The sequence below is a fragment of the Carassius gibelio genome, chromosome A17, assembly GCF_023724105.1.
Source record: "Carassius gibelio isolate Cgi1373 ecotype wild population from Czech Republic chromosome A17, carGib1.2-hapl.c, whole genome shotgun sequence".
NCBI lineage: Eukaryota > Metazoa > Chordata > Actinopteri > Cypriniformes > Cyprinidae > Carassius > Carassius gibelio.
The window spans coordinates 20,643,531-20,715,619 of record NC_068387.1 but is presented as its reverse complement, the minus strand read 5'-3'; the positions used below and the strand labels follow the sequence as shown (position 1 = coordinate 20,715,619).

Genomic DNA, 72,089 nt, shown 5'->3' with positions numbered 1-72,089 from the left:
GTTAAGGCCCCCAAAACACCCCGGAAGGTTTAATAAAAAATAAAAATAATAATAATAATAATAACAAGAATAATCCTTAGAAGAACAATAGGGCTCTTCGCCCCTTCGGGCTTGAGCCCTAAATATAGCTGCAAGCAGCGATGGCGGGCTCAAGCCACCAATGCCATCGCCACCCCGGTGGCATCAGGTAAACTGTGCCCAGCGGGCACATGCATTCACAATATCCCTCTGGCAGTGAGGTTTTAAAGAATATGGCAGTTAAAGGGTTAATTCGAATCATCTAGACTTTAAAATCACATTCACAGAACAATATATATATATATATATATATATATATATATATATATATATATATATATATATATATATATATATATATATATATAAAACTTTAGTAACACTTTACAATAAGATTCCATTTATAAACATTGTGTTAACATGAACTATATTTATATATCATTCATTCATGTCAGTTAATATTCCAAACTTAAACATTAAAACATTGTTTTATTGTGATTTTTTTCCAAGCACATTTTACCAATTCCAAACCATATCAATCTTAATAACTACCATTACTTTTTATTTAATCATTTATGAGTGCTATACAATACTCCAGGAAAGCTGGAAGAGAAAAACAGGTCAAGAAGAACTGACAAAAGAATTGCAAAAGAATTAGGAATTAATGTGAAGATTAATTTTTAGTCAATTCTGCAAGACAGACTTTCAGGAAAGAAGGTGGAATAAAAATGAGCTCCTAAATCTTAATCCCGGATTCTGGAAGATATATTCCTCAAACCATCGGACAAGAGGAGGTGGTGCTGGTCCTTCACGAGTCACTCTAATCTGTTCATTAAGCCTATATATAAAGTCTTAATATATAGTATTTCACAATACTTCATGGTATTCTAATTAAATAATTTTTTGGGAATCTTAGATCTCTCAGAACCTGACACATTGTAATTCTGAGACTCCAGGAAAGTGGCAGTTCTGTAAAATGTTGGTGCTGGAGACTAAATGTTTCCTGATAGTTTCACACCTAATTCACTTAACACACACACACACACACACACACATTAACCACAGTGACTGAGGGACAGAGTGACATCAGATGTATGATAGTTTTTTAATTTTCTATCATCCATATAATGTTGTATAGTCATGCAACTATGCATATTTCCTCAGAATGACTGGTCTTCTATGTGTAAATTTTTTTGAAGTGTTTAGAAGCTGCACTTTAAAAAAATAAAAGACATTTACTGGTTCCTTTTTTACTGTTATTTCAAAAAATCACCACGACAAAACCATTCAAGCTATCCAAAATTCATTCGCACCTGTTCTGTAAGATAAATTCTTTAAACAGTGGTAAAAGAGGATGTGGTGCTGAACCTTCAAGAGTCACTCAAAACGTATCTGTCCATAAAGCTTATAAAGAATTATTCTTAATATACAGTTCACAATACTTCAGCTTGTTATTCTAATTAAGTGAGGGTCATTTTATCAGTAAAATACATAAAATACATATTATTTTTCTTTGAAAGATTTCTATAAATGATTTAAATCATACTTGTTTTACAATAATTATTTAAAAGTATTCCTATAGCTCCATCTGGTGGCCATTATTGGTAGTAAGAATTGCAAGCTTGATTTATAAGTTATGATAGTTTTAATTTTATGCTGGCTCTTGAAAATGATAAAGCTATGAAGCTTACTGTGCTTCCTTCAAATGATGACTTCTACGTATATAAAAAATTATGAAGAGTTGGAATGAAAAATTTTAAAGATATAGTAAAATAACGATTGTATTTTTTTTTTTGTTACTTTAATAAATCGCTATGGCCACACCATTTAAGGTATCCTAAACCCATTCGCAATTTAACATCTTCAGTATATTAGCTTCATGTTAAAAAAGTTTGGTGTGAACTACTTGTGTCTTCTTGGAGGAGTATGAATTCATTTACAGGCTGATTTTATCATAAATCCACAATACAATTTCTGAGTTCTGTATCAATCTGTGTTGTTGTTTGTTTATTTTTATTTTTTTATTTTTCATAGGAAGATAACTGACCCTTTACTCTCCTTTTTAATAAATGTGCTTATAAACCAAGAACAAACTTTTTATAGCTGTATTTATAAACTGCTTACTACTGACTATTAATATTGGGACAAGGCTTTATAAAGCATGAACTGAATATTTACTTTTTGAGTTTGAAATTATTATTTGCAGCACAAATAAGGTTTTTTAGGATTTTTAAAAATCCCTAAAACTGTCAGAAAAGGATAAGGCCTTTAAGATTTCTATGTGAGTGGCTAAATGTATTTGTTTTTATAACTATAATGCATAAACTATGAAATTATACAAAATGTATAAAAATGTACAACAGTTATTGTTTTCCAATGTTTTTTATTTATTTATTTAATTTTTTTAATTTTATTTTATTTACATTTAAAAAAATTGGCCTACTGCAATCATTCTAAACAGCTTGAATAAAACCTGTTAATATTTATTATAGACCACTGTAACTGTGTATAATCTAACAAACAAGTTTATTATGAAAATAAAAGTGTGTACACCAGATAAATTGGACGATAAAGAAATTGCTAACAATAGTATAATAGAGCATGTTTTAGGTTTTTAGGCGTTTAGATGCAGAAATGGACAAATCAAATGTAAAATAAAATGTAATTGATTTAATTAAATATAGATTAATTGTTGTTAGAGCAAAATAATAAATAAATAAATAAATACGTTCACACATTAAAAAAAAGCAGCCAAGATGAATGAATTTAATTTTTTATATAGATTAAAATTGAAGACAGAAGCAGCTGGTATATGCGGTCACTTAATATTAAAATCCAGTAGATCCACTTCAGATTTATTTCTCAACAGTTTATGTTCACGTGGCTGTTTTCGTTTATATTTGCCAAGCTATTATGTGTTTTGAAATAATCTTGTCCGTGATGTGTTCGTTCGTACGACGAAAGCCAGAATCCTGCAGCTCAAGAGATATATGTTATTCTGCCAGTCACGCTTTCAAATAGTCTTTCACACTTAAACGGGTCACAAACACCTGCATTTAGCTCTTGTTGTGTTACAATGGGTTTATTGTGTGCATTTGTGGTAATATTTTATTTAAAAAAGCTCTTAAACAAGAATAAATTCGTTTGTTTTGAGCTCAACACTGTAAGCACTGATCGGAGGCGTGATTTCATATAGGCAGCCACAAATATTTCATTTTCACACAAACAGTTCAAAAACATCTGAATTTAGCTCTTGGTGTGTTCTAATTGGTTGATTGTGTGATATCGCTGTAATAATTTATTTTTAAAAGCTTTAAAACAGGAATAAATTCGTTTTTTCTGAGCTCTTTACTCCAGACGCTCGTGATCACAGCGGTGATTCATCTCTCCTATTTCTCACGTATCTCTGGCCAGAAATAATTTATCCATGAGTCCTGAACCGGTAATAATCAGATATGTTGGTTTAGCTTGTCAGTGTGAATTAAATCTAAGTATTTATTTGTATTTTTAACCGATTTAAAAGTGAAAGTAAAAGTCCGGGAATTGAACCTGTAGGGGCGCAATTTCTCTCAGACAATGGAAGTCTGAAGCACATACTCAAACAGAGGGACAGAGTGAGATGAGATGTCTGACAGTTTTTTAATTTTCTGTTATCCATACAGTGTTGTAAAGTCGTGAAACTATCCATATTTACTCAGAATGACTTTTTTTCTGTATGAAAAAAGGTTTTGAAGTGTTTGGAATCTAAAAATGCAGGACAATTAATAATTCCATTTTTACTGTCATTTAAAAAAATCACCACGACAAAACCGTTCAAGCTATCCAAAATCCATTGGCAATTTAAGTTGTTTAAAATGTTTTGGCATCATGTAGACAAAGTTTGGTGTGTATAGTGTTACTCTCCTCTGAGCAGTATGCATTAATTCACAGCTAAATGTAAAAAAAAAATCCACATTCAAATCAAAATAGCTGACTTCCTGTTGATCGTAGCTGATGACTGTGAATTAGAAAGTTGTCCGTCTTGATAAGAACAATTTTTGTACCGAGTTTGGTGTCTGTAGCTAAAACTAACCCCCCCACTTTTGACAAAAGGTGGTGCTATAGAGTGCCTCTTCCACGCCCTTTTAAAAGCTTTTTCCATTGTCTAGCTATCAAGAATACTGATATGTGTTTTGAGTTTCATGTAAATCTGAGGTTGTTATCTGCCTCAAAATCACCATAACAGAATATTCAAGTTTGACACGTTGCCATGGCAACAATATATAAGATATCAATATCCCCACAACAGATTTACATCGGCCATGTTTTGACATTATTCTGATGAAGTTTGAAGCAAATCGAGTAAAAATAAGATGCTGAATTCAAAGCATTTTGAAAATGACTCACTTCCTGCTGCCAGTTGGTGGCGCTATAACGTTGACTCTTAATAGTCACATATATACGATCGGTATCATACATCGAAAAAACCGATGAAGTTTGATCAAACTCAGGCAATGTATGTGGATGTTATTAGGCATTTCCTGTTTCTCACTTTTTGCCCTAATTTCAACGCCTCGCCACGGGCAAACCGTTCGAGATATCAAAAATCCCCTCGCAATTTTTCATCCCCAATGTCTTGAGATCATGTTCACCGAGTTTGGTGGCAAACAAGTAAAAAACCTATGACAAGTATATCAAATTCCAGAGCATGCTTTTTTTAAACAGCCATGAATAGCTGACTTCCTGTTGGGCGGAGCCTTTGACATAGAGCGCGAAAGTTGTTAAGCTCAATGAGATCTACAAGTGTACTGAGTTTCATATAAATATATGCAAGTGTGTGTGAGCTATGGTTCAAGATTTCTGACTGTGTTCCAGGGGGCGCTGTAGAGCCCCTGTGCCACGCCCGGGTCCCAGTCTCTGTGGCGTCCTAATGGCCGCAGATTCCAATGTGTGTGCCAATTTTCAAGAGTTTTTGAGCATGTTAAGGCCCCCAAAAACCCCCGGAAGGTTTAATAAAAAATAAAAAAAATAATAATAATAATAAGAAAAAGAATAATCCTTAGGGGAACAATAGGGCTCTTCGCCCCTTCGGGCTTGAGCCCTAATAATAATAATAATAATAATAATAATAATAAAAAATAATCCTAAGGAAAACAATAGGCCTCTCGCCCTTTGGGCTTGAGCCCTAATAATAATAATAATAATAATAATAAACGGAGCAATTCCAATAGGGTCCTCACACCATCGGTGCTCGGGCCCTAATAATAAATATAGCTGCAAGCAGCGATGTCGGGCTCAAGCCATCAGTGCAACGCCACCCCGGTGGCATCAGGAAAACTGTGCCCAGCGGGCATAAGCATTTACAGTAACCCTCTGACAATCAAGTTTTAAGGAATGCGGCAGTTAAAGGGTTAATCCGACCAATCTAGACTTTGAAATCACATACACAGAACAATTTATATAACTTTAGTAACACATTATTTTTATATTTAAAAAAAATGTATAAGGTGTGCATTATAGCTGACACCTATATGAACACATTACAATTGTTTTGTGACTGCAAGTCTTTCTTCTCAAATGCTATTGAGCTTCAAATTTGCATTTGAGCCCATGTGAAAAGGTAGCAAATTTACATATGACTTACAGTTTGTTGTAATAAATATCAAACATTCAAATTAATTGTGCATTATAGCTGTCACCTAGATGAACAATTACAGTTGTTTTTGTAAGTAATTCTCTTCAAATGCTACTGACGTTAGAAAAGTGTATAACAATATCACATGTAACTTTAGAGACCGTCCCTAAATTTGAGACTCTTGAATGTCCACTGTCAAGACAGCTTTATGCCTTTTTTTTTTTTTTTTTTTTTAGTTTTCTTTTCTCTGTGTCGGATTGCTGATGTCCTATACCCAGGCATAGATGTCCATCCATCAATTACGAACATTCAGCCGCAAACATGAGGTGTGAGCGGTCGCGAGCGCGGATGGGAGAATGGCGCATGTTTTTTTTTTTTTTTTTTTTTTTTTTAAAGCAACTGGGATGGTGCCCCCTCTGGGAGTTGGTGCCCTACGAAGACTGCATACTCTGCATATAGGGAGTGGTGGTACTATCTGGAAGATATATTCCTCAAACCATCGTACAAGAGGAGGTGATGCTAATCCTTCAAGAATCGCTCAAAAGCTATTTAAGTGTACAGTTTCATTTTATTGCATCTTGAAATAAATATTTCTGAATTCTGAATCAAACTGGGTTGGGTTTATTTATTTATTTTATGAGACAACTGAGACTTTAATCTCCTTTGTAATATATGTGCTTTTAATTAAACCAAAACAATTTATTTATAGATGTATTACTGCTTAATAATGACTATTATTAAGGGAAAAGGATTTATAATCATGAACTATTTACTAATGCTTAGCTAATGAGTGCAGTTATTATAAAGTGTTACCAATGCATTTACTAATGTTAACAAATTAGACATTATTTTACAGTGTTACCAAATCCTTAAATAATTTATTAGTGTTTTGTAATGATTTTAATTACCTATAAGCATTTGTGAAATAGTTTTGCTTGCATTGCAGCTTTATCTGTCAGTTGAAGAGTTTTACTGTTACATCCATGAGATTAATAAATGTCATGTCACAGAATGTCATAGGTCAGTATCAAATGAGTTTGAAATTATTATTTGCAGCACAAATAAGGATTATTAGGATGTTTTTAAATCCCTAAAACTGTCAGAAAAGGATAAGGCCTAAGAGATTTCTTAACCTGTAATGAAAGGAAAAAAACGCCACCATTAGCAACAACAAAAACAATAACAATTTAAAATACAGATTTTTTTTCCTGATTATTAAAGGGATGATTAGGTCTCTCTCTCTCTCTCTCTCTCTCTCTCTGCCAGACAGCCCCTCCCTACAGTCCACATACACTGTCAATCACCAAAAATTCACAGTCACCAACCCCCTCACACTCCCCCTCCCTCTCCCCCTCCCTTTCCTCACACAGACAGAGTGGCCAGAGTGAGATCATGTCAGTTGAGAAGTCTGACAGTTTTCACATTTTCTTTTATCCATACAGTGTTGTAAAGTCGTGAAACTATGCATATTTCCTCAGAATGATTTGATCTCTGTATGAACAAATGCTTTGAAGTGTTTGGAAGCTGCAATTTAAACATACAAGACAATTAATGTTTCCCTTTTTACTGTCATTTCAAAAAATCACCACGACAAAACAGTTCAAGCTAACCAAAATCTGTTCGCAATTTAAGTTCCTCAATGTTTTTTCTTCATGTAGAAAAAGTTTGGTGTGTATAGTGTACTTCCCCTGTGAGGAGCATTCATTAATTCACAAAATAATCTTCCCAAAAATCCATATTCAAATCAAAATAGTGGACTTCCTGTTGGTTGTAGCTTATGACTGTGAATTAGAAAGTTGTCCGTCTTGATAAGAACAATTTATGTACCAAGTTTGGTGTCTGTAGCTAAAACTAAATAAAATGCATTATTATTATTACTATTATTAGCTGTACACTTGATAAAAAATGTTCAATATAAACTTATGCAATTGTGTGTGTGTGTGTGTATATATATATATATATATATATATATATATATATATATATATATATATATATATATATATATATATAAAAATTCAAGTGTACAGTTTTCTTTTATTGCATCTTGAAATAAATATTTATGAGTTCTGTGTTTGTTTATTTTATTTATTTTATTTTTTATTTTACATTTTTTTAGGAAGATTACAGCCTTTAATCTCCTCAAAATAAATGTGCATATAAACCATGAACAATTAAATTATAGCTGTATTTATAAAATGCTTACTAAAATATTAATTTTGGGAGAAGGCTATATAAAGCATGAACTGACTATTTACTAATGCTTAGCTAAGAATTGCAGCTATTATGAAGTGTTACCAATGCATTTACTAATGTTAACAATTGAGACATTATTTTAAAGTGTTACCAAATCCTTAAATAATTTAAAAGTGTTTTGTTATGATTTCATTAACCTATAAGCATTTGTGAAATAGTTCTGCTTGCATTACAGCTTAGTCTTCATCTGTGAGCTGAACAGTTTTACTGTTACATCCTTGAGATTATGTAAATTCAAATAAATGTCATGTCACAGGGTGTCACAGGTCAGTATCAAATGAGTTTGAAATTATTATTTGCAGCACAAATAAGGTTTTTTAGGATTTTTTTAATCCCTGAAACTGTCAGAAAAGGATAAGGCCTAAGATATTTCTTAAGCTGTAATGAAAACAGCACAATTAGCAACAACAACAAAAAAATAACAATTTAAAAAACAGTTTTTTTTTTTCTGGTGATTAAAGAGATGTTTAAGTCTCTCTCTCTCTCTCTCTCTCTCTCTCTCTCTCTCTCTCTCTCTCTGTCTGTCTGCCACTCAGCTCACACCCCTCCCCCACTCACACTCACACACACACACACAGTCAGCACTCATACATTCCTCAAACAGAGTGACAGAGTGAGATCAGATGTCTGACAGTTTTTTAATTTTCTTTTAATCATACAGCACTGTAAAGTCATGAAACTATGCATATTTCCTCAGAATCACTGGTTTTCTAAATGAAAAATGTTTTTTAAAGGTTTGGAAGCTGCAATTTAAAAATAGAAGACGATTAATGTTTCACTTTTTACTGTCATTTCAAAAAATCACCACGACAAAACCATTCAAGCTAACCAAAATCTGTTCGCAATTTAAGTTCCTCGATGTTTTTTCTTCATGTAGACAAAGTTTTGTGTGTATAGTGTACTTCCCCTGTGAGGAGTATTCATTAATTTTACAACTGTAAAATCTCAAAAATACACATTCAAATCAAAATAGCCGATTTCCTGTTGATCGTAGCTTATGACTGTGAATTAGAAAGTTGTCCGTCTTGATAAGAACAATTTATGTACCAAGTTTGGTGTCTGTAGCTAAAATAAACCCCCCCACTTTTGACAAAAGGTGGCGCTATAGAGTGCCTCTTCCACGCCCTTTTCAAAGCTTTTGCCATGGTTTAGCTATCTTTAATACTGATATCTGTTTCGAGTTTCATGTAAATCTGAGCTTGTTGTCTGCCTAAAAATCATCAGAACAGAACATTCAAGTTTGACACGTTGCCATGGCAACACTATATTAGATATCAATATCCCCACAACAGATTTTCTTCGGCCGTGTTTTGTCATTATTCTGATTAAGTTTGAAGCAAATCGAGTAAAAATAAGATGCTGAATTCAAAGAGTTTTGAAAATGATTCACTTCCTGCTGCCAGTTGGTGGCGCTATAACTTTGACTCCTAATAGTCACATATGTACGATCGGTATCATACAACGAACAAACAAATTAAGTTTGATCAAATTCAAGAAATGTATGTGGATGTTATTAGACATTTCCTGTTTCTCATTTCTCGCCATAATTTCAACGCCTCGCCACGGGCAAACCGTTCGAGATATCAAAAATCTCTTCGCAATTTAGCATCCCCAATGTCTTGAGATCGTGTTCACCGAGTTTTGTGGTGAACGGGTGGAGTTCCTCAGAGGAGTATATCAAATTCCAGAGCATGTGTTTTTCATAAAACCCTAAATAGCCAACTTCCTGTTGGGCGGAGCTTATGACATGCAGTGTGAAAGTTGTTTGGTTTGATGAGTTATATATATGTACCAAGTTTCATATGTATACGTGCAAGTATGCATGATATATGGCCCTCAGTACTACAGGGGGCGCTGTAGAGCCCCTGTGCCACGCCCGTGTATCAGACTCTGCCCGACCCTAATGGCCGCAGGTTCCAAGGTGTGTGCCAATTTTCAAGAGTTTTTGAGTATGTTAAGGACCCCAAAAGCCCCCGAAACCTTGGAAAAAAATTAGAAGAATAAAGAAAAAAAAAAAAAAAAAAAATAATCCTAAGGAAAACAATAGGGCTCTCGCCCTCCAGGCTTGAGCCCTAATAATAAACGGAGCAATTCCAAGAGGGTCCTCACACCATCGGTGCTCGGGCCCTAATTAAAGCTGCAAGCAGCGATGAACGGGCCCTCGCACCCGGGCTCACCGCCATCGTGTTGCTTTAGTAAAAAGGTGAACGTTGAGAAATATGCATTTAATGTCCTTAATATAAGTGGAATATATCAAAGTATATCCCATATATGTGCCAATCTTACCGTTGCCAGCAGGTGGCGCTATCATTATAATGGAATATTGGCCTTCAGATGTGTTCAGGCCAGGACTCTTATCAAACATTTGAAGTTTGGGGAAGATTGAACATTTTATGCTTGAGTTACAACAACTTCTCTTGCTGTGGCAAGACATCAAATTTTGTCATGGCGCCATGGAAACGCCCTTTAACAAAAACTCAAGATCTCCAAAAGTTAACATTGCACAGGCCTTTAGATTAGACTGACCACAAAATATATGTTAATCTCAAAAAAATTATAGGAGTAGTTTTTCGCAGCGTAAAACATGTCACTTCCTGTTGCCAATAGGTGGCGCTATGACTATAACTGAATGTGGGCATGTAGATCTGTTAAGGGCAGACGTTTTATCTAACATGTGAAGTTTGGGGCAGATTGGACATTGTATGTCTGAGTTAAAGCAACTTCCTTTTTCATGGCGAAACATCGAAATTTGTCAGGCCACCATGGACACGCCCTTTAACGAAATCTAAAGATCTTCGCAATTTAACATCGCAAAGGGCTTAAGATTACACTGACCAGGTTTGGTGTTGATCTGAATAAATCTCTAGGAGGAGTTCGTTAAAGTACAACCCCTGAAAATGGCAAAAACAACGCCAATTTTGCAGAGAAAATTCTAAATAACCGACTTCCTGTTGGGATTCGGATTTCGTACCAAGAGACTTTTTTGTAGGTATTGGTGTGTTACATGTGTATACCGATTTTTGTACATGTACGTGAAACATAGCTCGAGGCGCACTCTGTTGAAAGTGTATAGGTGGCGCTATCGAGCCATTTTGCCACACCTGATGGAATTTTGGCTTTCAGATGTGTTCAGGCCAGGACTCTTATCACACATGTGAAGTTTGGGGAAGATCAGACATTTTATGCCTGAGTTATAACATCTTTTATTCCCATGGCGAGACATCGAACTTCGTGACCGCGCCATGGACACGCCTTTTAACGAAAACTCAAGATCTTCACAATTTAACATCGCACAGGCCTTTAGAATAGACTGACCACAAAAAAAAATTGATGTCATAAAATTTCTAGGAGTAGTTCATCGCAGTGTAAAATATGTCACTTCCTGTTGCCAATAGGTGGCGCTATGACTATAACTGAATATGGGCACGTCAATCTGTTCATGTTAGGAGACTCATCAAACATGTGAAGTTTGGGGCAGATTGGTCATTGTATGTCTGAGTTATAGCAACTTCCTGTTTCATGGCGAATCATCGAAATTCGCCAGGCCGCCACGGACACACCCATTAACGAAAACTCAAAAGCTTCGCAATTTAACATCGCAAAGGCCTTCAGATTAGGCATACCAAATTTGGTGTTGATCTGAATGAATCTCTAGGAGGAGTTCGTTAAAATACAACGCATGGAAATGACAAAAATGACACAAAATTTGCTCATAATATTAGTAATAACCGACTTCCTGTTGGGTTTCGGATTTTGCTCCAAGAGACTTTTTTGTAGGTATTGGAGAGTTACATGTGTATACCGATTTTCATACATGTACATGAAACGTAGCTCGAGGCGCACACCGTTGAACGTGTATAGGTGGCGCTGTTGAGCCATTTTGCCACACCCACTTCTGAAACCCATATCAGACGTAAATTTTCGCCAGTTCTGAGGTGTGTGCAAAGTTTCATGACTTTTCGAGCATGTTTAGGCCCTCAAAAATGCGATTCATTTTGGAGAAGAAGAATAATAATAATAATAATAATAATAATAATAATAATAATAATAATTAAAGCTGCAAGCAGCGATGAACGGGCCCTCGCACCCGGGCTCACCGCCATCGTGTTGCTTTAGTAAAAAGGTGAACGTTGAGAAATATGCATTTAATGTCCTTAATATAAGTGGAATATATCAAAGTATATCCCACATATGTGCCAATCTTACCGTTGCCAGCAGGTGGCGCTATCATTATAATGGAATATTGGCCTTCAGATGTGTTCAGGCCAGGACTCTTATCAAACATTTGAAGTTTGGGGAAGATTGAACATTTTATGCTTGAGTTACAACAACTTCTCTTGCTGTGGCAAGACATCAAATTTTGTCATGGCGCCATGGAAACGCCCTTTAACAAAAACTCAAGATCTCCAAAAGTTAACATTGCACAGGCCTTTAGATTAGACTGACCACAAAATATATGTTAATCTCAAAAAAATTATAGGAGTAGTTTTTCGCAGCGTAAAACATGTCACTTCCTGTTGCCAATAGGTGGCGCTATGACTATAACTGAATGTGGGCATGTAGATCTGTTAAGGGCAGACGTTTTATCTAACATGTGAAGTTTGGGGCAGATTGGACATTGTATGTCTGAGTTAAAGCAACTTCCTTTTTCATGGCGAAACATCGAAATTTGTCAGGCCACCATGGACACGCCCTTTAACGAAATCTAAAGATCTTCGCAATTTAACATCGCAAAGGGCTTAAGATTACACTGACCAGGTTTGGTGTTGATCTGAATAAATCTCTAGGAGGAGTTCGTTAAAGTACAACCCCTGAAAATGGCAAAAACAACGCCAATTTTGCAGAGAAAATTCTAAATAACCGACTTCCTGTTGGGATTCGGATTTCGTACCAAGAGACTTTTTTGTAGGTATTGGTGTGTTACATGTGTATACCGATTTTTGTACATGTACGTGAAACATAGCTCGAGGCGCACTCTGTTGAAAGTGTATAGGTGGCGCTATCGAGCCATTTTGCCACACCTGATGGAATTTTGGCCTTCAGATGTGTTCAGGCCAGGACTCTTATCACACATGTGAAGTTTGGGGAAGATCAGACATTTTATGCCTGAGTTATAACATCTTTTATTCCCATGGCGAGACATCGAACTTCGTGACGGCGCCATGGACACGCCTTTGAACGAAAACTCAAGATCTTCACAATTTAACATCGCACAGGCCTTTAGAATAGACTGACCACAAAAAAAAATTGATGTCATAAAATTTCTAGGAGTAGTTCATCGCAGTGTAAAATATGTCACTTCCTGTTGCCAATAGGTGGCGCTATGACTATAACTGAATATGGGCATGTCAATCTGTTCAGGTCAGGAGTCTCATCAAACATGTGAAGTTTGGGGCAGATTGGACATTGTATGTCTGAGTTATAGCAACTTCCTGTTTCATGGCGAATCATCGAAATTCGCCAGGCCGCCACGGACACGCCCATTAACGAAAACTCAAAAGCTTCGCAATTTAACATCGCAAAGGCCTTCAGATTAGGCATACCAAATTTGGTGTTGATCTGAATGAATCTCTAGGAGGAGTTCGTTAAAATACAACGCATGGAAATGACAAAAATGACACAAAATTTGCTCATAATATTAGTAATAACCGACTTCCTGTTGGGTTTCGGATTTTGCTCCAAGAGACTTTTTTGTAGGTATTGGAGAGTTACATGTGTATACCGATTTTCATACATGTACATGAAACGTAGCTCGAGGCGCACACCGTTGAACGTGTATAGGTGGCGCTGTTGAGTCATTTTGCCACACCCACTTCTGAAACCCATATCAGACGTAAATTTTCGCCAGTTCTGAGGTGTGTGCAAAGTTTCATGACTTTTCGAGCATGTTTAGGCCCTCAAAAACGCGATTCATTTTGGAGAAGAAGAATAATAATAATAAATATAGCTGCAAGCAGCGATGGCGGGCTCAAGCCACCAATGCCATCGCCACCCCGGTGGCATCAGGTAAAGTGTGCCCAGCGGGCACATGCATTCACAATATCCCTCTGGCAGTGAGGTTTTAAAGGATACGGCAGTTAAAGGGTTAATCCGAATCATCTAGACTTTAAAATCACATTCACAGAACAATATATATATTAGTAACACTGTACAATAAGATTTCATTTATAAACATTATGTTAACATGAACAATATTTATATAGCATTCATTCATGTCAGTTAATATTCCAAACTTAAACATGAAAACATTGTTTTATTGTGATTTTTTTCCAAGTACATTTTACCAATTCCAAACCATATAAATCTTAATAACTACCATTATTTTTTATTTAATCATCTATGAGTGCTATACAATAGTCCAGGAAAGCTGGAAGAGAAAAACTCCTTATATTCATGTGTGCAGAATTATTAGGCATGTTTTCTTTTACAGATGAAATGCGCTAAAATAGACTTTTAACTCAAACTGTAAGGTCGAAAATTATGAAATACCCATGAGAAATATCAAACACAAATGCAAAACAGAAATGGATAAGTTAAGACTTGACCATTGTACAAAAAATACTGACTGGGTCATGAGGTCAGAAAAGAAGAAGAAAAAAAGCAGGTCAAGAAGAACTGACAAAAAGAATTGCAAAATAATTAGTAATTAATGTGAAGATTAATTTTTAGTCAATTCTGCAAGACAGACTTTTCAGGAAAGGAGGTGGAATAAAAATGAGCTCCTAAATCTTAATCCTGGATTCTGGAAGATATATTCCTCAAACCATCGAACAAGAGGAGGTGGTGCTGGTCCTTCACGAGTCACTCTAATCTGTGCATAAAGCCTATATATAAAGACTTAATATATAGTATTTCACAATACTTCATGGTATTCTAATTAAATCATTTTTTGGAATCTTAAGTCTCTCAGAGTCCGACACCGAGTAATTCTGGAGACTCCAGGAAAGTGGCAGTTCTGTAAAATGTTGGCGCTGGAGACTAAATGCACCCTGATAGTTTCACACCTAATTCACTTAACACACACACACACACACATTACCCACAGTGACAGTGGGACTGAGTGACATCAGATGTATGATAGTTTTTTTTTTAATTTTCTATCATCCATATAGTGTTGTATAGTCATGAAACTATGGTCATGAGACCAGTCATTCTGAGGAAATATGCCTCAGAATGACTGGTCTTCTATGTGTACATTTTTTTTTTTAAAAGTGTTTAGAAGCTGCACTTTAAAAAAATAAAAAGACATTTACTGGTTCCTTTTTTACTATTATTTCAAAAAACATCACGGCAAAACCATTCAAGCTATCCAAAATTCATTCACACCTATTCTGTAAGATTAATTCTTTAAACAGTGGTAAAAGAGGATGTGGTGCTGATCCTTCAAGAGTCACTCAAAACGTATCTGTCCATAAAGCCTATAAAGAATTATTCTTAATATACAGTTCAAATTACTTCAGCTTGTTATTCTAATTAAGTGAGGGTCATTTTATCAGTAAAATATATACAATTCATTTTTTTTTTTGAAAGATTTCTATAAATGATTTAAATTACACGTTTCTACAATAATTATTTAAAAGTAATCCTATAGCTCCCTCTGGTGGCCATTATAGGTACTAAGAATTGCAAGCTTGATTTATAAGTTATGATAGTTTAAATTTTATGCTGGCTCTTGAAAGTGATAAAGCTATGAAACTTACTGTGCTTCCTTCAAATGAGGACTTCTACTTATATAAAAAATTATGAAGATTTAGAATGAAAAATTGTAAAGATATAGTAAAATAACTATTGTATTTTTTATGTTACTTTAATAAATCTCTATGGCAACACCATTTAAGCTATCCTAAACCCATTCACAATTTAACATCTCAGTATATTGGCATCATGTTGAAAAAGGAGTATGGAGTAGTATGAGTAGGAGTATGAATTCATTTGCAGGCTTTATCATAAATCCACAATAACATTTCTGAGTTCTGTATCAATCTGTGTTGTTGTTTGTTTATTTTTATCTTTTATTTTTCATAGGAAGATAACTTACTCTCCTTTTTAATAAATGTGCTTATAAACCAAGGACAAGCTATTTATAGCTGTATTTATAAGCTGCTTACTACTGACTATTAATATTGGGACAAGGTTTATAAAGCATGAACTGACTATTTAATAATGAGTGCAGTTATTATAAAGTGTTATCAATGCATTTGCTAATGTTAACAAATTAGACATTATTTTACAGTGTTATCAAATCCTTAAATGACTCATAAGCATTTGTGAAAGTTCTGCTTGTATTACAGCTTAGTCTTGATCTGTGAGCTGAACAGATTTACTGTTACATCCATGAGATTATGTAAATTAAAATAAATATAATGTCACAGGATGTCATAGGTCAGTATCAAATGAGTTTGAAATTATTATTTGCAGCACAAATAAGGTTTTTTTAGGATTTTTAAAAATCCCTAAAACTGTCAGAAAAAGGTTAAGGCCTAAGCTATTTCTATGTGAGTGGCTAATTTTATTTTTGTTTTTATAATTGTAATACACAAACTATGAAATTATACAAAATGTATAAAAAGATAAATAAATAAATACGCACACATTAAAAAAGCAGCCAAGTCGAATGAGTTTCCTTTTTTATATAGATTAAAATTGAAGACAGAAGCAAGTGGTAAATGTGGTCACTTTAATATTCAAATCCAGTAGATCCAGTTTATGTTCACGTGGCTGTTTTCGTTTATATTCGCCAAGCTATTATGTATTTTGAAATAATCTTGTCCGTTATGTGTTCGTTCGTACGACGAAAGGCAGAATCCTGCAGCTCCAGAGATATGTTATTCTGCCAGTCGCGCTTTCAAATAGTCTTGCACACTTAAACAGGTCACAAACACCTGCATTTAGCTCTTGTTGTGTTACAATGGGTTTATTGTGTGCATTTGTGGTAATATTTTATTTAAAAAAGCTCTTAAACAAGAATAAATTCGTTTGTTTTGAGCTGGACACTGTACGCGCTGATCGGAGGCAGTGATTTCAGATAGGCAGCTGCAAATATTTCATTTTCACACAAACAGTTCAAAAACATCTTAATTTAGCTCTTGGTGTGTTCTAATTGGTTGATTGTGTGATATCGCTGTAATAATTTATTTTTAAAAGCTTTAAAACAGGAATAAATTCGTTTTCTCTGAGCTCTTTACTCCAGACGCTCGTGATCACAGCGGTGATTCATCTCTCCTATTTCTCACGTATCTCTGGCCAGAAATAATTTATCCATGAGCCCTGAACCGGTAATAATCAGATATGTTGGTTTAGCTTGTCAGTGTGAATTAAATCTAAGTATTTGTTTGTATTTTTAACCGATTTAAAAGTGAAAGTAAAAGTCCGGGAATTGAACCTGTAGGGGCGCAATTTCTCTCAGACAATGGAAGTCTGAAGCACATATACTCAAACAGAGGGACAGAGTGAGATGAGATGTCTGACAGTTTTTAATTTTCTGTTATCCATACAGTGTTGTAAAGTCGTGAAACTATGCATATTTCCTCAGAATGACTTTTTCATCTGTATGAAAAAATTCTTTGACGTGTTTGGAAGCTGCAATTTAAAAATACAATAATGATTCCCTTTGTAAGGTCATTTAAAAAAATCACCACGGCAAAACCATTCAAGCTATCCAAAATCCATTCACAATTTAAGTTCCTATCAGAAATACTGATGTGTGTTCAGAGTTTTGTGAAATTCTAAGTATGTTATTTGCCTCAAAATCACCTGAGAAGTATTCCAGTTTGACATGTTGCCACGGCAACAATTTTTTAGATATCAATATCCCCCTTGCAGATTTATATCAGCTGTGTTTTAACATTATTCTGATGAAGTTTGAAGCAAATCGAGTAATAATAAGATGCTGAATTCAAATCATTTTGAAAATGACACACTTCCTTCTGCCAGTTGGTGGCGCTATAACTTTGACTCCTAATAGTCACATATATGCGATGGACATCATACAACGAATAATCTGATGAAGTTTGATTAAAATCAGGAAATGTATGTGGATGGTATTAGACACTTCCTGTTTCTAATTTCTCGCCATAATTTCAACGCCTCGCCACGAGCAAACCGTTCGAGATATCAAAAATCCCCTGGCAATTTTTCATCCCCAGTGTCTTGAGATCATGTTGACCGAGTTTGGCGGCAATCGAGAAAAAAACCTATGACAAGTATTTCAAATTCCAGAGCATGTGCTTTTTACATAACTCTAAATAGCTGACTTCCTGTTGGGTGGAGCCTATGACATGCAATACGAAAGTTGTTCGGCACGATGAGATCTATATGTGTACTGAGTTTGATATTAATATGTGCAAGTATGTGTGAGCTATTCATCAACATTTCTGACTGTGTTCCAGGGGGCGCCGTAGAGCCCCTGTGCCACGCCCGGGTCCCAGCCTCTGCAGGCTCCTAAAGGCCACAGATTCCAAAGTGTGCGCAAATTTTCAAGAGTTTTTGAGTATGTTAAGGACCCCAAAAGCCCCCACAACTTTGACGAAAAATTTGAATACTACACCCTAAATAGCCAACTTCCTGTTGGGCGGAGCCTATGATATGCAATACAAAAGTTGTTTGGATTGATGAGATTTATATGTGTACCGAGTTTCATACGTCTACGAGCAAGAATGTATGATATATGGCCCTCCATATTCCAGGGGGCGCTGTAGAGCCCCTGTGCCACGCCCGTGTATCAGTCTCTGCCCGGCCCTAATGGCCGCAGGTTCCAATCTGTGTGCCAATTTTCAAGACTTTTTAAGCACGTTAAGGGCCCCAAAAGCCCCCGAGACGTTGGAAAAAAATAATAATAATAATAATAATAATAATAATAATAATAATAAAAAATAATCCTAAGGAAAACAATAGGCCTCTCGCCCTTTGGGCTTGAGCCCTAATTAAAGCTGCAAGCAGCGATGAACGGGCCCTCGCACCCGGGCTCACCGCCATCGTGTTGCTTTAGTAAAAAGGTGAACGTTGAGAAATATGCATTTAATGTCCTAAATATAAGTGGAATATATCAAAGTATATCCCATATATGTGCCAATCTTACCGTTGCCAGCAGGTGGCGCTATCATTATAATGGAATATTGGCCTTCAGATGTGTTCAGGCCAGGACTCTTATCGAACATGTGAAGTTTGGGGAAGATTGAACATTTTATGCTTGAGTTACAACAACTTCTCTTGCTGTGGCAAGACATCAAATTTTGTCATGGCGCCATGGAAACGGCCTTTAACAAAAACTCAAGATCTCCAAAAGTTAACATTGCACAGGCCTTTAGATTAGACTGACCACAAAATATATGTTAATCTCAAAAAAATTATAGGAGTAGTTTGTTGCAGCGTAAAACATGTCACTTCCTGTTGCCAATAGGTGGCGCTATGACTATAACTGAATGTGGGCATGTAGATCTGTTAAGGGCAGAAGTTTTATCTAACATGTGAAGTTTGGGGCAGATTGGACATTGTATGTCTGAGTTACAGCAACTTCCTTTTTCATGGCGAAACATCGAAATTTGTCAGGCCACCATGGACACGCCCTTTAACGAAATCTAAAGATCTTCGCAATTTAACATCGCAAAGGGCTTAAGACTACACTGACCAGGTTTGGTGTTGATCTGAATAAATCTCTAGGAGGAGTTAGTTAAAGTACAACCCCTGAAAATGGCAAAAACAATGCCAATATTGCAGAGAAAATTCTAAATAACCGACTTCCTGTTGGGATTCGGATTTCGTACCAAGAGACTTTTTTTTAGGTATTGGTGTGTTACATGTGTATACCGATTTTTGTACATGTACGTGAAACATAGCTCGAGGCGCACTCTGTTGAAAGTGTATAGGTGGCGCTATCGAGCCATTTTGCCACACCTGATGGAATTTTGGCCTTCAGATGTGTTCAGGCCAGGACTCTTATCACACATGTGAAGTTTGGGGAAGATCGGACATTTTATGCCTGAGTTATAACATCTTTTATTCCCATGGCGAGACATCGAACTTCGTGACGGCGCCATGGACACGCCTTTTAACGAAAACTCAAGATCTTCACAACTTAACATCGCACAGGGCTTTAGATTAGACTGACCACAAAAAATACATTGATGTCATAAAATTTCTAGGAGTAGTTCATCGCAGTGTAAAATATGTCACTTCCTGTTGCCAATAGGTGGCGCTATGACTATAACTGAATATGGGCATGTCAATCTGTTCAGGTCAGGAGTCTCATCAAACATGTGAAGTTTGGGGCAGATTGGTCATTGTATGTCTGAGTTATAGCAACTTCCTGTTTCATGGCGAATCATCGAAATTCGCCAGGCCGCCACGGACACGCCCATTAACGAAAACTCAAAAGCTTCGCAATTTAACATCGCAAAGGCCTTCAGATTAGGCATACCAAATTTGGTGTTGATCTGAATGAATCTCTAGGAGGAGTTCGTTAAAATACAACGCATGGAAATGACAAAAATGACACAAAATTTGCTCATAATATTAGTAATAACCGACTTCCTGTTGGGTTTCGGATTTTGCTCCAAGAGACTTTTTTGTAGGTATTGGAGAGTTACATGTGTATACCGATTTTCATACATGTACATGAAACGTAGCTCGAGGCGCACACCGTTGAACGTGTATAGGTGGCGCTGTTGAGCCATTTTGCCACACCCACTTCTGAAACCCATATCAGACGTAAATTTTCGCCAGTTCTGAGGTGTGTGCAAAGTTTCATGACTTTTCGAGCATGTTTAGGCCCTCAAAAATGCGATTCATTTTGGAGAAGAAGAATAATAATAATAATAATTAAAGCTGCAAGCAGCGATGAACGGGCCCTCGCACCCGGGCTCACCGTTGTGTGGCTTTAGTAAAAAGGTGAACGTTGAGAAATATGCATTTAATGTCCTAAATATAAGTTGAATATATCAAAGTATATCCCATATATGTGCCAATCTTACCGTTGCCAGCAGGTGGCGCTATCATTATAATGGAATATTGGCCTTCAGATGTGTTCAGGCCAGGACTCTTATCAAACATGTGAAGTTTGGGGAAGATTGAACATTTTATGCTTGAGTTACAACAACTTCTCTTGCTGTGGCAAGACATCAAATTTTGTCATGGCGCCATGGAAACACCCTTTAACAAAAACTCAAGATCTCCAAAAGTTAACATTGCACAGGCCTTTAGATTAGACTGACCACAAAATATATGTTAATTTCAAAAAAATAATAGGAGTAGTTTGTCGCAGCGTAAAACATGTCACTTCCTGTTGCCAATAGGTGGCGCTATGACTATAACTGAATGTGGGCATGTAGATCTGTTAAGGGCTGAAGTTTTATCTAACGTGAAGTTTGGGGCAGATTGGACATTGTATGTCTGAGTTACAGCAACTTCCTTTTTCATGGCGAAACATCGAAATTTGTCAGGCCGCCATGGACACGCCCTTTAACGAAATCTAAAGATCTTCGCAAATTAACATCACAAAGGGCTTAAGATTACACTGAGCAGGTTTGGTGTTGATCTGAATAAATCTCTAGGCGGAGTTCATTAAAGTACAACCCCTGAAAATGGCAAAAACAACGCCAATTTTGCAGAGAAAATTCTAAATAACCGACTTCCTGTTGGGATTCGGATTTCGTACCAAGAGACTTTTTTGTAGGTATTGGTGTGTTACATGTGTATACCGATTTTTGTACATGTACGTGAAACATAGCTCGAGGCGCACTCTGTTGAAAGTGTATAGGTGGCGCTATCGAGCCATTTTGCCACACCTGATGGAATTTTGGCCTTCAGATGTGTTCAGGCCAGGACTCTTATCACACATGTGCAGTTTGGGGAAGATCGGACATTTTATGCCTGAGTTATAACATCTTTTATTCCAATGGCGAGACATCGAACTTCGTGACGGCGCCATGGACACGCGTTTTAACGAAAACTCAAGATCTTCACAACTTAACATCGCACAGGCCTTTAGATTAGACTGACCACAAAAAATACATTGATGTCATAAGATTTCTAGGAGTAGTTAATCGCATTGTAAAATATGTCACTTCCTGTTGCCAATAGGTGGCGCTATGACTATAACTGAATATGGGCATGTCAATCTGTTCAGGTCAGGAGTCTCATCAAACTTGTGAAGTTTGGGGCAGATTGGTCATTGTATGTCTGAGTTATAGCAACTTCCTGTTTCATGGCGAATCATTAAAATTCGCCAGGCCGCCACGGACACGCCCATTAACGAAAACTCAAAAGCTTCGCAATTTAACATCGCAAAGGCCTTCAGATTAGGCATACCAAATTTGGTGTTGATCTGAATGAATCTCTAGGAGGAGTTCGTTAAAATACAACGCATGGAAATGACAAAAATGACAAAAAATTTCCTCATAATATTAGAAATAACCGACTTCCTGTTGGGTTTCGGATTTTGCTCCAAGAGACTTTTTTGTAGGTATTGGAGAGTTACATGTGTATACCGATTTTCATACATGTACATGAAACGTAGCTCGAGGCGCACACCGTTGAACGTGTATAGGTGGCGCTGTTGAGCCATTTTGCCACACCCACTTCTGAAACCCATATCAGACATAAATTTTCGCCAGTTCTGAGGTGTGTGCAAAGTTTCATGACTTTTCGAGCATGTTTAGGCCCTCAAAAATGCGATTCATTTTGGAGAAGAAGAATAATAATAATAATAATAATAATAATAATAATAATAATAATAATAAACGGAGCAATTCCAAGAGGGTCCTCACACCATCGGTGCTCGGGCCCTAATAATAATAATAATAATAATAATAATAATAATAATAAACGGAGCAATTCCAAGAGGGTCCTCACACCATCGGTGCTCGGGCCCTAATAATAATAATAATAATTAAAGCTGCAAGCAGCGATGAACGGGCCCTCGCACCCGGGCTCACTGCCATCGTGTGGCTTTAGTAAAAAGGTGAACGTTGAGAAATATGCATTTAAACTCATAAATATAAGTGCAATATATCAAAGTTTATTCCATATGTGTGCCAATCTTCCTGTTGCCAGCAGGTGGCACTATCGTTATAATGGAATATTGGCCTTCAGATGTGTTCAAGCCAGGACTCTTATCACACATGTGAAGTTTGGGCAAGATCGGACATTTTATGCCTGAGTTATAACATCTTTTATTCCCATGGCGAGACATCGAACTTCGTCATGGCGACATGGACATGCCTTTTAACAAAAACTCAAGATCTTCACAACTAAACATCACACAGGTCTTTAGATTAGACTGACCACAAAAAAGACATTGATGTCATAAAATTTCTAGGAGTAGTTTGTCACAGTGTAAAATATGTCACTTCCAGTTGCCAATAGGTGGTGCTATGACTATAACTGAATATTGGCATGTAGATCTGTTCAGGTGAAGAGTCTTATCAAAAATGTGAAGTTTGGGGCGGATTGGACATTGTATGTGTGAGTTATAGCACCATCATTTTTCATGGCGAATCATCGAAATTTGTCAGGCCGCCATGGACACGCCCTTTAACGAAACCTCAATTCCTTCGCAATTTAACATGGCAAAGGGCTTTAGATTACACTGACCAAGTTTGGTGTTGATCTGAATAAATCTCTAGGAGGAGTTCGTTAAAATACAACCCCTGAAAATGACAAAAACAACACCAATTTTGCAGGGAAAATTAAAAATAACCGACTTCCTGTTGGGATTCGGATTTCGTACCAAGAGACTTTTTTGTAGCTATTGGTGTGTTACATATGTTTACCGATTTTCGTACATGTATATGACATGTAGCTCGAGGCGCACTCCATTGAAAATGTATAGGTGGCGCTATCGAGCCATTTTGCCACACCCAATGGAATATTAGCCTCCAGATGTGTTCAGGTCAGTACTCTTATCAAACATTTGAAGTTTGGGCAAGATCTGATATTTTATGACTGAGTTACAACAACAACTACTCCCATGGCGAGACATCGAACTTTGACATGGCGCCATGGACACGCCCTTTAACGAAAACTCAAGATCTTCTCAATTTAACATCGTACAGGCCTTTAGATTAGACTGACGACAAAAAAGACATTGATGTCAAAAATTTCTAGGAGTAGTTTGTCGCAGCGTAAAATATGTCACTTCCTGTTGCCAATAGGTGGCGCTATGACTATAACTGAATTTGGTCGTGTCAAACTGTTCAGGACAGGAGACTCAGCAAACATGTGAAGTTTGGGGCAGATTGGTCATTGTATGTCTGAGTTATAGCAACTTCCTGTTTCATGGCGAATCATCGAAATTCGCCAGGCCGCCACACACAGGCCCTTCAACGAAAACTCAAAAGCTTCGCAATTTAACATCGCAATGGCCTTTAGATTAGGCATACCAAATTTGGTGTTGATCTGAATTAATCTCTAGGAGGAGTTCGTTAAAATACAACGCATGGAAATGACAAAAATGACACAAAATTTGCTCATAATATTAGAAATAACCGACTTCCTGTTGGGTTTTGGATTTTGCTCCAAGAGACTTTTTTGTAGGTATTGGAGAGTTACATGTGTATACCGATTTTCATACATGTACATGAAACGTAGCTCGAGGCGCACACCGTTGAACGTGTATAGGTGGCGCTGTTGAGCAATTTTACCACACCCACTTCTGAAACCCATATCAGACGTAAATTTTCGCCAGTTCTGAGGTGTGTGCAAAGTTTCATGACTTTTCGAGCATGTTTAGGCCCTCAAAAATGCGATTCATCTTAGAGAAGAAGAATAATAATAATAAATATAGCTGCAAGCAGCGATGGCGGGCTCAAGCCACCAATGCCATCGCCACCCCGGTGGCATCAGGTAAACTGTGCCCAGCGGGCACATGCATTCACAATATCCCTCTGGCAGTGAGGTTTTAAAGGATATGGCAGTTAAAGGGTTAATCCGAATCATCTAGACTTTAAAATTACATTCACAGAACAATATATATATATATATATATATATATATATATATATATATATATATATATATATATATTTATAACTTTAGTAACACTTTACAATAAGATTTCATTTATAAACATTATGTTAACATGAACAATATTTATATAGCATTCATTCATGTCAGTTAATATTCCAAACTTAAACATTAAAACATTGTTTTATTGTGATTTTTTTCCAAGAACATTTTACCAATTCCAAACCATATCAATCTTAATAACTACCATTATTTTTATTTAATCATTTATAAGTGCTATACAATAGTCCAGGAAAGCTGGAAGAGAAAAACACTTTATATTCATGTGTGTAGAATTATTAGGCATGTTTTCTTTTGCAGATGGAATGCGCTAAAAAAGAGTTTTAACTCAAACTGTAAAGTCGAAAATTATGAAATACCCATGAGAAATATCAAACACAAATGCAATACAGAAATGGATAAGTTAAGACTTGACCATTATACAAAAAATGCTGACTGGGTCATGAGGTCAGAAAAGAAGAAGAAAAAAACAGGTCAAGAAGAACTGACAAAAAGAATTGCAAAATAATTAGGAATTAATGTGAAGATTAATTTTTATCCCGGATTCTGGAAGATATATTCCTCAAACCATCGGACAAGAGTAGGTGGTGCTGGTCCTTCACGAGTCACTCTAATCTGTTCATGAAGCCTATATATAAAGTCTTAATATATAGTATTTCACAATACTTCATGGTATTCTAATTAAATCATTTTTTGGAATCTTAGATTTCTCAGAACCTGACACATTGTAATTCTGAGACTCCAGGAAAGTGGCAGTTCTGTAAAATGTTGGCACTGGAGACTAAATGCTCCCTGATAGTTTCACACCTAATTCACTTAACACACACACACACACACACACACACACATTACCCACAGTGACAGTGGGACTGAGTGACATCAGATTTATGATAGTTTTTTAATTTTCTATCATCCATATAGTGTTGTATAGTCATGAAACTATGCATATTTCCTCAGAATGACTTGTCTTCTATGTGTACATTTTTTTGAAGTGTTTAGAAGCTGCACTTTAAAAAAATAAAAGACATTTACTGGTTACTTTTTTACTGTTATTTCAAAAAATCACCACGACAAAACCATTCAAGCTATCCAAAATTCATTCGCATCTGTTCTGTAAGATAAATTCTTTAAACAGTGGTAAAAGAGGATGTGGTGCTGAACCTTCAAGAGTCACTCAAAACGTATCTGTCCATAAAGCCTATAAAGAATTATTCTTAATATACAGTTCACAATACTTCAGCTTGTTATTCTAATTAAGTGAGGGTCATTTTATCAGTAAAATACATAAAATTCATATTATTTTTCTTTGAAAGATTTCTATAAATGATTTAAATCATACTTGTTTCTACAATAATTATTTAAAAGTGATCCTATAGCTCCATCAGGTGGCCATTATTGGTACTAAGAATTGCAAGCTTCATTTATAAGTTATGATAGTTTTAATTTTTTGCTGGCTCTTGAAAATGATAAAGCTTTGAAACTTACTGTGGTTCCTTCAAATGATGACTTCTACGTATATAAAAAATTATGAAGAGTTTGGAATTAAAAAATTTAAAGATATAGTAAAATAACTATTGTATTTTTTTATGTTACTTTAATAAATCGCTATGGCCACACCATTTAAGGTATCCTAAACCCATTCGCAATTTAACATCTTCAGTATATTGGATTCATGTTAAAAAAAAAGTTTGGTGTGAACTACTTGTGTCTTCTTGGAGGAGTATGAATTCATTTACAGGCTGATTTTATCATAAATCCACAATAGAATTTCTGAGTTCTGTATCAATCTGTGTTGTTGTTTGTTTATTTTTATTTTTTTATTTTTCATAGGAAGATAACTGATCCTTTACTCTCCTTTTTAATAAATGTGCTTATAAACCAAAAACAAGCTATTTATAGCTGTATTTATAAACTGCTTACTACTGACTATTAATATTGGGACAAGGCTTTATAAAGCATGAACTGACTATTTACTTTTTGAGTTTGAAATTATTATTTGCAGCACAAATAAGGTTTTTTACGATTTTTTAAAATTCCTAAAACTGTAAGAAAAGGATAAGGCCTAAGATTTCTATGTGAGTGGGTAAATTTATTTGTTTTTATAACTATAATGCATAAACTATGAAATTATACAAAATATATAAAAAAGTACAACAGTTATTGTTTTCCAATGTTTTTTAGCCTACTGCAATCATTCTAAACAGCTTGAATAAAACCTGTTAATATTTATTATAGACCACTGTAACTGTGTATAATCTAACAAACAAGTTTATTATGAAAAAAAAAGTGTGTACACCAGATAAATTGGACGATAAAGAAATTGCTAACAATAGTATAATAGAGCATGTTTTATGTTTTTAGGCGTTTAGATGCAGAAATGGACAAATCAAATGTAAAATAAAATGTAATTGATTTAATTAAATATAGATTAATTCTTGTTAGAGCAAAATAATAAATAAATAAATACGTACACACATTAAAAACGCAGCCAAGATGAATGAATTACATTTTTTATATAGATTAAATTTGAAGACAGAAGCAGCTGGTATACGCGGTCACTTAATATTCAAATCCAGTAGATCCACTTCGCCAAGCTATTTTGAAATAATCTTGTCCGTGATGTGTTCGTTTGTACGACGAAAGGCAGAATCCTGCAGCTCAAGAGATATATGTTATTCTGCCAGTCACGCTTTCAAATAGTCTTGCACACTTAAACGGGTCACAAACACCTGCATTTAGCTCTTGTAGTGTTACAATGGGTTTATTGTGTGCATTTGTGGTAATATTTTATTTAAAAAAGCTCTTAAACAATAATAAATTCGTTTGTTTTGAGCTCGACACTGTACGCGCTGATCGGAGGCGTGATTTCATATAGGCAGCCTCAAATATTTCATTTTCACACAAACAGTTCAAAAACATCTTAATTTAGCTCTTGGTGTGTTCTAATTGGTGAATTGTGTGATATCGCTGCAATACTTTATTTTTAATAGCTATAAAACAAGAATAAACTCGTTTTTTCTGAGCTCATCATTCCAGATGCTCATGCTCAGAGCGGTGATTCATCTCTCGTGTTTCTCACGTATCACTGACCACACATCAATTATTAATGAGCCCTGACCTGATAATAATCATATATGTTGGTTTAGCTTGTCAGTGTGAATTAAATCCAAGTATTTATTTGTATTTTAACCGATTTAAAAGAGAAACTAAATCTCCGGTAATTGCACCTGTAGGGGCGCAATTTCTCTCAGACAATGGAAGTCTGAAGCACATATACTCAAACAGAGGGACAGAGTGATATGAGATGTCTGACAGTTTTTTAATTTTCTATTATCCATACAGTGTTGTAAAGTCGTGAAACTATCCATATTTACTCAGAATGACTTTTTGTCTGTATGAAAAAAGGTTTTGAAGTGTTTGGAATTTAAAAATGCAGGAAAATTAATAATTCCAGTTTTACTGTCATTAAAAAAAATCACCACGACAAAACCGTTCAAGCTATCCAAAATCCATTGGCAATTTAAGTTGTTTAAAATGTTTTGGCATCATGTAGACAAAGTTTGGTGTGTATAGTGTTACTCTCCTCTGAGCAGTATGCATTAATTCACAACTAAATGTAAAAAAAAAATCCACATTCAAATCAAAATAGCTGACTTCCTGTTGATCGTAGCTGATGACTGTGAATTAGAAAGTTGTCCGTCTTGATAAGAACAATTTTTTTACCGAGTTTGGTGTCTGTAGCTAAAACTAACCCCCCCACTTTTGACAAAAGGTGGCGCTATAGAGTGCCTTTTCCACGCCCTCTTATGAACTTTTGCCAGTGTCTAGTTATCATAAATACTGATATGTGTTCTGAGTTTGATGAAATTCTAAGCATGTTATATGCCTCAAAATCACCTGAGAAGTATTCCAGTTTGACATGTTGCCACGGCAACAATATTTTTAGCTATCCAATTTCCCCCAGCAGATTCATATCGGCTGTGTTTTAACATTATTCTGATGAAGTTTGAAGCAAATCGAGTAAAAATAAGATGCTGAATTCAAAGCATTTTGAAAATGACACACTTCCTGCTGCCAGTTGGTGGCGCTATAACTTTGACTCCTAATAGTCACATATATGTGATCGACATCATACAATGAATAATCTGATGAAGTTTGATTGAAATCAGGAAATGTATGTGGATGGTATTAGACACTTCCTGTTTCTCAATTCTCGCCATAATTTCAACGCCTCGCCACGAGCAAACCGTTCGAGATATCAAAAATCCCCTGGCAATTTTTCATCCCCAATGTCTTGAGATCATGTTGACCGAGTTTGGTGGTAAACGAGTAAAAAACCTATGACAAGTATATCAAATTCCAGAGCATGCGCTTTTTACATAACTCTAAATAGCTGACTTCCTGTTGGGCGGAGCCCAATGACATGCAATAAGAAAATTGTTCGGCACAATGAGATCTATATGTGTACTGAGTTTCACATGAATATGTGCAAGTATGTGTGAGCTATACATCAACATTTATGACTGTGTTCCAGGGGGCGCCATAGAGCCCCTGTGCCACGCCCGGGTCCCAACCTCTGCAGGCTCCTAAAGGGCACAGATTCCAAAGTGTGCGCAAATTTTCAAGAGTTTTTGAGTATGTTAGGGACCCCAAAAGCCCCCACAACTTTGACCAAAAATATGAATAATAAACCCTAAATAGCCAACTTCCTGTTGGGAGGAGCCTATGACATGCAGTACGAAAGTTGTTTGGTTTAATGAGATCTACATGTGTACCGAGTTTCATGTGTCTACGTGCAAGTATGTATGATATATGGCCCTCAGTATTCCAGGGGGCGCTGTAGAGCCCCTGTGCCACGCCCGTGTATCAGTCTCTGCCCGACCCTAATGGCCGCAGGTTCCAATCTGTGTGCCAATTTTCAAGAGTTTTCGAGCATGTTAAGGACCCCAAAAGCCCCCGTAACGTTAGAAAAAAATAATAATAATAATAATAATAATAATAATAATAAAAAATAATCCTAAGGAAAACAATAGGGCTCTCGCCCTCCAGGCTTGAGCCCTAATAATAATAATAATAATAATAATAAACGGAGCAATTCCAAGAGGGTCCTCACACCATCGGTGCTCGGGCCCTAATAATAAACGGAGCAATTCCAAGAGGGTCCTCACACCATCGGTGCTCGGGCCCTAATAATAATAATAATAATAAACGGAGCAATTCCAAGAGGGTCCTCACACCATCGGTGCTCGGGCCCTAAATATATTAAAATAGAAAAAAGTTATTTTAAATTGTAATAATAATTCACAATATTACTGTTTTACTGTATTTTTGATCAAATAAATGCAGCCTTAGTGAGCATTACATTGAATGTTAGTATATATGAACCAATAGCATTGAAAGCGTGTAACATTACAGAAGTCAAAGTTGTGATGTGTACAACTTTCGGTCCAATAGTGGCACCAAATGGAATTGCAAACACTATTTTCAAACACCTCCCATTAGTCATTGTTTGGCCCAAAAGGGTGACCCTATCCCATACTTATGCTTTGGGTTAAGCCTCAAGTCCGCATTTGTCTGCTTAAGACTGCTCAGTTGACCATGAAATAACTGCCTGAAATTACATCAGGTTTCAGATCCAAATCTGTCTCGACATCAAGTCACCAATCCCTGTTTAGTCTGTTGTGTATATTGAATAACTTGCTTTGACAGGGAATTAACCACATTGGTAGGGGCATTTTAAAATTTGAGTTGAAGTCAAAGTGCATGGACCACTGGATAAGCACTTGGTACATTGATAATTTTCCACTTGGTGTAGCAATCAAACCCGTTACCTGCAGACAGAAGAGACCCCATTCACTATGAGTTCACTGAAAACTTATTTAAAAAATGAATGTGTCTTGGCGAAGGGCTGTAGCTGTTCTGATAAAACTAGGGTGTTTGAAACTTCATTTGAATCCAGATGCACAGCTACTCCTGCGATCTCATTTAACTGATGTGGATTAGAAACATGCTTGAGATTTATTAGATCAACATTTAAATTTAACTTCACAAGAAACTTGGCATAAAATCTCTCTGAGATGTTCTGCTGGCTTGGGATTCGGTTATTGACTTTGTTTGCTGGAGATGTTCTTGCGAGCAGATGTAAACATGAAAGGAAGGCCGTGGTGCGTCCCTGATCCACACAAATTGGATGTAATGTCATTTGAGATTTACAGCTTGGTGTCTTCTTTAATTCTAAAACTGTTTCAGTGCCTAAGCTAGTCTATGATGTTCTCATCATTTTTCTATGCCAAGAGAAATGCAAGAATGAACTCAGTGTCTGTGTGCAAGAGAGAGAGAACAAGACAGAAGAAAAGAGTAATGCCCTGAAGCCCTGGGCATTTTAATTGTGATGAAAGTAGGTTAACCAGAGGGGATAAATTACCAGCATGCGGAATGGATGGGAGACTAGGGATCGTGTGAATGGTCCTTCCTCTCACCTTGACTCTTAATAAGACACACGTCCCAGGGAGCAGACAGACTATTCATGGGTCCGCTCTTACAACATGCCTCAAACAAGAGCCATTAGCAACAAAAATGAATTATAAAGAAAGTTGTTTTTTAAATTCATTGACAGTCTTTAGCATTTTTTCTTCCTCTTGGAAAGTCAGAAATCATAAGATATTTGATATAGCTGCACATAATGCCATTATATTTAACATACCGCACACACGAGTCTCTACCTGCACATCAAGTGTTATCCTGCACCTCTGAGCATATTTTTATTTTGAGCTGTATACTTCTTTAAACTTCTTTATTAATACATTTTACCTGGCTCCAGGAATGACGTGATGACTGGCCGCTGTCTCTGACAACAGTCACTAGTAGTTGTGCGACGTGCTGCTAACACACAGCCGGTCAAGCGCAGGAGAGACTGAGTGAGTGTTTTCATTGAGGACACTGAGAGTTCAGCAGGGTCTCTACCATTTCACATTAAAGTGCCAGAAATCACCTGGCTGCTAATGCTAAAAATAAAGCTTTACTTTCACTGATGGAAGTTGTTTTGTGTTTACTTTTATACCTTCTAATTCTCTTGTCTCTCAGGATTCCTGGAAAAAGGTCCCCTGCTGGTCCCAAAGCATGACAGGTTGATAGACAGGTATAGGAAAGCGCCTGTAATCTTGACACACATCTGTCTGAGGTCTTACTGATCATACAGGCAGATACCTGTGGATTGGAAACAAGAGTAAGATAGCCGGTTTCATATGATATATATGTGTCATTCGTCAGATAGAAAACTAAAATTCTGGTGGATTGAAGATATGTAATTTAATTATTTCTTATTATTTTATTTAATGCTTTTCAAATATATATATAAATATCAAATATATATATATATATATATATATATATATATATATATATATATATATATATATATATATATATATATATATATATATATATATATATATATATAACATCTGGCTCATACAGTTGATCTAACGTTACATCTAATGTAAGGCGTTATAAGAACTTTGGCGCCCCCTGTAGGAAATGTTTGTTTTACAATAACTATGTCATTAGTACCTCGCACAATATTCAGAAAATTTAAGAAGTTGCATTTTACATGCATTTTAACCTTGAAATAATATTTATTTTTATTTTATGATTCCTACGTAGGAATCGATGTTCAATAATACTAAAAAGAGAAAAGCTGCCACACACAGACATGCCACAACACAAAACCAACACAAGAATTTACATCCAACAGATGGCGTAATGTGTGGAAGCGTTGCGTTAATTAGACGTTACATTCATTTATGTCTCCCTTTCCTGTTTTTGTATGTTTGTACAAGTGTTGAAAAACAAAAACAAAAAATGACGTTACATTCATGTATGTAAATCCATGACATGACTGTTTTTTAGTCTTTCAAACATAAAAAGCCCACGGGGTAGAAGACATAAAATGCAACATAGACTTTTAAAGCTGCCACTTACTAATATGATATGATATAATATAAAAGACGCACTTTTTATGATGCGTACGCCACCTGGTTTGCACTTGATTGGACATCTGAAGCAGCGCTGCTTTAACCATCCAATCATGTGATTATAAGGTGTGGCATCGAACAGCGCTGCTTTCACTGTCCAATCAGCTGCGAGTAAGGTGGGGCAATAGACAAGATTCACCGGGAGCGAGTGAGAGCTACCGTCTGCTTGGACTCAACAACACGATATCGGTATGTAAATATTCCCGTGCACTTGTTTTTTTTGACCTTGTCGCTATGTTATATACAACACTGTCTACTTAATTTGCTTAAGAATCTTGAAATAGTTTCACAGGTATATATCCAGGGTTAAATATTTAAGTTACATTAGTTAAACTACGTGTATCTCAGTGTTGCAACAGGTTGTTGTAAGCGCGTGTGCTTTGTTTACATTGGTAGCAGGATATATGTAATACGTGGCAAAAAGTTATCAAATGTCTGAATATAGAGATCGAAGAGCTTTTTATTGTGATAAAGAGACCTTTCTAGTTGTTTTTGTGTCATTGTTACGTGTTGAAGCCTGTTTTATTGATTTGATAACATCACAGCAGATTGTTGTGTGATCATCATTGAAATGATAATGAAAGGAAACGATTAACGTTATATCCGTATATAACGTTACTGTTTTGTTACATAAACCCTTATTATTCTGCATGATAATAATGCGTGATTGTGGTAACATTTTATTTGTATACATGTATGCCGCCATTTCTGCATATTCAGAATTTTTGAAGGGTTCACCAATGATTTTAAAGAACCTGCAGTCACTTATTTTACAATAGGAATACAGAAGTTACTCAATATTGGACAATATGGGAAACTGAAACTTCTGTAAAAAGTATGTGGAGGTGGCAGCGACAATGTTTTTTTTTTTTTTTTTTAGATATTTGAATAACATGGCACATCAGAAACTTTTCTCTTGCCGAGTCATGACTAGAACTGGGCTTGTACAGTTTGCTTTTGTCCATGTAAAAACACCTTGAAAACAAATGTCCTTGTTCTGATTTAACAGTCTACTAAGCACCACTATAACATCTATTTTTGAAATTTTGTTCCTGCAATCATTGCTAAACCTACCAACAATTCCTACTTATTCAGTGACTCATGGTAAAGTCCTAAATGTGTATTTTATCTCAATTATGTTTAGGCTCAATATGTATGAAAAGTGTGTAGTTGTCAGCACATGGGCTACATTACTGCAGGGCACATGGTGTGGCTATCTGAGGGGAAATGTCCTTAGCTGCATTCATCTGTCCCAGGTGGTGGATCGACCTCTTTACCTATACATAGATTTAGTTACTGATATTTGTTTTTACTTGTTCTACTTGTTTTGGAACTGTTGGCCGTGTCTTTGAAGACTGAGCTCAGCAGGATTTTCTGGTAGAGCGTTTTGAGATTATGGTTTTATTCTTGTGAGCTTTGCTGATCTGTAAACAGTTTTTCTGTGAACTCGGCATGAAGCTGAGAACTTTTGGGAAGTGGGGGGGGGGGTGTAGGCGCTTTTTATTAAAATCAAACTACTCTTTGTTGTCTCTTGGTGCAGAGTTGTAGTGAGACATCTCAGCAAGCCCACTCCATGAGAAAAGGCTTTAGGGAATAATAACGGGATCGCTCCTGCTAGGCGGAGTAGGGGACGTTGCAGGATTTAAGGAAATCTCCTTTTCAACTGACAGGGTGCTGGTGGCCAGTCTAGCTCTGCACTGGTCCCTTAAACCTGCTGGGCTTGAACCAGGAAACATTAATGCCAGTGGTCGGTGAGGCAGGACAATGTCTTCAACATTTATATTTCAAAGACAATAACAACATAATCTGGCTAGATGGATGCAAAACAAAACTAGCACGTTAATCTCGATCTGTTTAATTATAATCAAGCTGTCTGGAACACCTGTTTTTGTCATGCGGTAAAACTACCATCTGCCTGAATTTTTTAAAATCATACAGCAGGTCTGACTGATTCATATGAATGTTATTTATCATTTCAAACTGATTTCTATATTATACCTAGTGTTATTTTAATTTTATTGCTATACTTTTTTTATGTATATATTTTGAAATAGCTGTCATTTTATTTTGGATTTATATTAATATTTAAATATTATAATATTTATATTAATATTAAAATATTATATTAAAAATATACATTTTCTATTCAATTTCTTTATAGCTTTATATCTGCTTTTGTTTTGGCAATTTTAGTTATTTTATTTCATTTAGCTGTCGATGCAATTTTGCAAAGTTTGTTGAAAATTTTTTTTTTACATCATTTCAGCTTCATTTTAATTAATTTAAATTAATTTTAAATATCCTAGTTTTAGTTTCTGTACTTTTTTTCAAATGAAAACTTAAACTTGGCTTGAAATGAAATGTTTACATTTAAATAATATTACTTCAATGTTTCAGCTTTATTTCAGTTAACAAAATTATTATTTAAAATCATTTTAATTTTAGTGGTAGTTAAAAATAACAGCACCGACGGCTCATGATGACGTGAAGATGAAGAAGTGCAATATTTATATTTATAGATCATGCTTTGGATCATTGCTGTCCTGGCCCAATAGGAGGCTGAACAGTGCTCTTGGTGATGAGATGCACCTGATGCTTGTTGTGTTTTGCACTACTGTCATATGCCCTGGTGTGTACACACTGACCACCCTGTATTTTTGAGGTTTAGCTGTGACTTGACATAGCAGAACTACCACATAGATAATAACAGTTTGTTCCTTCATTTCTGGACACTGTTTTCCTGTTTGATGTGCTTGTTTTTAGTCCTAGATAATAATAATAATAATTATTATTATTATAAGTGTTAAAACTTGGACTATGTGACTACGTGAGGCAAACTCATTGTGACTGTGAGCACTGACAGAAGGAAACTATGCAGGGTCTAAAGCACAGTCTGAATGATGATGTCATGCATGATCATGAGCTTTGGGATGGTCGTGCAAAAGAGAGAGATTTGACACAGTAAAAGAGTTCTGCCAAATGTCCCAATATTGTGCACATATCTTGTGGACGGCTGCATGCACCACTGACGTAACTGACAGACTGCCAGAGACCAAGCCTGTTGGCGTCTGAGAAGTGGTTTGGAGTTTTATAAGATTTCGCAGCTGTAAACATCAGTGTGCTTTGAAATTTTGGCTACACTCTCTAAAAGGCTACAGACAGAGTGCAAATAAAATTGCACGAATGAAAATATTTCTGATTATTATTATTTTTTTTTAAATGTAGTCAGATGGGGCAGCTTTATTTGCATGTGTGTTATTGTATGATTTGAATTAGTTAAACAGGTTCACAGATATCTCAGACTCATCAGTGAGTACATTGAAATAATTACTGAGTAAGTGACTGAATTTTGATCTATTTTTTTCCCATTCATGTCTGACTTAATTCAAGCCCCATGCCTTCATAATTAAAGTTTAATTGTTGGTTTTCATGGCATTTTATATGTTTAAGTTTAGTGGGAAAATGGTGGTAATGTATTTTTGTTTCATTTCGGACCTGTGAAATTGGTTTTATTTTTGTCATTTTACTACATGAAGCAAATATATAATGTTATGTAATATAAGAGTAACAGTATGACATTTATATAGTCACATGAAAGGCTAAAAAAAATAGCAATAGCATCCAGTGCTAATAGCATCCAGTGCTAATAGCATCCAAACCATTGAGTTTTTCAGTGGGTGTTGTGAGATGTTGAATGAAGTTGCTATTCAGAGGGAGGTGCTTGCTTTGTTTGTTGAGAAATAGGGGGCTGATGAAGGGTAGCTTGAAGCCAAATTGTGAATGCAAGGGAGAGATTTACCAGAACAAAAACATGTAATGGAATTGGTCCAGATCGTTCAGCACATCCAAGTGTGTTTCCTCGATGAAAGTTTGTTTCCTGCAGGGTCTTGATTTAGGAGAGAAAATAGGCCCTCTCTGATGTGGAAAAAATCTGATCACAATGGCCGCTTAGCTTTTGTCACTGTGTTTTTCCTCTTTTTGATGAGAAGACATTAGAGTGCAGCAATCCTTGACACTTAAAACCATAGTTTTTCTTTTAAATGTAAACTTTTATGTCTCCTCTTTGAATTATGTTTGATCCGAGTAGCCAGGGGGGCTGTAGTAGCTATTTGTGTTATACATTCTTTTCAGTTGTCAGACATTTATCAGTAGTCCTTCCTGTGGCTTTGTACTACCTACATCCTGTTTTAAAAGGCCATGTCGAAGCATGTTGTTTTCTGTTTGGCAGTCAAAAACACATTCATTTGTGGTGTCAAAGCCTCAAATTTGCAATCTTTTTGTATTTTCAACAAATACAAGTAGAACATAACTCATCCTGTAAAGCCTGACTGATTGAGTCTGTTTTTTTCATGCTATGGAAGTCACTGTCTATGGCCAACTGTTTGGTTATGCTTTAAACTACTGATTCCTGAAACTTCATAACTGCACCAAATCAGCATATTAAAATGATTACTTAAGGACCTTCTGACACTGAAGACTACTATAGAAAATGGCTGCTAAAAATTCAGCCTTGGAATAAACTACATTTTAAAATATAATCAAACAGAAAACAGGCATTTAAAATTGTAATAATATTTCATTATATTACAGATCTATGATCAGTTTATGATATGAAAAACATGTACTTGTTTTACTTCTTTAACATTTGGATCTTTTTGGCCACATTAATTGTCTGGTCAAAGGTTCCTTAATGCCTTTTTTTTAATGAAAATACATTTTGCAGCAGATACCTTCATCAGAATATCAATTCCTAATAAATATCTGGTGGTTCTCTCTTCTTAAGCCATCCTAGGTGGGCATGGAGTCCAAGATTTGGGAAGAGTGAGACGACGTTACACGGTACAAGACACAGGACAGGACAACTCCCATGGCTGCTACAACCAGTAGCAGAACTGAAACCAGACCAGGCTGGGTTGCTTTTTCAGATGAGGAGTCAAAGGCAGGTCAGTACAAACGTAGTCTTTACTTAGAGTAACAAGTTATTTTATGGGTTCAGTTCTCATGGAACAAACAAAACTATTGAAATGTGGACCTTGAATCTGCTGATGAAAGTCTATGAAACAAATAAATGTTAAAGAAATTTTCTATTTGGCCAGTCAGTGATAGATCTAAATTAGGGCAGACACAATTACTGAAGTCTGTGAGGGATGGACTACTGTCTTTACAATGGTACTGTATAAAGGAACTAGACTAGGTTGTGGATTTCCAAACTCACAACTTTTAAAACAGTTTTATGAAGTTTTTGTCAATATAAAGTTTCTTTGGAAAGATGTTTAGTCTGCTAAACAATTGGCATGTTGTTAAACTATAGTACAGATCCACCAAACCAATTTCTATCCTTCACAACCTTGTTTTCATTCTTGTCAAAAATGAAAAAAGGTGTTACCCTGGCCAAAGTCTGTCAGTTTTAGACAGTTGGGAAGCTATGTCCGATGCTGGATAGGAGGATTGTTGGGGTTTGCTTTAGATGGCAAAGAAAAAGTTCTAGAAGTTCTTGTGTGTAACTGAAAATAGTTTTGGGACTTGCTGAGTGGATGTCAGTTTGTTTTACTCCGTCTGAGTTTGCATTCAGACCTTTCTGTGAGATTCCTGCATCCTGAGGTCATTCCAACATAGTGATTTCTGCTAGAATGGTCCACACCCTACCAGATTTAATATTTAACTGTGACCTTTTTACTGAGAAGAGGCTGTATTTCTCCAATTGTGTTTCTTTTTCTGGTCCAAAGGTGAGGACCACCTCCCGCCTTTAGACCAGCCTGTGCTGGACTCCTCTACTTGGGCAGAAGTACCATTTCTGTCTGGTCCGACAGCAGAGCAGCCGAATTCTTGGGTTCAGTTTGATGACAAAGCATGGCCACCCTCTCTTCCTCTCCCATCACAAGTAGAGGGTATGAGAACTACTTAATTTATTATTATTATTATTATTATTATTATTATTATTGCATGGAAAGAGAAATCTAACCATGAGATTTGGGTACTGTGCTCCCAAAGTCATGTTCAGGGTTCAGTACAGTGTATGCAATGAAAATGCAATGAAGTCATATAATAAGGAATCAAACAAAATCTTCGGAGAAAAGAGTTCGTTTTAAGTTTAAGTATTCAAATGTATCCCCCCAAAACCAAAAAGACTATATATCAAAAACTCTATATCAGGGGTGCATGATATATACCGGCCAATGATTAATGCACATCTTATTAGTAAAGCCGGTTATCTAATCAGCAGTAAAAACCATCAGGTGCGTGATTTCACATAGAGCAGCTTTTACTACATGGACCCGTTGTTAACTGACAAGCTGCGCAAATCCACGTTCCACGTGATCCACAAGCAAGGGCTGCACGACAAATTGCATGTGATTAGCATGCGAATCTTGTCAGTTAAGCCGGTTCTGTGATTAATAGTAGGCTACAGATAAATCTGCATCACAGGCTTTCAGATGGAAAATATTCAGATGCATTTAATACACAGAGCTGTAGATCACTGACAAGCTACGCTATATTGTGTTCATTAGCTGAATCACATTCAATTATGAATGCGATACTGCGTAACTTGTCAACATTAGTGTTTTTAATAATGCCATTTATGTTTTTGTTAATACAGCACATAGCACTAGTCAACTAAATGAATGTAACATGGCAAAGATGAATGCACTTTTGAAAGCTGAATGAAAGGGAAATTTCATTTTGGAATTTCTGTGGTCTAACGTGATGTTGTACATGATTTTTGTTGTTGTTGCGGTAATTAATTTATAGCATTAACAAGATGACTTGTTAATGCTTTAATCCCAAAATTCATTTTGGAAGCGATGACTGATGAATGTATTTCCAGTCCAGTGCCTGTAGCCTATATAAGATTTGTATTGACCAAGTTCAGAGGATGTCATATGGGGATCAACTTATGTATTTTCAGTAGTTTCAGTATGAAAAATAACTTTCATATTGATTCAATGGATTTATTGCATTTTGGGAACAAATATTTTTTGTAATAAATCTTTGAAAATCAAAGCCTGGATTTGATTTTTTTAAATTTTATTATAACCTAAAGATGCTATGTGGAAGTTTGAAACAAAAAAAATAGTGGTTTTCATCTTGCCACTTTCTTGGTAAAGAAAACACATCTTAACTCAAATTAATCAAAATGGATTTATTTGGTTTTGGAACCAAACTCTCTCTCTTGCTATATATATTGTTATGAACAACATTATAAATTTCTACTCATAGTGAAATAAATCCGTCCATAACAATTAACTGGGATCTACATAGGGAAGATCCCTGGGGTCCCCGCTCTCACTCCCCAAGTTTCTCAACCACAAAACACTGATTTACTGTAGGTGCAAATTAAGTTTTATTAAATAAAGACAAATAAAGGAGCGTCTTAACTTGGGAGGGGCACATTGCCAAAGTAAATTACAATAAACAAAACTACTACTACACACAAACTAACCTAGAAATCAGATAACAAATAAAATACAAAATTTTATCCCCCTGCTAACATAAACAGGAGAAAACGAACAAAACAAAACAGGAACCCACTTCCCTACAAGGCTTCACTTAACCAAGATCCAGGAAGCAAGCAACCAAACATGGACAAGCATAAGATACAACTAAACCATTACTTAAATTCAGTGATTGACAACAAATGTACTATTCTAGTGATCCTTTCGCCACATGCATTTCACAACAGGACCAACGGTGTTAACAAAGACAGCAGGAGAGCGGGGAGTCAATGATTCTTCTTCTAATTTTTTTTTATTGGTGGCTCGCAATCATACTGCCAGCCAATGAGTCCTTCCAACCGGATGGCTTAAGTAGTGCAGCAATCCTTCCAATCACCAACCAGCCCAGGCCTCCTAATCAGCTCCACCTGTAATCAGTTAGAATGAAGCGGAAGAGACAGAGAAAACACAGGGAAAGACCTACACGTGCACACACGAAAATGAAATGCGGCTTCCCAAGTAACAGACGAATCCAGTCGTAAAAATATTATGTATGTATGTGTGCGTGTGTATATATTTACCCACATGCATATAAACATATGGGGGAAGTCGTGGCCTAATGGTTAGAGGGTTGGACTCCCAATCGAAGGGTTGTGAGTTCTAGTCTCGGGCCGGACGGAATTGTGGGTGGGGGTAGTGCATGAACAGCTCTCTTTCCAACTTTCAATACCACGACTTAGGTGCCCTTGAGCAAGGCATCGAACCCCCAACTGCTCCCTGGGCACCGCAGCATAAATGGCTGCCCACTGCTCCGGGTGTGTGCTCACAGTGTGTGTGTGTGTGTGTGTGTGTGTGTGTGTTTGTTCATTGCTCTGTGTGTGTGCATTTCGGATGGGTTAAATGTAGAGCACAAATTCTGAGTATGGGTCACCATACTTGGCTGAATGTCACTTCACTTTCACTTTCACTTACATCCATATTGTAAAATTAATGATAATAAAAGTAAAAAAATAAAAAATAAATCATGTTCATGTAAGAGCTTCATATTTCTTTTCTTTTTTAAACCCTCAAGTGCATTTCCTCTGTTTCATAACAGTAGTCATAATAAATGCGTACTTTCATAATGATACTCAAAATATACTCAAAGTAATGGGTGACAGATGTTTCCTCAACAAATGAGTAAATATTCATATGACATATGATATTGACAATTCCCCTGGTGCAGCCTGGGGTTATGCCTTGCCATTACACCACACCCATTTCAACAAGAAATGTCCAGTTTTCCAGGGAAAACATTATTTTACTTATTTCTATAATGAGTTGACTCCATTGCGTTGGCCTGAAAAAGGACTGTGTCACTTCCTTTAGGCTTGATGCTTGGTCTAGCCTGTCACTGTGTTTATCTCAGTCTCTTTTTTTCCACACATTGACTCACCCACTCTTGTCGAAACCCAGCAGCTTTGCCAGCAACTCTTTCTCAGGAAATCTCCTATGAGAGGACGAGTGCAGCAGCACGTAAATGGCCAAACCCTTCTAACCCTAATTGAAGCCATAAGCAGAGTTTTCATCTCGGTTGTTGTTGCTCTTGCATGAAATCTGCCTTAGAATGAAGTCAAGGGTGCAGCCGGTCTATCATTCCTTCATAACTTCATAACTTCATAACTCAGAGATCAAACCTGGGTTTGTTAAATAACTGCTTATTTAGTCTGATTACAGGGGCTGTCCAACATATGATTTCAGGTTTGATGCCTTAATTTCCATGTGTGGTCTAGAGGAAGCTTTAGCAGCCAGAAAGATGTAGGGTTTGTTCAACCACATCATCTTAAATTATTTATAGTCAAAGGCATCCAGATTCATATCACTTTAGATCGACTGAATGCTATTTATTTTTTATACGGAAATAAAACAACATAAAGATGGGGAGTGAAAGCAGTGTTTCTTTAATGCTAACACAGCAGCAACTTCATGTTGCAATTATTATATAACATAATGAGTTTTTTTTTTCATTGACTTAAAATACATTGGATAACATATGGATCCATCTGAAGTTATTTGTGGTGATATCAGGGGTTTGGGAACCCTTAGGAAAAGGAGTGTTAGGTGGAGTAATCCCACGTGCACACTTGTTTTCGTTTCTCATAGACTGAGAATATTATTCAAATCTTTAAATCTATTGACTTGAATCTTTGAGATTTCACTGGCAAGACAGTAAATACAGAGATTTTGAGGGTAGACTTTATTTTTAATTCTGTTTATAAATTTGAGGGTAGACTTTTAATTGTAATCTTAATTTGCATTCTCATTCATGGGTGCCATTCAGAACCAGAATTAATTTATGAAAAGGGGATTTTTTAAAAACATTTTATTGTGCACATTAGTGACAAACAGGCCATTGTTTATCTCGCAGCATCTTGTGTGTTTCACTTTTTGTCTGTGTGAAACTGCATCAGTTGAGAAGACCTTATAAGTGTTTTCCTTATACTTTTGTTTCAATGAGTTCTGGAGAAATCAAGACCTTTAGACAATTTAAGTTTAGTGGTACATTTTAAAATATATCGTTCCATTTATGTTGCCATTCACAAAGTTATCAACCAAGTTTTCCTTAAGTTTTTTTCCCCTCCCCTTTGGCCCTTGGTAAGTGATCATTTTTAATGGTACATGTGCATTATTCCTTTTAGAGTTGGTTCACTGTACTTTTATTATTATTTATAGCTCTATCATTGTTTCAAAGCATTCTTCAACACAGTAAGTTCTAACATAAGTAATATGTCCTCTGATAGCAATTACAGCAGTGCTAATTAAAATCATTGAGTAGATTGATTCGATGTTTTTACGAGGCTGATACACATCAGTATGCTGTGTAATCTCACCTCACCCTTGATTTTTATTCCTTTTACTAAAGCATTTTTCCGTTTTAAAATATATTCAAACAGAAAACAGCTGCTTACATATGAACTAGCATGAAGGATGTGCATAAACAAACTTTTCCTTTTTAAATGCAGAATTTTGCTTGTTTGTGAAGATGGCAGTTGTTTTATGATTACGTATGGATCCTAAATTTATACCTCTAAAGATTGTTTTATTGCAGGTCCCAGGCATAGCATTTGCTCTTCTGCCAGTTTCTGGAGTGCCGTTCCCCCATCAGAGAGCGGCTGGACCACCCAATCAGAGGAGCAGAGCTCTGTGAGCATGGGGGCGTCTTCCTGTGACCTCCCATCTCTTAACACTGAAGAGCCTTCCAGTCAAACACCCTCCTGTCCCCACTCTCCTAGTGAGTAGCACACACACAGAGTCATACCTACTACTTAATAAATGGGTAACTCTCATCAATCGAACATCTGTAAGTGGCGGTTTCATATCCACCCAGTGCCTCAAACTGTAATTAAAGTCTGTCCCCTCGTGAGAAGATACAAGGAAGTGAGAATCACACAGGAAATGCTTCACACGCTGAATTATCCATCAATAAATCCCTTCCGTTGCTCAGCACAGCCTCCAGGGTCGCGTCCAGGATCGCAGGCGGAATGAAGATACGACAGGTTTAGGAGTAAATGATGGAGGAATCGGGACAGATAAATTCACACAGTCTGTGACAGCTGCTCCTCAGACGCTTCTCTCGTGTGAGTGATGGTGGTTCTGAAGGAACGCTGTGCTGATTTGAGGCAGGACGCTCTTTCTCTCGCAGGTAATTTGTGGCGGAGCGGTTAGCGCTCCTATGCGATCCATCATGGGCCTCCAGCATTAGCTCACTCAGACCAGGGTTTCTATGGAGACAGGAGAGGGTGAGGTGCTTAAGACAGTTTTATTTATTAAAATGCAGCATGCTTTATTTCTCAGACTGTTGGGGGGGAGATGGAGTCACTGCAACAGAATTTTCACTTGAGGCAGGAGTGAAAAGAAGTGCATGATATTGAGTGTTAGATAAAGCAAATGTTACACTAAATAGTCACTAAATAATGTGTAATTAAGGCAAGCTGCACTGGAGTTTGATCACGTCTGAGGCTGTAAGAAAAAAGATAAGAACATTCTTTAAAAATATTTTCTTGTTCAGGAATACAGAAAAAAAAAAAAAAAAAAAACTTAAACCGCGATGGATTTTAGTGTCATGCTAAAAAATATACAAAATCTTAAATTACTAGTTTAAAGTGATAAAATATTTTGAAAATTTACTTTCTTTTGGGGTGCGGGGGGTGGTTGCACTTAAATAATTTCTGTGTTTTATTTCTCTCCTAGTAGCCTATAGTTTATAGTTTCAGTTAAAAACAACTTGCGCTCGCTCTGTCAGGCTGCGTGTGAGACTGACAGAGACGCGCTGTTTAATGTGTTTGAGATGTGTTTTTATTAATGTATTACTTACATTTCACAGGTATAGTCACCGTCTATAAATGTTAAAAAAATTTTCTGTCAGAAATACATGAGCTTTTGCTTTGCGATTCTCCGCTAACCTCCACAGACTTCATTTAGAACGCGCACCAAACAGTGAGCTCAATGAAATGTGAGCGCAATAACTGACTAAAATATATATTTTGCTGAAATATTTGTATATGGACAATAAATGGGACATACGTAGAATTTTAAACCTACAAGTAAGTGTATTTCTATGATAGCATTAACTAAAGTGTAATGGGGTATCCAAAATAGCCCTTTTACTCAATAAGTCTGTGCTTTTTTATTATTTTCATTTTTAGTTTAGTTACTTTAACTTCTGCTTTAAAATGATTATTTTTGTTTGTAGATTGCTGTTGTAATGTTATAATGTTACAATGTGATTTTAATGCTTTTTTTGCACATAATATATGCCTGCATGCTTCCTTTGATGATATTTGTTTAATCCAAATACAAAATACCTAGATATATATAGGATACCGTATACCGCATATCAGCAAAAAAATACAGAGATATAATTTTTTTGCTCATATCGCCCAGCCCCATACAGAAGTGTACTGGAGTTTTGTTGTTGTTGTTGTTTTTAAATAGTATATATATATATATATATATATATATATATATATATATATAAAAACTTACAGTAAACCTTAAATCCTTCTTAAATCCTTAAAAAACCAACAACAACAAAAGAAAAACAATATTATGACTTTATTCATGCAATTTTTACTTTTTTCTCAAAATATTGCGACTCAAATTTCATAATCTTAGAAATATTAATATTAGTATTATTATTTTTTATCTTTTTTACATGGCACTAAAACACCGTCATAGAAAACAGTGATAAGAAATTATTTTAGGAAGAATTTTAGGAAGAATACTGTGCGTTGCCATTCAAAGTTCATAGTCAGTCAGATTATTTATTTATTTATTTATTTAGGATTTCTGAATGACCGTGTTTCATAGAAGCCTGGAGAAATGACTGCTGAAAATTCAGCTTTGTATTCAAATGAATAAGTTACATTTTAGAATATACTAAAATAGAGAATAGTGATTTTAAATTGTAATACTATTTCACAACAAAGAAGATTTGAAATATAATTCATGCCTGTAGTTCAAAAGGCTTAGTTATAGGTGAATGTTTAATATTTAGGGGTATGTATGAGCAATAGCAATCATTATTAATAAGTATTTGTAGAAGCATTTGGGTTTTTATATATTTATTTATTTTTTGTTTTTACCCTATATGGCCATGAGACGTCAAATTGTTTGAAAATGTGCTCACCCTACCCACTTTCACCCTACCCACTGGCCTTTGCTCATGCTCTCACTGTGTTGATGAGTACACTGCTAAAACCTGTCAACAGGGTGTCATACTGTTCGTTTTTGATTTCAGAGTGACCCTTGGGTGTTCCAAGATTGTTTATTTACAGCAGAACTGAGTGTAAATCTGTGTGTAATTGCTGATGTGTACATAGTTCTTCTCTGCTGTAGTTTCTTTGAGTTGCATTCACTGTTTATACACATTTCACATGCCTTGTGTCTACTTTAAGCACTGTTTGTCAGATGTTGTCTTTAGAGGGATTCTTTATGTGGTTTACAGCTTATATCCATGAATGATACATTATAGTTATGAATGTGCCATTGTAAGCCGAGACTATTGGTTACGAATGAATATGAGTGTTTATGCAGCTGTATGGTGCAAGCCAGGTCTTTACGAAAGCTTGTGTTGGGCTAATTTACAGGCACAGTTGGCTGATGATGTTTGTTATCCGGACGTGCAGTGCATCTGATATACAATGCACATTTTCATTTCCTTCTCATTCCATTTCCGGTGGTGCATAAGAATGCTGTTGTCCATAGAGATGCAATGGTTGTGTGTGTGCAGTCAGGAGAGGAAGAGAAAGCATGTGTGAAATGTGGTTTTGTCATATCCAGTGGAGCCCACACAAAAAGGCATTGTTGTCAGTTTGCAAATCTCTACAGAGAACAGCAGAAGTTACTGTAATTTCAGATCCACAGAGGTTATAGAGTAGAGCAACAGCTTGTTTAAGACTACATTCTCCTGGAAATCTTGCACTCTTCCTCACTGTCTGTGACCTTTGACCCCTACAAACGCCTCCTGTGACTCAAACTTGTAGCTATAACTTCGCTTCAGATTATGGGGAAGCTCTGCCTGTCAGAGATGACACTTCCACTCTGTGTCTTCTCACCAACATGGCATGGTGAGTTTCAAATGGGACACATTATGCAATGCAATCTTTAAATAAATTGTTGAATTGCACAAATTTACATATAGATGTTTTAAAGCTTACATTTAAAAAATAAAATAAATTGTGTGAATTTTCTAAATTTAGTATACATTCAGAGTTGACTTTATGCAAATTATTCCAATCAAATAATGGAGATTGTGATAAAAAAAAAAAACTATTTTGTCTTATATGGATATATGGATAAAATCTTCAGGTTCATTCTCTATAGATAAAATGTTTCCATATTTCTGATACTACCAGACTATTTTTTTGTTGAATACCCCTTTTCACTCAATAGATTACATTATGGAAGTGAAATGGGTTGTGAATATTGTTTCATGTTAGTTTAGGGTGATAGTGAAAAATTATCATTCAAAAGTAATATTAAAAGAGTGTCAATCTGAGATAAATGCATGCATTTGATGTGAACATTAATGCAAATGAATGGGTGCATGTTAAGGCTGAAGTAATCCCCAGTTAATGCCCTGGTTTTGTTTAGAAGGACTGATCTGAAACCAGCAAAATAAGGGTCAGCAGCTTAGTGCTAGAAAGGATTGAGAGATCTCAAGGCAGATCAAGACACATTTTGTAGCTGTAAAAAATAGTTGTTTACTGCACACTATGTTATTAATGAATCAGTTTCTGTATAACATTTCCACGTTAATGTCTTTATATATATATATATATATATATATATATATGTATATATATATATAAATAATCAGGATATTCAAAGGAAATCACTTCTCCACATGCTTACAGACAAGCATGGCAGAGCACACTCAAGTGCAAGTGACTTTCTGACCTTGTTTTCCACCAATCTTTAAAGAATGCCTTTTTTTGAGAGTGTTGAAGTACGGTTTCTGTAAAGACAACTACAATGTCAAAAAGTTAATACTTGTCCTGTGAGGGAGGGAGGCAGGCAGACCGACGGGCACTTCACGTGACAGAGGAGATCATGTGACCTGGTTCTTAACGCATGGTGCCGTAGTGAAGCCTCACAATTGGTGTCCCATCTGTTTCCTCTCTTTACCTGGACTCCCGAATCTGCTCTGCTGGAGAGTCTTTTTCCTTGCACTATTGCTTTGTGTCAGACTTTACAGAGTTTTTATGAATCTATGAATACTTGTGGTTGTTGCAAATGTTCGTTTAGCCATTCTTCCTTCCTCTTTTAAGAAATATATAATGTGATCTTTTAATGCTGATAAAGCATATATTCATCTTTCAATTCTGTATTTTGAGACTGGGTATTGTGCTGTAAAAAAGAGGGGGGGTGAAAGCATTTGTTAGTCTTCTCTTGGCATTGCTTATATAGCCTCAGGATCAGTGCTCTATCCATGCTGAGTTTTACTTGGAACTGGAAGTTTGAAGAAATAGCAGTAAGTTGATGCTTAGCAACATCATTTTGCATTCATGATTTACTCAGTAGAACAGACTCTCTAGACTGCAAACAATTGTTTTCTTAATATTTTGTCCAGTAAATCCTTAAAGAAGCAAAGTTGTGTAAGATAATGTTCTTGGTATAAGCATCAAATCTCACTAAACTGTTACAGATTTTTTTTTGCAAGGAAAATTTTCAGTTTGGTAAAATTGTTTATACGATATAAGTAAATCAGTCTTGGATGTTTAGTTTATTAGAATAAAATGACTAGAATTTTTTTTTTTTAATAAAATATCAGTTTGTTTTTTTGTGAATTTAACTGGAACTTAATTGAACTTTGAAAATTTTTGCTGATGGTTACAATTTGCATCTAACTCTTTGGCTGATTTGATTTATCCCTTTGTAAGAACATGAAAAACTTGCTTCGGAGGTGTGCAGATACTGTTCTTAAGTATTCATGTCTAGGAGATGGATTTTTTTTTCAGAACTGGGATAGTCATTTTACCTTCTCCCTCCAGGGATGATAAGATATAAGCCTTGAAATCTGAGTCTCTTTATGTTTGTGGCCGCTTCTTTGTGTGCACATGTCTTGTATTGTAGTCTTTTATTACTTTCTAGTAACGGTTGGTACATTTCAGTTGAGTTGATTTGTAGTGTGATGAACCCTGTTGAACTAAAATGATAAGATTAACAAAGCCACAAGCCATAGTACACACATTCTCTGACATTTAAAAGTACAAATGCTCTTGTTGCATAGTGCAATCATGTCAGTTTTCAGCATGTGAGCCAGAACATTCACTTACTGCTTTGTTGCATCGGCAGAGAAAGTAGGTCTGAGGTGGGGAATGCTGGTGCCTAGCAACAGGTAAAGACTTTCTCTCTAATTTGATATTGAAGAACTAGTAGATACAAGAGTTTGAGCTTGGTTCAAGAGAGCAGAAGGATTAATTAATGAATATGCATTTTGGCAGGTTAATTCCAAATCATTGATCTTTTCAGTTTGAAATGAAAAGTTTTTACATGACGTTTTAAAAAGATGTATTAGTGGGACATCAGCCTTTTGAAGTTCATGTAAACATACTTACTGAGTCAAGGTCTATAATCTGAATGCGGTATGTATATAGTAAAAATTGTTAGCAGTTAAGAAGTAGGGTAATTGCTCAAATTAATTCAAGCTCTTGGGATATGGTAAAGCTGTTTTCTGGGACCTTATTACATAATTTGAAATAAATTGATTGTTCAGCTTTCCCATTGTTCCTAAAACTAGATCCATTGTGCCTTGAGTGCAAATAAACTAAAACAAATCTCTTAAAATGTTGTTTTTGTGTAATTGCTTACACTTCTTCTAATAAAATATTAATATCAGTTTAGAAATGAATGTGTAGCATATGGAAAAAGAGAATGTATGTGAATGCATGCTTTTGAATCGTGGATGATTGGAATCTGCTTCTTTCCTGTTAGTGGAAATGTCTTTCAGTCATTTCTTGATTTGGACCAAAATAATCCAACCATTGTGACTCTCATTAAGTTTCATGAATAGGCTCAAAGGACACTGGAAAGACCATCCGTTTTCTTGCTTATAAGATTATGTCTGCCTCTTATATATGATATGTGCCTTTCTTCCTGTTCAAAGTTCATCTAAGAGTGTTGAAACAGTTGTCTTTTTTTATTGTTAGATTCTTCTGTGTGCCAAGAAGATGAAGGAATGAACATGGATTCATTCAACTGGACAGCAAACAACCAACACACCAATGGCCAAGCTTATGTCACCTCCTACCGCTTTGCCAGCTGGGTCACTTTTGAAGATGATGAGGACTCCGTTTTCCAACCTCCAGGGAGACAGTCTAATATAAAACTGGATAACCTCAACAATCCTCCTCTGCAGGATGCCAACAGCAATCTGATCTCCTCTTCTTCTTGTGGCCAGAAGACAGAGGGACACATCCTGGGCTTGACCCCTGATGGCACTAATGCCATGTTTGCCTTTAATAGCACACTATCAAACAACAGCGTTCCTTACAACAAGAAAAACCCTTTCCTGGATGATGAGTTCTCAAACCTACAACCTTCTCCTATTAACCCATTCAGTGCCTATTTTGACAATACAGACCTGAAAACATCCCAAGGCATTGGCTTGTGTCAGGAGGTATCAGATGTGTCCACCTTCAGCTCGCCATTCTTTGAGTATCAAGATGCTGATATAAAAAGGGAGTCTCTGTTGCTTTTTTCATCACAGAAAGACTCTGTAGTTGCAAAACATAGTATCCCATCAGGATTTCCTGTAGATGGTCTGGATCAGCTCAGGAATATACACATCTCTGACCCTGACAATGACTGTAGTCCTACTCTACCAGATGATTCAGTGGAGGTAGTTGACTCTGATGATTCAGCCTATAAACCAGACCATATGACTCCTCAGGAAGGTTGGCCCATGCTCCTGCGCATCCCTGAGAAGAAGAACATCATGTCCTCACGTCACTGGGGACCAATATTTGTCAGGTTGACGAACAGTGGCCAGCTGCAACTATTCTATGAGAAAGGACTGGAAAAGCCTTTCAAAGAGTTCCAGCTGAACTCTCAGCATGAAATATCTGAACCTAAGCTCCAAAACTACGACGAGAATGGCCGTGTTCATACCATCAGTGTAGACCATGTGGTTTACAAAGAGAAAAGGAAGATCCAGCCCAAGGTCACTGTGGTTCATATGCCTGTAAGAGAGCAAGTGGTAAAGCTTGGGACAACACACTACCAAGACTTCTTGAGCTTTCAACATACTCTGCAGGAGAGGCTTGTGGGCCTCTCAGTAGATCAAGAAGGTCTAAACTTGCCAACGACTTACACTGAGGAGGAGATCCATGTGGAGGTGAGGGATAACTTCTATGGGATTGTCTCCAAAAGGGACAGCCGTATCTTGGAGCAGCAAGTTATGACCCGAGTGTATATGCTTGCCTTCTTGAATGGATCCCCACCTTGCAGTATCGGCCTAAATGATGTCAAGGTCAAAGGTAAAGAGGTGGTTTCTCGGCATGACATAATTCCCAACTCAACATCACGTTGGATTCAACTGCGGGATAGTCGACTGCATGAGTGTGCAGACCAGTTAGAGTTTGCAGAGTCCCAAGCTATTACATTTAGTCCACTGGTTGGTCGTCGCTTTGAACTGCTGCGTTTCCGTACGGCATTTGCTGAAAAATCCCTTCCATTCACTCTGAGAACAGTCGCTTGTGTCAAGGATGCTGAAGTGGAGATGCAGTCCTGGCTGGTGATGTCAACAGGGTTTTCATCCAATCGGGATCCTTTAACATTAATACCATGTGAGAATGTTGCTATCCGTTACCCCATACCAGAAATTTGGGCAAAGAACTTTAAGCGGGAGAGTGTGACAGGAGAGAAATCCTTGAAGGCTCGCTTCAATAAAGGAGCCAGTTTTGGTTCGACCAGTACGTCAGGTTCCGAACCGGCCATGAGGGTCACGTTTGGCACAGCGAAATATGAACAGGCCTTCAGATCTGTAGTGTGGAGGATCAGTCGCCTGCCAGACAAGAACTCAGGTGGGAATTTAGGTTTTTAGATGGCTATAATGTCAAGTTGTTTAACAACAGGAGTGTATTTAAGACTTTTTGAATACAAAAAAGTAGAGCCCAACCGATATATAGTTTATCGGTATAAACCGATATATTTTTTTTTCACAGAATATATAATGCAGATAAAAAGCTTGAAATGGTGTAATTACTAGGTTTTTCCAGCAGAGTGCACTCCATTATTTGCAACTGGCGACCTACATGAAACGCTTTAAAGCTTTAGTCTATGGAAAACCTTGAACAGACATATCTCTATAAAGGCGCTGCGAATCCGCACCAAATTCGATAATTTTTGAAATTTTGATAATAAGATAATATATATTTTTTGTCAAATAAAATAATGGCATATTTTTATTAATTAAAAATAATCTGATTTTGGAGTTTGGCAATGAAAACATTGCAACCATGCTTGGGACAGCCCACATAAACACTTGATATAAACTTGACTTATTAATAATAATTAATATAAAATAATTATTTCTAAACCTTAAACATTGACTGTCAGTCTTTATTCACCTGTTTCTCATTGTTTCTCATTAAAATTTGTATAAATTACATCACTAATGTCATATTATAGCAAATTGTAACGCAGTGTTACAAAAAATAAATAACAGATCGGAGATTAAAATAATAGCAGATTTGTCTCATTTTAAATGAATAATAAAAACTGAGATGAAAAATTTTATTAAGCCAGAATTTATATTTAACTATGGCAAAATAAATGTGTGTTAAATAAAACTAACCCCACATTACTTTGTGCCCCACGCTCCCCTTTATTATGTCACACTTCACACTTCCCTAGTGAGTTTCTTCTGTGTGTGAAGACAGTAGCACAATATATATAAAGCTGATATATCGCTATCAGCCTTTTTCTTTTCTTTTTTCTTTTTTAAGTTTAAAAGTAGTTTAGATGTCCACCATTTATTGTGTTTTCATAACCAGTCATTGCTGTCACTTATGAGTACTCCTGCTCATCCCTGATGTAAATGTTTTTGTCAGTTTAGTGACCTACACATCAAAATGGTTACAATAAAGCATTAGCGTAGCATAGCAATCCCATAATATGGTCTCTTTAGTCAGGTCAAACTGATCTTGTTCTCCTCTCTTACTCTTATCCAATAGCAAATGCAAATAGTTGTTTAAGAGCTGTTTTATTCGTCAAGCCAGTCATTTCACCAACATTTTGACTTTTTCTTAAGTGTCACTGTATAATGATTTTACTGTTGGTCTGTATGAAAGATGTTTAAATAATGCCAGTATTTGATAATGCTATGTTTATTTTAGTGTGTGTTTTCCACTCTAGTAATGATAATAGTATCAGTATAAATAGTAGATTAAAGATTTTGTAATTTTGGTGCTGCTAAATAAATGCTTACAAACCCCTAAATCACAGTGCTGTGGTAAAAGCAATGCCTCTTAATGCAGTGTTGACTCCTGAATGAAGTGTAGTGGTCTAGAAATAATTCCATAGAACTGCAGCTCTAGCCTGTCACTTTTCTGTCTTTTTCCAATCCACAAATATTTAGATCACTTCTCAAAAGAATAAAACAAAGTTATGTGAACATAATGCATTTTGGCCTTTTACACTCCAAATAAAGCAATCACTAAAAACAGCAGAACATTCTAATACGTTTAATGTGAAAACACTTAAAGTGCCTTTAAAACAGTGATGTTAAAAGATCAAGGCCAGTTCTAAACCTATCTATGCTGCCCAGGTCCAATGGTTTACTTCATCTGAAAGGTCCTCTAGTAATTTGCATTAATTAATTAGTTGCTTGCATTATTTAATTATTTGCTTTAATATTGCACACATCACATTAATATGCTATGTTATGAATGGTATTTTTTTGTAGCACTCGGACATCCTCATACGTTCTTCTGTCATTTGGAGCTGGGTTCAGATTGGGAGGTGCCTGCAAAGTTTGAGTGCCTGGTGGAGGTTGAGTTTGACATGCCCTCTGCTTCTGCATCCAGAACCACTGTTCGTTCTCTGTCCGTGGGGGACAGAACTGACTTGAAGAAATGGATCACCTACAAATCACATTACTCCTATCAGGTAATCCGTCTGTGTGTGTGAGGAGAGGGTGAAGTAGCTGTGCCACATTTTATTTAAGTTGTCCTCCAGGCAAGGACTGAAAACTGAAAGTGTGTGATAGGACCATGAAAAAATATATGTGTGTGTGTGTGTGTGCGTACGTGTATATATATATATATATATATATATATATATATATATATATATATATATATATATATATATATATATAACAATCCAAACTGTTAAAAAAAATAAAAAAAAATACTACAAGTGATGAAAATACAATAAAAAGACGAACTTTAACTAACTGAATTTAAAATAAATAGAGAAATTGTAAAAATAAGAACTGATTCGGAATATTATTAATATTATAAACTGTAATAGTTTTATTTATTATATAGTATTATGTAGTATAAAAATGTTTTGCATAACAATATCACTTTTCTCAGCACTTTTACACGATGGATGCTTACTAAATACCATATGTAGTCAAATGAAAAACATTATGTAAAGTTTGCAAGATTAATGGTTGACACATCATACCCACTGACACATCTTACTCCGCTGCCCCCTAAACATGTGTTAGCGCAATGAATATAGCTACCATTATGTTGTGTTATATGTTATACACTTGTCCTCACCCTAAAAATTATACTTCAGAAAACAGGTGATTTAATTTGTTCATTTAGTGGTCATTTTCAAACCTGTCCGGCGGGTCTGAGCTAAATGTCATGGACCCTGTGACAAAACCACTGAAAAACAGGTTGTCTCAGTCAAGCAACCCGCTGTGTCAGCTACCATAGCATGTTTCCCTACTGCATTCCAAACACGTCATTAAGGTGGCTGAAGCGGTTTTCTATAAACATCTGTTCCTATTACTGTTCAGCTGCCACAGGGAGTGATTCATCACTGAGCAGAGGTGGGCAAATAACAGCAGGGCGGCAGGAACAAGATGTAAAACTCTGCCTGCAACCTTAGTACAGGAATGACAGAGAAACCTGCTGATGAAGCATCTTGCTGTATATAATAAATGCAGCATAGCTGTGAGGCAGGACAGTGGCAACAGGTGTCTGAACCCTGATGAGGTCAGTCATGGGCAGATTGAATTGGGATGAGCATGTGGAAACAGGTGATGTTTGAGATTAGACTGTTCTGATTACACTAGATTCTTAGTCCCAATTTCCCTTTGTTGTAAGTGACTGCCTCCTTGTGGCGAACATTTGCTACTTCTCCAGTACTTACATGCACTTGCTTCTGTTGTCCTGTAGGTGGCAGTGGAGCAGAAGAATGAGAGCACATTGGAAAGCCCTCAGAAGTAGCAACCAGGCCAGTGCCCTCAACAGTGAGGAACAAGGAGGAGAGGAAGGTTTATAGCTTGCACTTGTTGAACAAGAGAATGTTCAACCCTAAACTAGGGTAATTTTCGTTTACATTTCTTGCTCATTTGGACTTTTTTTTTCTTTTTTTGCAAAGGTTACTTGCGATATCGAAAGATCACAGATCCCTTGCAACACTACAGTATATTTCCAGATCTCCACAGGCATTGCACGTCCAAATATTTCAAGAATATGATTTGCTATTGCAGCAAAGTCCAGAGCTTTTATTTTATGGACATGGAAACCTGACATTGCCCACATAGCGCACAACTTACAGTCATCTCATAAAGTAATCATATTTGCCTAAAACGATGCAGCTGTCATGGTTTGTCTTGACTGCAGATATCACAAAAATGTTGTGTACATTTTTCTGTATATTTCGGCCTATGAAGAGTCATTTGTGCAGTGTTACCAAGTAAATGTTCTTGCTATTTAAATGTGTACAGAAGATAACAAGGGACTTAAATACAAGGATTAAATAATACCTTTTTTTGTTTGTTTAATTAGAAAACAAATAAGTACACCTGACTAATTTCTAATTGAAAAATACTTGTTAGTAAAATGAAAGGTACCAGCAATGGAATAGTTTAGCTTAGATTTGTGTTTATGAGTCTTAAATGAGCACATTTTAATTTGTTTTTATGAATATTTATTAGAGCAACAAAAACTCCAAGAGAAAATCTAATTGGCATTGAATTAATTTTTTTACTTTTTTCTTTGGGTATTGTTTGCCACACACACAGAACCAAATCTGGGTAACTGCAAATGTGTTCAAGTCTTAGTCTCATGGGAAAGGATCATGAATGTCAAATACACTGTAGTACACATGAGTTTAAGTCAGTATGGTTTTTTTAAGTTTAACAATTAAGTAGGTTAAAAAGTAGTGTCATAATTACTAGAGCTTAAACTAACAAGTACTTCTGTAATTTTTCTTTGCGTTTCTTTTCAGGTTTATCTACTGTTCATTTAACATATTTTTTGGTGGAGTCACAGTTGCTTTGATTGTTCGGTGCAAAAACTTCGTACTAATCATGAATGAGTTTGAAAATGAAATAACACACGTTTTAATCATATTTAAAATGATTATGATTTAAGATTGCTTCATTTTGTCCTGTAACACAGAGGAATACACTAAATGGAAACATCAAGTTCCTCATGTTGTTTAATCTGACCTGACCATGATCTCACACTTGTGTTACACTAAAACCAAAATATGATTTAAAAAAAAAAGTTGTTGCCTTTTTTTTCATTGTTCTAAAGCTTGACATGTTAAATACATGTACTTAAATTTTTATAAAATGCATTAATGCAATGTTTCTGTTAATACTGACACTTTAATATTTGGCAAAGGTATATTTTGCCTTCGTGTTTATTATGTTTAAGGAATGTTTTGTTTGCTCCAGGATTGATTGATTGATTGATTAATTTTTATGTATTTATTTTTTTATGTATGTTTGGGAAATATAGCTAAATAATTAGAATAATGAAATATCTAACGGTGTATATCTAACAGTATATTAATTGTAGCGTCTTCCTCATAATAGTAATTCCACTTAAATCAATCCCTCAGTGAGTCATCATCTGTCAGCTAGATGGCATGCACACAATAAAGTATTTTTGATTAAAAAAAAAAAAATCTTGTTACTTAATTATAAGTCAGAGAAGCAGAATCCCTAAACTATCACATATACTGTATATACATTATTAAATATTAATTTCTTTTTTTTGTACCTAGGTGCTGAATGGCTTTCCTTAATATTGTCAAGTGCTTCACCAGAGATTTTTCTACTTCTGAATCAGGGCTATTTGGCCTTTTTCAGGACAAAGACCAATGTTTCATATTACATACAATTGCAAGTGTATGATACAACCAAATGTTAAAATAACATGCATATAGTACAATTTTACATCTGATGCTTACATTGCAAAGCCATTAGATAATTTTAGGCTTAAATCACCAGTTTTCTTAGATAATGTTGTTAGAGAAAAAACAGTTTGGATGCTGGGCTATTCAGTGACTGAGCTGCGGTGTAGGCAGTCATCAGTTTGCACTAAATAGATCGGTCTAGAACATTTATTATTGTACAGCGGTAATAGAACCAGGGCTTTAACTTTCATAGCTGTCTGCACTTTCAGACATTTTCACATTTATCCTCAAATTTTCTGGGTAATGATCTGACTTTTTGCTTTTATATGCCCTCTTTCCCATTATTAATTTTTGTCCTGCATTGGTCTTTTTGTATATGCTTTGTTGCTGCTACAATATACAGATGATGTCAGATAGGTTTGTGATAAATATCATGAACCTATACTTTTCCAGTCTATAGCCTGAATCTAAAATGTGAAGAAAGTATTAGCCCCTCAAATGATCGTAGTCAACATTTCATGGGTTTCCATAGTTACCATCTCAAAATTTGAAATGCGGCAGATGTGAAGGAAAGGTCCGCTCGAGACTAAGACCTGCAACTTTATTGTATTTTCCTACGCTGATGATATAGAGGATCCTGGATAGGCTTGAGCGTTCTGAACCCGTGATATTTTGGAAAAGTAATAGCTTTGATCTAGAGAGAAATTAGGACTTTTTTTTTTATTCTGCAGAGCAGCAATTTCCCAGCGCTTGTCGAGTGACACTAGTTGAAGCAGATATTGATCTGGCAGAGGTTTCTCTCCTGCAGGGACAGCGCCTTTGAGGATTCTTACATTCTTAATAATTCATCCTCTGTCTGCACATGCATAAATGTGATAGGGTGAGACTATTTCAGGAGATTCAGTTGAACTATAGTCATTTTAATTCAATATCTCCAAAGCTCACATGGACTGTTCTCAAGGTTCAAAGTTAGATTTTTTTCCCCAGTTAATATTATTTTTAACAGAAGCTGTAAATTTATGTTTTTATAATCACAAACATGAACAAGTGATTTGTTACAATCTAACTTTAGATAGATAGATAGATAGATAGATAGATAGATAGATACAGTAGATAGATCTTACCCAGCAGAGGGCGCCAACAACAAACTTTATTTAAAAATGGAGAGCGATGACTCAACAGCTGCTTCACCCTAGTTGTCCACACACTGACAGATGCTTTTCTTGGGCTACATTTTTGAAGTGGTTTGTATTCATCTGCAGAGTATTTCATCAGTATATAATGTTTCTATGTGCTAAATATGGTCCTTTTTAACTCAGTTTGGCTCAACTTCTGCCATAACTCCTATATACGATGGCATAAAAAAAACTGACAAATCACCATGTCCAAAATTTACTGTATGTCCTATTTTTGTCAGTTTGTCATATTGATGTGGCATGCAGTGCGTGTGATGAATCCACATTATTGATTTCTTCTGGGTGGGTTAATGTTCTGCCGGTGTGGGTGGCATACACACTGTGCGCTGCCAAGATGGTTGGCACAACCATCTGGCCAGCAAAGCCGAGGGCACTGTAGCGGATCTTAGCGTGTTCAGAATGTCCTATCAAGCCGTCTGCATGTTTGTTTATCAGTCTTTTTATTTGTCAATTTGCTGTCTGTCTGGGAACAGAAGAAGGTCAGGGAAGACTGCCAAACCTACAAAATGACCCTGTTGACCAATAAAGTGCCAAAGCTAAAACTCGGATCACAGATCAAAGATTATGGTGTTCCCGGTTGCATCATGGTCTCACGATGTCTTAATTTAATATGAAAATGCTGTCATTTATTCGCTCTCATGTTATTCCAAACCCATCTGAGCAAGAATTTAAAACAAACACAAACTTAATTTACTAGTGCTTTTTTTGAAATGCCGTTATAGTTAAAGGGGGGGTGAAATGCTATTTCATGCATACTTTTTTACACCGTTAAAGAGTTGGATTCCTATGCTAAACATGGACAATGTTTCAAAAATTAAGTTGTACATTTGAAGGAGTATTTCTGTTACAAAAATACTCCTTCCGGTTTGTCACAAGTTTCGTAAAGTTTTTTTCGAGTATGGCTCTGTGTGACGTTAGATGGAGCGGAATTTCCTTATATGGGTCCTAAGGCACTTCTCCAGGAAGAGCACGCGCTCCCGTATAGCAGAGCACTGAGAGCACAAAACTCATTCACTGATCAGAGCGAGAGCGTCGCGAAATGTCACAAAAGAAGTGTATTTTTGGTTGCCAGGGCAAGACAACCCTGCACAGATTGCCAAAAAAAATAGCATTAAGGGACCAGTGGATGGAGTTTATTTTTACGGAGCATCAACGGAGTTGTGCAAGTGTTTGTTCCCTGCATTTCGAAGATGCTTGTTTTACAAACAAGGCCCAGTTTGACGACGGATTTGCATATCGTTTATTTCTTAAGGATAATGCAATCCCATCGAAAAAGGGTCACGGTCGTGTGTTGGAACCGCAGGCGGTATGTAACGCCGCCTTCACACTGGCAGTTGAAATCAGCTCAGATACGGCAACGAAACGACCGGAAGTCATCCATTTCCTATGGAGATTCGCAGACCGCATGCGAATGGCTACGAACCAGGTCCAAATGAGTGCGGTGCGAAAAAAACTGTGTCCGTTGGTCATCCGGATGCGTTCAAAGAATTGAACTCTTGCGAAAGGCTACGGACGGTTCCTATCCGACAATTCCAGCGAAAGTTGGCGTTGCTATGGTACTGATAAACAAACCTGAATTCATAACTTTTAATACAATAAATAATGATTTTATAACGATAAGTTGTCATGTCATTTTTTTTTTTTCATGATTAACATTATAAGGGCACTTAATACAATTAAAATGAATAATTAAATATTGTGCCCCCCGCTCTCAGACACACTCGGTCTCTCTCGCTCGAGTGCAGGGTTGTTGCAGCCCTATATACCACTGTATCACATTTAGCTGACCTGACATGTACATTCAGATACAGACAATATCAATCGTTCTAATCTCTCCGCCATTTTTGTTCTACTCGCTTCCGAAGCTTTTCAGCGGTGTAGTACGGCATCCACTGGGGGAGTATTGCGTATTGCGGAGCGGATTTCAACTGCCAGTGTGAAGGCGGCGTAAAACTGCTTAAAATATCTCTGCCTCCTTGTTAGTGCGTCCGCCTCCCATGCCGGAGACCCGGGTTCGAGCCCCGCTGCTCTCATTCAGTTTCAGCCTCGGGATTTGATTCTGGATCATAAATAAACGGCTGAATCTGACTGTTAGCCATGGTTTGTTTTGGATGTTTTTTTCCTCACTGTAATGTCACAGCTTCCAAACGCTCTCAACGCAAAAGCCTACTGGCGCTCGTGATTCTTTAGCTCCGCCCACACGTCATGTCTCCAGTCAGTCGTGTTTTTCCACGAAAAATCGGTACAGACTATCTTTCTCTTATGAATATAATAAAACTTTTTGGAGTTATGAAGGATGCAGTACTACTCTATGAGTACTCAAGATTAACAGGATATTGAGTGAAAACGAGCATTTCACCCCCCCCCCCCCCCTTTAATGCAGGACTTAAGTTTTATTATTTCAAAAATGACACAAAAGCACCATAAATATTGTAAGAGTAGCTCATACGACTCATAATCTGTATTTTAAGTCTTCTGAAACAATCAATAATTTGAAATTGTTATCCACTGAATAATCCAGAGAGCTCTTAAAGGGATAGTTCACACAAAAATATGTTTCTGTGTTTACCATATGTGACGTGCTCCATGATGGAATGTAAGTCATTGTTTAGATGTAAATAAAAGACTAAAGTAAATCTGTGTTTCAAAGAAGAACTCGAGTGTTATAGACTATCCCTGAACTATCTTTTAAAAAAATGATTTGTAAATAAATGATTCTGATTAATTTTGTGAACTGTTTCAACCAATTCAATGAAAAGGTTTGACTCAAAAGCATGTGAATACTGACTTCAATTTCTGTCGTCTGTTTCTTTAACAAGTTCTTTCAAAGACTTGGAACACTTTAATGGGTCTTTATGTGTCATTTTGGATATGAGTCATGTGTATTTGGATGACAGGAAGGTTAAATAATAATGCAGTTCTCATTTTTGGATAAAATATTTCTTTAAACCCACTTAAATTGTTCAGAGACATCCTTGGCTTTCACAGGGAGTTAATCTGAAGGAGCCCCTAAAGGCATGTTAATACCATGACAGATCTCTACACATCGAAGAAGCAGTCTACCCTTCTGAATCAGAAGAAAACAGAGGAGTGCTCATATATCAGTCCTCTTATGTTTCTTTGAATCTGGCCTGTGACCCACTCTCTTGCCACTTAAATGCATTCATATGCCCTCCCATCCCACCCGCCGTTAACTCCCTATTCTGGTACTGCGCGGAGGTCCATGCTGTACATATGTCTACTAAGTTAGACATTCACACATCATTTATTCAGGCCAACTCCATAGTGGTTTATTTCTCTCTGGTGTGTAGCCAAGACAGACAGCCAAAACGATCCGTCAAGCACATTGTCTACTGTATGCATCCACACAGACCTTGTCTCAGAAAAAGCAGCACACTCTGAATCAACCTAAATCTGAAACATTTACTCATCTCTGTGATCATGTACACAATGTGCATTACTTTGTGTTCCTCCAATGTAAGTATCATGTTGGATTATTCTAGAGGAATTGAGATCATGTTGATTTTGGCCCTGTGTCTATGACTCTGTGCTTGTTGCTCTTCTTAAGAGTTTTTAATGATTTGTTAATGCAAGGTGATGCAGGGGAATTATCTGTTCTGGTTCTATTAGATCTTCCTGCTGCTTTTGATACTGTTGATCACTGTATATTATTTGAGAGGCTCAGACAGTATGTTGGTATCTCTGGAACAACCTTGAAATGGTTCTCCTCTCACTTATCACATATGTCTTTTTCAGTTAAAATTCTAAATTATGCTTCATCAACAGCAACTCTCTCATGTGGGGTTCCCCAGGGTTCAGTGTTGGCACCATTGCTTTTTGCTGTGCTGCCTCTATGGGGATTAATATGTTCTTTTCAAGGTATATGCATTGCTATCCAGATGATATTCAGCTTTATATTAATTTTAAGACCCAAGAAAATATATTATATTATATTCAACTTTTTTTAAATTATAAACTTGATAAAAGCTTGGATGGCAAACAATTACCTGCAGTTAAAAAAAAAAAAAACCTAAAGAACTGATCCCATTCTGTTTAACTTTCCCATCATAATTTAGGTGTTCAAATGGGACAAGCCTTGAGTCTTGATCAACACTGTTCTCAACTATCTGGTTCGAAATAGTTTTTATCAGTTTTTATAATGGTGAAATTTAGTGAAGACGGAGATGATTATGAATGCTTCTATTTCCTCCCGCCTTGGTTATTGCAATTCTCTTTTTACATGTCTTAGTAATTAATCCCTGAAAAAAGTGCACGTGGTTCAAAATGTTGCTGCTAAGCTTTTATCCATCAAAGCGATCTTACGCAACACAGATTTTAATCACTTTATATTGGCTCCCAGTCAAATTTAGAATTCTATTGAAAATTCTTGTGTTGGTGTTAAGAGCATTGTATGGTCAAGCTCCTCTTTATGTAAATGAGTTGTTGCAACCTTATAATTCCAGCAGGAATTTGAGATCCTCCAAACAGATCTCGCTAGTTGTTCCTCGCTCTAGATTAGACAAAAGGTAACTGTGCCTTTGAGGTAGTTGCTCCCAAGGTGTGGAATGCTTTTCCCTTGAGTCTCAGATATGTGGGCTCTGTGGACACTTTTAAAAAGTTGCTAAAAACCTACTTGTTTAAACAAACTTACTTACTTGTAGTGATAGCTCTGATGCCTTAAGAATTTTACAATGGCTTTGCTGTTTGTCTTTTGTTTCCTTAAAGCCGATGACGCCACAATGGCCAGATAGACTGCTTTAATCCAGAAAAGCTAATGTATTTGATGGTTGGCCGCAGAGTAGGCTCTTGCTTTCCTAGAGAATGCAATTGTCTTCTCAGAATGGACCGGCCTTATTCGCTGCTGTTAAGCTCCATAGTCCATAGGTCACATTGTAGAACAGTGCCTATTGTAGAAAGGTCACTTTGTCACATGCTTGCTCTCTCCAGGCACTACAGCCTGACAAAAGCTTCTTTGATTGAGTTTTAGTGGTGAGCTAGGTAATCTAAGAGGTTCCAGAACCTATTTGAAGAGGTTAGGGTTTATCATCTTTTGTGGAAGATCAAACAAGAAAAATATTCTATTTATTCTGTTTTGCAGCTTAAGGAGACATTGTTGAGCCATATGGTGTTTTTCTTAGAAACTCTAAACTAAATATGACTGTTTACTCAATTTGGTTGGAATGAGATTATTAATAAATATAGATAGGTCCATTTTGTTGTTAAGATATGGTTACTAATGGCTGCCAGGATGTTAGTAGTGATTAGGGCATTGACAGTGGTTACGAGGAATTTACTGAACGAATTGAAAAATTCCCACCCCAAATCTCCCATTCTTGTATATATATTTTCACCTTTTTATGAAAATTGTAAGCTGGATCGCTTAAAAAAAATCCTAACTCACCTTTTCTAAAGAAACCATGTGATTTGTCATCATTCATGTTGGTAATGCAAATGGTGTCAAAGTTATGTATTATGGCAGAATATATCTAAAAGATAACTAAAACATAAAATGTATGTAAATGCCGAACATATATTTACAAACTTTATTTAAAAGTGGCACACTATATGTATTCATTCTACAGTATATCCAGATTCTCCTCCTCTGGGCCTCCATGTGTGCATATAATAAACCACATCCTTTTTCTTTTGCAGACCCAACCTTCTCTCTGGGTTCTGTTGAACCTGTTGCACCTTGGTTCACCACGGCTGCGCTGACAGCCTTCTTGCCTCTATAAATCTCCCCAGCAGTTTTCTGTAACCCTGACCTCTCTTAGGGAGTTCATGGCCATTTTAGTGTCCGATATGTTTCCATTCATTGAATGTACAACTTCCTTTCAATCCCCTTGGCTCTTGGCTCCCACCTCTCATTTTGACTCCTTAGCTGTCTCTCTTGACTCATGGTTCACTTCCTCTATTCATCCCAGTCCCCCCTGTTCCTTGCTCTGCTCACAGGTTAATTGTGATGTTGACTGTAAGGCAAGTACCCGTGACATCCCACCCCTTCTAATCTTCTGATCTGACCTTTTACACCTTGTTTGCTACTTCCTGTGATGCCTTGTTTCTTCTCATTGCACTTCTAATTCTTCTGTATCTTCATTTCTAGCTAATTTTTATATACTATATAGACACTTTTCATGGGCCGTTTTGAAAGATGAGTACATTATTTGTTGTCTTAAACAGCTGCATACCAAATTAATAGATATATAAACATTAATTATTGATTTGCATTGTTATCATTTTTATAATTTTACTTGTTTATTATTCTAAGATTCCACTAAGAAAAATAGTCCATTACAAAGTAAAAAAGAAAAAAAAGGTCTAGAAATGGACACAGAATTAATTTTTGCATCTGAATAAAATTAAAATCTGAATTCTGTTTTTGCTTCTCGCAATTCTTTTTTTCTTCTGCCACAAAATAAAAAATAAAAAGGTCATCAACTTTTTATTGCATACTTCAGAATACCCCAGCCCCCCAACAATTGCAAAATAATATCTTGCATTTATGCCTTTTTTTCCAATAGTTAAAAACTTTATTTTTTAAATTTTGCATCTCATGTTTTTCACCACAAAATAGGAAAAAAAAAATAATGTAATTGCAACTTTCTCAACTTTTATTCCCTATTTTTTATTTATTTTATTTTTTGTTCAATTCAAACTTTTCTTCTCAGAATTCTGGAAAAAAAAATGTCAGGATTGTGAGATACAAACTCAGATCACTGTGTATAAATAAGAATAGGTCTGTACAAGGTTTGTACTCTTTTAACACTTTTTTTAATTATCTCACATCATTTCTATATTCTGTTCAATAATTCCTTTTATATTCTTTAGTTCTGGATTCATATTTTGTTTCATTCAGTTGTCATATTGCTAGCACTAATTTTGAGTGTCGTATTGATTGAATGTTTGCAAAGCTGCTGTGTAGCCTATAATCTACAAGCAGTATTTCTGTTTCACTGCAACTCAGTTGTATTATAATGATAGGATTCCCAATTGCTCTGAAACATGAAACTTAAAAGAGTTTTGGTAAGTCAGCCAGCCTTGTGTTACTGACTATGAGAGCTTTTGCAATAACCTCCAGGTGGATGGAAATCTTTGATTTGTTCAGAATGATAAATGAAGTTCATCAACAATTCAGATTACAGTTGTCCAATCAGAAACCGTATTCTGCAGCAAGTGTTGCCCTTGTGGGTGCTTGCAAGGTGTAGTTCAATAGAGACACATAACAGTGTTTCTATTGTATTACAGCTTCATACAGCATGATATAATCACCCACAATTCCTGTCCACTCACTCTCCGGCTGTCCTGCCATTCAAGTGTGAGACATTCATTGTTGTAAACTCTTTAATTGAATCTTTCTCTTTCAGCCAATCCATACATTTTTCTCCTTTCTCTCACGATTTGTTTCAAATGTTGTCCTGACACATATTTTCTTATGACAGTGGCCTGTTTATTGCCTTTAACTGATGCAATGTATAGACACAGTCTCAATTTGCAGATCAGGGGTCATGAACATGGAATATTTAATTATTGCTCTTGAAAAGTACTCAAAGTTTTCTGGAAACTTTCTTCTTTGTTTAGATAATAAAATTTTTAGCCCACCTAAACCACTTTAAAGATATATATATATATATATATATATATATATATATATATATATATATATATATATATATATATATATATATATATATATATATATAATATTTAAAATCATGTTTAGTGTATTTTTTTAATGTATTTTATTTTAATTAATGAATAGTGCTTTAAAGCATTTAGATATTCTTTGCTATTAAACTTGAATGAATTTACAGTTCTAGTAAATTTAAATGGGGCTTCTGAGTGTTGACTTTGACAGCGGGGGACTTGAAGTTATAAAGGTTGAAAACAACTGAGACTAGAATTCTTGTAATACCATTCTTGATGTAATACTGATGTAATGTAATGAAACATGCTGGTTATGTGCATTATTTAAGATGATTTGAAATTTAATGTAACTAGATATAACTTAATTTTAATTCACTTCCCCAATGAACTTACTGATGAATAAACATGTTTGCAAATGCTTGTAAAGAGAACATTCAGTCCCTCGGTACACTTAGTTTTTCAGCAGCTGTGTTGTTGCTTGCATTCAAATGTTTCAGTGTCAGCACTACTGATATTGACTTTTAATAGCTAGCGTCTGTCTAGGAGGGGTCAAAGTCAAAATCAGACTGACTGTTTGGACGGAAAGGTTTTTTTTTTAAGCCTTACACCTCTATTATGCAACATTACAATCTCTCTTGCTCTTCCTCTTGGTATCTTACAAAAATATTGGACTTTCTGGTGAAATAATAGCATATGATAATAACGATGTATGAATCACACTGAAACTTGTAAAACTGTCTTGAATTTACATCCATTACTTTGGAAATCCTGTACAGTATGTGCTCTATTAATTTGTTATTTTGGTTTTTCAAAAATAGAAGCGAACAATAGGCACTTCGTATGACATATACTGACTTCCAGACCAAAGGACACTGGGATGCCAAGAACCGAAGAGCAACCAAAAGCCAAATTTAATCCTTTAACCGTTGATGTCAATCACAACATAATCCAGTCTCAGCCCAAAAGACCCTCTTTCTTTTTAGGTGAGTTTTGGTTGAGAACACAATGTTGTTTAAAGGTGAAAATAGGTAATCCCTTCAATTCTGTGGCAAATGATTATATCTAAACAGAAAAAGAGCCATATCATGGATTATTAATGGATTTATAGACTCCGTTATCCAATAGAATGGTAAAATGTCACATAGAGGATGAGGGAAAACACACAAAATTATATTCCCATTGATGGTATCTGCATGGAAAGCAAACATATTGACCATCACTCAAAAAGGAATTGTTCACAAACAAATAAAAACTAAGGTTGAAAAAAAAAAAAAAAAAAAGATAGATGACGATAAATTCACCTTATTTAGAACTTATAATAACTATTTGTTACATACTACTGATGGACTGGAGTCGTGTGGATTATTGAGATGTTTTTATCAGTTGTTTGAACTCAATCTGACGGCACCCACTGCATGCAGAGGATCCATGGTGAGCAAGTGACACATCGGTACCCATGAAGAAACAACTCCTCTACAACTTGGATGGCTTGAGGGTGAGTAAATTGTCAGCAAATTTAAATTTTAGCTTTGTTCTTTTAAAAATAGATTTCCAATGACAATAAAAAAGGGGTTTACAACTTTTTTCCCCCATAAAGGTTATTCTACGATACTCTCTATGTAAGAAAAACATCAGTGAAGGCTCTGTTGGTGCTTTTAAGACCCCGGAAACCATTATGTTGATCTGAAAAACCTATAGTGTTACATCAGTATCTTTTCTAATCTCCAAAGAACAGTATAGCAACTCCAGATTGCAAAAACTCACCCGGGAACCTTTATTTATTTTTTTAAAGTGTACTTTTAGCCTATACTCTCAGAAATAAAGGTACAAAAGCTGTGACTGGGGAGGTACCTTTTTAAAAGCTACACTTTTGTACCTATTGGGTTCTAATGTGTACACTTTAAGTACTAATATGTACCAAAAAGGACCTTTTGTAATGCTACTGCCCCAGTGACAGCTGTTGTATCTTTATTTCTGAGAGTGTGCAGTTAAGAATATGTGGTAGCACATCACCAACTCACAGACACAATTAACTCTTCATTTTCAGGGTAAAAGTACACTTTCAGGGTAAAAGTTACTGAGTCTGAAACCCCAAGTTTCGACCTGATACATCTGTCTTTTCCATGAGACATGTTTGGCCTCATGCCAACACTCCTAACTAGCCATTTCTCTCAAGCTGAGAGGCTTTAGCATTAACAGCCAGAAGGCGTTATGGATGGATCTCTTGATTCCTGCTTTTGGCAGAGCAGAGCATATTTGCCCACGTCCCATGAAAAGCTGTAGGATAAAGAACTCACTATTAAAAAGATTAAAACTGGGTGGAATTCCCCTTTACGTTGTTCATTTGGTAACAAGATTTTTATCGGCACATGCATGACTTAAGTGAAGAAAAGCTAAGAAGAAGACTTATGAGCCTCTACAACCCATAAATTTCTCACACTTTATCTATGAATCTCTCAATCCAATTTGCACAATTATTATTGCACAGTTCTTAAAGCAAATATATTTTCCATTTCAAATTAGTATATAGTAATGAATTAATCTACTATTTTTTTTTGCGATAAAAAATACTTAAAAAGCAGTATAGATTAACGCAGTATTGCATGCAGTAACATGCAAAGCAATGCATTCATAATGCCTGTGGTTTCCACGAGGTTTGGAAAATGGATGGATGTCAGCCCCATGAGAACAAGCAGCTTGAAAAATGGATGGATATGTATGTGGGGTCTTGGGGATACTGGGTCTAATATGTATTTTTATGTATTTATGGATGGACATCAGGCACGTGCACATATATACATCACATATATTTTTTAATATAATTTCAAATATCAGCATTCAACGTTTTATGTTTAAAATATCAAAACAGTATTAATGCATCTGTAACTGCATGTTAAAGCATTCATGTCCTGCATCAAACAGTGTATAAATGCTGCATCTAAATGCCACTTTTAATGCAGCTTCTGTGTTTTTTTTTTTAATGCTTTGTTAAGGTTAATTTTGTCAATACTAATATTTCAGTTGCTTGGTAACATCCCAAATGACTAATTATTCTAATTGACTGATTCAATTGATTTAAGATTTAAGATTTAAGATTCTGATTTAAGAATTTGACTGAAAAGATGATGCACACTTTAAGAAAAAATGCTTTATACAGGTAAAAATGACCATAAAAGGTAGAATACATTTCTATCACAGCTTTGAACTGATTACCACATAGAATATGCAGAATATCAAAAACTTTAGGAGTCAGCAGTCCACAGTAGTCCTTAAGATATCAGCACAATAACACACTCAGCAATTACTTATTTATTATTTATTAATTATTATCGTTATAGATAAAATCCCAGAAAATATTGACATATATTTTTGTCAATATCGCACACCCCTAATATACTCAATGCTTTGTTTAGAATTTTTTTTTTTTAATAAAAGAGCCCTTTTTTCCACTTGAGCCCCTGCCCCTCAGAATGGCTGTGCACATCCCTGATGGACATGTTTCACTGCATCAGTTTTAACTGAGGTTAAACAGAATTTTATTACATGTATTAAAGATCTTCAAAACAATATCAAGGCCTGTGGTTTAACCCGCCACGTTTGCTCCCTCAGTGCATCAATTGTTTCCTCTTTACACCAGAGCAGGCCAGTTCTCATGATGAGATAAACAGAACCCCAGAGCAGGAGAGAACATGATGAGTTTCACACACTGAACAGTTAATGAAGTAACAACAACAACAACAACAACAACTATGCTTTTTTTTTTTTTTTTTATAAAAATGTATAATAAATAAAAAATAAAAAACACCCAATCGGCATGTTAGAATGATTTCGGAAGGATCATGTGACACTGAAGACTGGAGTAATGGCTGTTAAAAATTCAGCTTTGCTATCACTGGAATAAATTACCTATTTTAAATTAAAATATATAAAAGTAGAAAACAGCTATTTAAAATCCTAATATTTCACAATTTTCTGTTTTTACTGTATTTTTTTTTATCAAATACATGTAGACTCGGTGAGCATAAGATACATTTTGACCGCAAACTTTTGAATAGTAGTGTGTGCACTGTATAAAATAAAAAACAAATACATTTTTATATTTTACAGTGCATGCAGGTTTGGTTTAAATCTGAAAACCCTGTCAGTCTGATTATGCAGCACACAGTTGACGGCTGTTATACAATAAAATGCTTGTATGTTTTTAGTCACTTGGGAGAAAAAAATATTTTGCCCTATCTCTATAGGGATGAGACATTAAACCAGTTAATATCAAATCTGGCCAGACATTCAGGCTGTCTTCTGCTATTTATAAGTGGGCTGACCCAGGTCCAAGTTTAGAGAGATGCTTTGCTGTCAGTTTTGTTGAGACATAAACAAAGGCTTCACGCCATGATCGACAGTCTCTGATCTTCTCCTTTTTGTTTGCTTCGTTCCAGGAAATGTGAACCTGCGACCTCCAGGTGTCAAGCATGCCAGTCAGTGGAATAAAGAGCGGCTTTCAGCCTGTTCGTTAGCTGAATTGCCATTTGATGTCCAAGTGTCTATCACAACATCCTACAGTAATTGACTAACAACTTCTTTACACACCCTTTTCTCTCTCTTAAAATCTGCTCGTATTCAAGTAAAAGTATTATTCTGACAGACTTCACTTCATTTCAGTCGAGATTTGATGAACATTAGAAATAACAACAGACTTTGTGCAGCAACCGTTACACACCGATAGATCAACAGCAAATTGAGTGTGCAGAGGAATTCACACTGTAGATAATCAGGAGTTCTTGTTATTGTACTTTTGAGGAATTGTTGATTTAAAATTTTCATTTATACTTCCTGATTTTATTGCTAAAAAATCGTTTTTAATAGATGTTGCCATATGAGGAAATGCCCAGTATATCACAGCTACAAGCATATTTTAACATGAATGCAATTAACATTTTAACATTATTACACTTACAATATAAATTCTACAGCATTAACTAGTTAGTAATGCTTTGGATTAAAACATTCTATTTATGATGGTCCAGATTAAAACAGACTTCTCTAATATAAATTAAAATTAAAATGAGCCTTGTTCATAAACTAGCTTAATCATGAAGAAGAATTAGAGGTTAATGTATTAAAATGTTAAAGTCCATTATCTAATGTATCTATTAGAGAACTACTGTGCTAGTAGTTCAAGTCAATAGGTATTAACCTTTTGTTATTATAACTTGATGAAATAGTCTCAGTTTGATTAAATAAGGCACCAATATACTATCCCATAATACCTGAAACATTCTTACCATAATTTAATAGTGAATTTTCTAGGACTCTCAAAATTTAACAGGATATTTTTACAGTACAATTATAAATGCTAAATACGTTTTAATAAAAAATAAAATAAAAGAAAACTGCAATTTGCTGTATTTATTAATTGTTTATTAATAAAGAAATAGTTCACCCAGTAATTATACATTTGCTGAAAATGTACTCTTTTTCAGGCCATCTAAGATAAGTTTAGTTTTCTGTTAATTTTAACTTCAGACAAACAAACAAACAAAAAAAAACATCCATATCCATAACAGTGCTTTGTCCAGTGAAAACATCGTCTCCTCTGAATCAGGAGAGAAATATACACAGATCAAGCACCGTTTGAAAGTGAATACAGTCTGAAACAATTTTAAACAAAAAAGTCAGTGTATTTTTATGCAGGGTTGGGTAGTATTTAAGATACATGTATTTCAAATATGTGTTTCAAATACTAATTTGTATTTAAAAGCCTTTGGAAAAGGTTCGTATTTTTAGTTTTTTCAAAATACATAAAATACTTCATGCCAGTCAACCTCTTTATTAGGTGCTGATTTTGTTCATCAGCTAGTTCAGACACGTTCCCTCCCTCCAACATTCATCACGTGAGCTGCAGCTGTACAGATTCATCCAGCATTGGGTGAGCGACTTTTCTGGAATAAAATAAGGTGAGCTGGTTAAAATATATATGCGTATATGCGTTAATCGACTC

At 35.9% G+C, this 72,089-nt stretch overlaps 1 protein-coding gene and 1 long non-coding RNA gene across 6 annotated transcripts in view; one reads left to right on the top strand and one right to left on the bottom strand.

The window, feature by feature from the left end:
- The first annotated feature begins 33,034 nt into the window (after positions 1-33,034).
- On the top strand, positions 33,035-59,451 carry LOC128031725 (stonin-2). 5 transcript variants are annotated; one of them, XR_008188159.1, is made up of 8 exons: positions 33,035-33,129; positions 37,724-37,883; positions 38,667-38,828; positions 43,447-43,644; positions 50,066-51,940; positions 53,824-54,026; positions 55,277-55,424; positions 57,120-59,451. XR_008188159.1 is itself a non-coding variant. In XM_052620083.1 (8 exons), exons 2-7 carry the CDS (start codon positions 37,808-37,810, stop codon positions 55,325-55,327), a joined length of 2,565 nt encoding a protein of 854 aa, XP_052476043.1. In that variant the 5' UTR covers positions 33,035-33,129; positions 37,724-37,807; the 3' UTR covers positions 55,328-55,374; positions 55,482-56,620. The 5 variants fall into 5 exon arrangements, 4 of the variants coding, with proteins under 4 accessions (XP_052476043.1, XP_052476042.1, XP_052476045.1 ...); XM_052620083.1 differs by lacking the exon at positions 57,120-59,451 and adding an exon at positions 55,482-56,620 and having other exon boundaries at positions 55,277-55,374; XM_052620082.1 differs by lacking the exon at positions 57,120-59,451 and having other exon boundaries at positions 55,277-56,620.
- Positions 59,452-71,081: 11,630 nt separating this feature from the next.
- Positions 71,082-72,089, bottom strand: part of LOC128031726 (uncharacterized) — a 14,668-nt gene continuing 13,660 nt past the window's right edge. Inside the window, exon 5 of the long non-coding RNA XR_008188160.1 lies at positions 71,082-72,030. This is a non-coding gene — a long non-coding RNA (uncharacterized LOC128031726). The remainder of the gene's footprint in view (positions 72,031-72,089) is intronic.

Bases quoted from the DNA above. Each gene is read 5' to 3' on its own strand.
- LOC128031725 (XM_052620083.1), top strand. From the start codon at position 37,808: ATGGCTGCTACAACCAGTAGCAGAACTGAAACCAGACCAGGCTGGGTT. The intron at 37,884-38,666 runs GTCAGTACAAAC...TCTGGTCCAAAG, and splicing joins AGATGAGGAGTCAAAGGCAG to GTGAGGACCACCTCCCGCCT. The intron at 54,027-55,276 runs GTAATCCGTCTG...GTTGTCCTGTAG, and splicing joins AATCACATTACTCCTATCAG to GTGGCAGTGGAGCAGAAGAA.